Below are 72,089 nucleotides of genomic sequence, written 5' to 3' on the forward strand. Positions count from 1 at the left end.
GGAACCCCACTGGTGACCTCCGTCCAACCCGACAGTTCACCTTTCAGTACTACCCGCTGCAGTCTCCCCTTTAACCAGTTCTTTATCCACCTCTGGAATTTCATATCGATCCCCATCTTTTCCAATTTAACCAATAATTCCTCGTGCGGCACAGTATCAAACGCTTTACTAAAATCGAGGTAAATTAGATCCACCGCATTTCCTTTATCTAGAAGGTCTGTTACTTTCTCAAAGAAGGAGATCAAGTTGGTTTGGCACGATCTGCCTTTCGTAAACCCATGTTGTAATTTGTCCCAATTGCCATTCACCTCAAGGTCCTTAACTACTTTTTCCTTCAAAATTTTTTCCAAGACCTTGCATACTACAGAAGTTAAACTAACAGGCCTGTAGTTACCCGGGTCACTTTTTTTCCCCTTCTTAAAAATAGGAACCACATTAGCTATTTTCCAGTCCATCGGTACCACCCCCGAGTTTACAGATTTATTAAAAATTATCGCCAAGGGGCTTGCAATTTCTCGCGCCAGCTCCTTCAATATTCTAGGATGGAGATCATCCGGTCCGCCCGATTTAGTCCCATTTAGCTGGTCAAGTTTGGCTTCCACCTCTGATACTGTAATTGCAATCGCCCCTCCTTTATTCCCCTCTGTCCCGCTCCCTCTATTCCTAAGCCCTTCATTAGCCTTATTAAACACCGACGCAAAATATTCATTTAGATATTGTGCCATGCCTAGATTATCCTTAATCTCCACTCCATTTACATGCCTCAGCGGTCCCACTTCCTCTTTCTTTGTTTTCTTCCTATTTATATGGCTATAAAACCTCTTACTATTGGATTTAATTCCCCTCGCGAGGTCCAACTCTACACGGCTTTTGGCCTTTCTCACCGCATCCCTACATGCTCTGACCTCAATAAGGTAGGTTTCCTTGCCGATCTGTCCCCTCTTCCATTCTTTGTACGCTTTCTGTTTTTTCTTAATCGCCCCTTTGAGACGCCCGCTCATCCAGCTAGGTCTAATTCTCCTGCCTACTAATCGTTTCCCCTTTCTCGGGATCCAGGCCTCGGACAGCTCGTGCAACTTCAGCTTGAAATAATCCCAGGCCTCATCTGCCTTTAGCTCTCTAAGTATGTTAGCCCAATCCACTTCCCTAAGTAGTTGCCTTAATTTATTAAAGTTGGCCTTTTTGAAATCGTAAACCTTAGTCACAGTTTTATTTCTGTTAATCCTTCCATTTAGTTTAAACCGAATTAGCTCATGGTCACTCGAGCCAAGGTTGTCCCCTACTACCATTTCCTCAACTAGGTCCTCACTACTCACTACTCACCAGCACCAAATCTAAAATGGAGTCCTGAGCTGTCAGGGAAAACAGAAGCAGGGGTAGTCTTTGCACATCAGGTGGCAGCTCCCAAGGGGGTTTCTGTGATCCAACCCGTCACAACCCTCCCTTCCTCTCGGAAATGACTAATCCTCTTTACTCCTGCTGCCTCCAGTTTTCCAGCAAAGGAAATTAATAGCAGAAAAGATTGGTGATGTTTTAAATACCAGGTGCTTAAATTGCACACACAAGCAGGTAGTTGTGCCTGCCACATAAATATTGTCTTGCTTCAAAAAGGTACTTGAATCCCCCTTTCCCCCTAACTTGTATATTACATGTGCAGATATCATGACTGTTCATGCGTACACATATTTTTTCAGACACAAAGAAGGCATTGAAAACATAGGACCAGTTCTCACTTCTGGCTGAAATGAGTTCAGCACAGCTCAGAAAGGAAGAAGAGCAAAGGCGGCTTTATCCCCTAAGCACCAGTAGCCCCTATAATGGTGGTGCACAGAAAATTGAGAGGTCTTTACCTGGGTGGAGCACAATCTGAGAACATGAGTGTGAGAAGGCCACAGTGACACGTTCTTCAGATAGAAGGGAGCAAGTGTACAAAAAGGACAGAAACGTGGCAACTTTTCATTAAAGGCCTGAAATTAAAAACCCGGGGGCTGGTATTTATTCACCAGCGTAAATCAGGAATAACTCGACTGAAGCCAATAGAGTGACCCAAGTGTAGAGCCATGGTTAAGTTTGATCAGAATGAAGTCTCTATTCCCAACCATCATATGTCCCCCAAACGCTGTGTTCTTTTGGGGACTGACCAGGCTTGGTCTGCTGGGAAGTGCCCAGGCTAGATATATGGGAGCTAGTCAAACCACAACAATGAAACATCTAACCAGCCTACATACCTCAAAATACTCCAATTAACGAACCCTTTCATTAATCAAACACTGCAGCTCCCATCTGCTATCTGTGAAATCCTGTTCTACACACACAATTACTAAATCTGGACGCTGCTTTCAAACACTTAAAGTCATTATCCCAGAAGCTCTTCACAGTATCCTGTAAGTTATGAAATTGTGGCCAAATAACCATAAGACTGGATGAGTCAGAACAAAGGAAGATGAGTAACTAATATACAAATCAACTATCTTTAAGGAAAAACAAGTTGTTTCTTGTGGGCATTGAAATGCAAAAGGATGGTTCTCTATAGCTTTCGTCCTTCGTTATTTTCCTTTTGTCTCTGTGAGCCTACAATAAGGGAAGCATACCCTCAGTATCTGTCCATTTCACAAACTGTACAGCATTCCCTTCCCTGCCTCATCCCCATTTCCCATTAGCAGATCACAGAGCGTAACTTGCGATGCTGGGGTGACTGGTGTGTCCTCTGACCAGTGCTCTGAGGGTCAGCTAGCAAAGGTTGTTTCTGATGTGGCAATGCTTTTTTAAAAAGTAAGAAAGGCATCACAAATGCCGCAGTGGCCCTTTCTCTGATACACATTCCTTTTCTGACACATTTCTCCTACAGTTAATACAAGTAGGCATACACATGAGCATCTTGCCTTTTGTGATATCTTGTGTGGGTCCTGGGGGGTCCATAGGTTCCTTCTCTTTTGACCTGTCATACAAATTCATAGTGGCTTTCTGCTGCATGCTGGGGACCCAAAACAATGTAGAGAATCTAATCTACTTAGGGTTTGACTCTGTGCCCATCCCTGTGGTACCTGAGTATCTCTAGCAATAAACAGGCATGGCAGCAATTAGATACCATGGCCTCTGAAAATCTTACCAAAGTCTCTACTTTCAGAAAATCCAAAGCGCTACACACACAGCTGGAGGCAAGGCCTCAAGACAGGCTGAAGCAGAGAGAAGGCTGAATTTTAAAAACTCTACCCCGCCCCATATTTAGCTTTGAAAATTTCCCGGATTTCCTAGACGTAATTAGTAAATACTAACCAAAAGTTGGTGAATTTTTTCCATTTGTCTCAGGGACAAATTCTAAACTAGCCATTTCTTTGCAAGGTGAGTAGCCCAGCAGAACTTCAATGACAGTCTTTGCTTTATCACAGTAACCATTACTTAGAAAGTGCAAAAAAGCTGGAAATGCAGGGGGGGAAATGTGACTGCTCACAAAATAGGAAATAAGTAAATACAAAATAATTATAATTTACCCCCCCCTCTTAGTAGTACCCTTTAAACCTCTGTTTCTTCAAGAAAGAATCTTCTACTCTGTGAATCTAAAGTATCTAAGAATAGAGGTGGAATGCTCTTGTTTCTTTCTTATCAACTGTAGAAGTATGGATTGGATAAGCTTTGTGGGTGAAGTCACATATGCAGCAAGTGAGAATGATTTATAAGTAGTTGATAGACACAAGCAGACCAGTCAGAGTGGAGAAATTAGAAAATAAGTACAGCTGTCCTTCTCTGAGAGCATGAATTTGATGCTAAGTACTGAAAATGACGCTTGGATGATAACAAGGATGTATGGGGGGGAGGGAAGAGACAGGGGTTTTTTTTCTAAATGAAAATTGTGTATCCTTACATTGCTGTTCCTTGCCTCTGTTTATCTGATGGCTCAGCATTTGCTCAGGGTGGTAAGAGTACGAAATACACAACAGTCACCGATGGGGAGATTTAAAAAAAATATTATTTGTAAGGGATTTATTGCTGATGTAAGATGCCAAATGATCAGTCCTAAAAACTGAAATCCTTCATTTGTCTTCAGAACAGGTTCAGCATGGGGACATTTCCCCACCAATGTGCCTCAATAAAATTCTGAGTTGCGAAGTACCCTTTTCAAGTACATTCAGTTCTTGATGCCAGCTGCAGAATGGCCAATTTTTGTGACACAGACAGCAGTCCACAAGGAGCTGTTTAGACACAATCAGGTAGGTCTTTTCACAAAGGCCAACTATCCGTCACGACCAACTTGAGGCAGGTTTGAACTGGGGATGCAGAAACAAAGGCCGCCATAGTGCATCTTAGCATCAATCCCCCACCTCAACCAATCCCCATCTCTTTGGAGTGGTCTTAAAAACATTTCACCAGAACTTTGGATGTGTATCCAGAATACTTTAGTTTATAAGAGATACAAATAGAAAATTTGTTTTGTCAACCATTAAATATGTAGATGTCATTTAAAACATAAGAAATGTTTTACTTAGTAAAGAGGAAGCATTGTCAAGTAGCTAAATTACTGGACAGCGCTCCCTCTTTACTAAGTATCTCATGGACTGGTGTGTTTGTAAAGTGCCTTGATCCTCGAATGGAAGGAAATGTAAAATGCAAACTATGTCATGGTATTGTGATAAATCGCACTCTGTCGTTCATGCCATCCTTTTCTTTGCCATTCTCTGAGGGATTTTATAACCTGTCACAGATAAACAGTTCTACAGTTCTGTCATACAGCAGTGCTATACATTTAGTAAAGACACTTGTATATCTCTAAAGACGTTTTCTGGAGGGGACAGCTTGAGATTGTGCATGTTAAAAATGATGATGACAAGAAGGTAGACAGCAGAATTAGCGCTACTCGGGCGGGGGGGGGACGGCGTTCTGCTCACAGGCAGCTGACAAATGAGCATGTGAGCATACTTGGGAAGCTCAGCAGCTCTCTAAAAGGGATGAGTTTGACCTAGAGACTGAAAGTAAACAGTAAGAAGAACAAGGCACATTTTATGGACTAACATAAATAAGCCAAAAATAAACATTTCACTCAGTCCTTTCTTTGCAATCAAGCTAGAAACAACAGTTGGCTGTAATGTTCTGTGATAACAGGGTTTGTACATACACTATTTCCAAACCCCAATACATGCTGAAGTGACGCTACAGAAGCAGTGTGCGTTACTTGGCCATTCATGTGCAATAACTACTTCACTTCCACATGTCACTTAAGAAGAGAGCAAGGTTTTTCCCCTTGGTATTACTTTCATGCTTTACATGCTCTTTGTTTGTCCCCATTGGGATAAACCCAAAGAGTTGGATAAGGTACTGTCATTTACAAAAGGTCTTTGGAAATAGCAACACATTTCACTATAGTTGAGACTGAATGACCCAAGCAGTTCATAAGTCACAAGAAATCTAATTGAAATTTATGATTCAAATAATAGACCAAAGTCTAATAGAAATTGTCTAAAGTGTATTTAATGACAGATTAGTTCACTTTCAACTGTATATCTAGATGCAAACGACTATAATAGCTTGAAGCCTTATAGGAAAAGAAATAGGAAGAAATCCTGTAAAATTAACAGCTGTGTATTAATGTATGTCTCAGTCAAAACACATTTGTTTCAGTGGTAGTTTAGCTTGAGTGGTCTGCAGGTTAGCAGGATTTGGTCTCCAGAGTGGAGCCCTCCAACTGCTCTGGTGAGAACTGCTGTACACAGCTATCAAAGCTGTGCAGAGAAAAGTCTGATTTTAGTTAAGCTGATATGTGAAAAAGGTAACGTGACACTAAGAAATTTTATAAGTAATGTTAGCCTGATCTTTGACTGCTAGCCTGAACAGGCTTATCCTCCATTTAGAGCCAAGTGTGAATGCTGGATTTTCCTACTTCTAAACTAACTCTTCAGTCAGGAATCTAAGGGCTTGTCTACACTACCCACCGGATCGGCGGGCAGCGATCGATCCAGCGGGGGTTGATTTATCGCATCTAGTATAGATGAGATAAATTGACCGCTGAGCGCTCTCCCGTCAACTCCAGTACTCCACCAGAACGAGAAGCGCAAGTGGAGTCGACAGGAGAGCGTCAGCTGTCGACTTACCGCAGTGAAGATGCCGCGGTAAGTAGATCTAAGTACGTCAACTTCAGCTACGCTATTCACATAGCTGAAGTTGCGTATCTTAGATCGATCCCGCGCGGTAGTGTAGACAAGTAGATTTTTGTCACTTCAGCACAAGTATCTTCTGTATGCTGCTAGTATCTTATATGTATTTTCTTTACAACTCTGTCCTTTCAAAGTGTTAGCCTCTCTGCTGTGTATAAAATGGAGGAAGGGTTTAGCTTACTGTATGTTTTACTATCAGTTTCATGGATGGCAATACAGTGTTAGGTTGTGCTTAGGCCAGGAAAGTTCTCTGCTACTTCACACAGCTGCACCCCCAAAAGCTTCATCTAGAATAGATAACCAGTAATGGCAACATCAAGTAAGAAATGTTATATTGTCAGATCAGGCTCTCAGCGTATGGCTTTTGTGTTGAGCTGCACTTAAATTCTGTAATGCTTTGGCACAGCAGACTAAAAGAGATAACTGGGAAAATATCTTTTTGTTTGTTTACTTTCTATTTGAAAGCCCTTGGTGCATAGGTAATTTCTCAGCTTCCCCTCTAGTCTGCGTTGGTTTCACACACAACACTTCAGGAAAAAATATTTTTAAAACTAAAATGATGTGGCTATAAAACCACAAAAACCGGCATTTGGCTCCTGGGCAGGCATAGTACCAGAAACTAATTTTAGCTCATATTTTGCAGTTTGCAAGATTTGCTAAAGATTCCTGTGTGAACGTGGGCAAGGCATGATGTATCTTTGTGCTTCAATTCCCCAGGTGTAAAATGGTGATAATAGTGCTTCTTCATCTCACGGGGATATTGTCAGGTTACGTTTATTAACACTTGGGAGGTGCTCAGACATTACAGGGATGAAGAGTCTCTGGCAAATTTAATGGCCACAGAATCATGGCAAATGAACACCGACCATAATTTACGTGGACATGGCTTCTAGCAGTTTCAGAAAGAGAGCTTCCACAGGACATTATAACAACTGTATATCATCAAATCAAAGGAAGGTACATTTTTAAAAATACTCCTTCAAAGGCAAAAAGGCACACTGAAGCTCAGGTTTCTTCGTAAGTGCTTGTTATTCCCTCTCTAAGATGTACTAAATGCAAAGGTGAAAACAGGAGGATTCAAGATATTGCTAATCTTCTCTTCCTAGATCATTTCAAAGACTGAAGGCTAGGGTCAGCTAGTACTTGGAGAGAATAAGTGAGAGCTTATAATGATAATTTGCACTTCCATCCTTTTGCATTTTCTGCCTTATCTGATGTATGCTCCTCTTGCTAGTAAATGGAAATTTACCAAAAATGCAAAGGACGTTTATGTGGCATAAGATTTGTTCTGCAACAATAAATATACATAGCTCCATTCTTATTCTGTGGATTCCCAAATCCAAGATACAGTGAATTAAATAACAGAACATGGTATTCTGCGTAGGATTTAATCATACTTTCTAAAAACACAGAATAATATTCAAAAATGACTGCAGAATGTCATTGCTATGCCGTTAGCTTCCTTAGCCACAGTGGCATATGGAAAAGATTTTAAGACAAGAACTAGTACACTATGAAAGATTATATTGATAAAAATAATCTCATGCCACAAACCAATCTAAGGCCTGGTCTGTACCACAAAGCTAGATTTACATAAGCCACCTTGCGTCAACATAGTTGCGTATGTGTCTATGCTTAAATTTGTCTTCCACTAATGCAAGTGTCCTGTTACAGTGATGCAGTAACAGTACATCCCCAAGCGGCATTGAGCAATGGTCGAGTGCAGACACTGTGTTACTTATGTTGACCCTAACAGTCCTCCAGCAGCTGTCCGACAACGCCTGACACAGACCAGTCTGGTCACAATTGCGAACTCCACTGCCCAGGGGTCATGGAGAACGGAAGGCCCTCCCTCCCCTTTAAAGCCCTGCAAATGTTTGAATCCCTTTTCCTGATTGTCCAGCTTGGAGAGCACACCTAGCAGCTCTCCATTCTTGTGTGCAACTGCTCAGCTGCCTGAACTGGCTCCATGTTCCAAACATGGCTTGGAGTAGACCGGAGAGATTGGATCTGCTGGGCCTGTGGGGGAAGAGGCTGTGCAGGTACAGCTATGGACCAGCCCTAGAAACATGGACATCTACCAGTAGATTGCACTGGGGGTAGGGGTAAGGAGAAGGGGTATGGCAGGGACCAGCAGCAGTGCTGCATGAAAGTGCTGGAACTGTGGCAGCCATCAGAAGGCCAGGGAGGTGAACAGTCAATCTAGTGCTGAGTCACAGACCTGCTGCTTTTACAAAAAGCTGCATGCACTATTTGCCAGAGACTGCACCCTTGCCCGCAAACCACCCTGGATACCTCTGAGAAGCCTGAGCCACAAGCCCTTGGTGTGAACAGCAAGGATGAGGAAGAGGTGGAGGAGAAACAGGAGGAGGATGGAGGTCCAGCTATGCCATGAGCCAGGACCTTTTTGAGACTCCACCACAATCCAGTCAGTCCGGGCAATTGAGCACAGGTGAGCCCGATGCAGGGGAAGGAAACTTGGGTAAGTGTGTAATCGTATTTCCCGTTTCAATGATGTATGTACTGATGGCACCCCCAACTTAACAGGGCACAGCCATCGACTGTGTCCTGTTATTTTACTAAAAAAAACAGGAGTACTTGTGGCACCTTAGAGACTAACAAATTTATTAGAGCATAAGCTTTCGTGGGCTACAGCCCACTTCTTCGGATGCATATAGAGTGAAACATATATTGAGGAGATATATATACACACATACAGAGAGCATGAACAGGTGGGAGTTGTCTTACCAACTCTGAGAGGCCAATTAAGTAAGAGAAAAAAAACTTTTGAAGTGATAATCAAGATAGCTCAGTACAGACAGTTTGATAAGAAGCAAGTGTGAAAATACTTACAAGGGGAGATAGATTCAATGTTTGTAATGGCTCAGCCATTCCCAGTCTTTATTTAATTCTGTGTTGATTGTGTCTAGTTTGCATATCAATTCCAGCTCAGCAGTCTCTTGTTGGAGTCTGTTTTTGAAGTTTTTCTGTTTTAAGATAGCCACCCGCAGGTCTGTCATAGAATGGCCAGACAGGTTAAAGTGTTCTCCCACTGGTTTTTGAGTATTATGATTCCTGATGTCAGATTTGTGTCCATTAATTCTTTTGCGTAGAGACTGTCCGGTTTGGCCAATGTACATGGCAGAGGGGCATTGCTGGCACATGATGGCATATATCACATTGGTAGATGTGCAGGTGAACGAGCCCCTGATGGTATGGCTGATGTGATTAGGCCCTATGATGATGTCACTTGAATAGATATGTGGACAGAGTTGGCATCGGGCTTTGTTACAAGGATAGGTTCCTGGGTCAGTGTTTTTGTTCAGTGATGTGTGGTTGCTGGTGAGTATTTGCTTTAGGTTGGGGGGTTGTCTGTAAGCGAGGACAGGTCTGTCTCCCAAGATCTGTGAGAGTAAAGGATCATCTTTCAGGATAGGTTGTAGATCTCTGATGATGCGCTGGAGAGGTTTTAGTTGGGGGCTGAAGGTGACAGCTAGTGGTGTTCTGTTATTTTCTTTGTTGGCCCTGTCTTGTAGGAGGTGACTTCTGGGTACTCGTCTGGCTCTGTCAATCTGTTTTTTTACTTCAGCAGGTGGGTATTGTAGTTTTAAGAATGCTTGATAGAGATCTTGTAAGTGCTTGTCTCTATCTGAGGGATTGGAGCAAATGCGGTTATATCTTAGAGCTTGGCTGTAGACACACCACACGATCCATTGTCTACAGCCAAGCTCTAAGATATAACCGCATTTGCTCCAATCCCTCAGATAGAGACAAGCACCTACAAGATCTCTATCAAGCATTCTTAAAACTACAATTGCCATTGCCCTGTACTCATAGGTTCATGCAACTGAGCAATTCCCTTGTCATTTCCTGGAGGGTCATAATCGCCAAGGCTGATGCTGTGAGTGGTGCTGTGCACAAGCACTCTGAAGCAGAAGTGTCAATAAGCGGGTCTTGTTTAACACTTTAGGGGAGCAAGGGAAGGGAGTTCTAAATCTTAACTTTCACTTTCCGTTGTGACTATACTGATACCTCTGTGTTTTATCTGTAGCTGCCACCAATGCGGCCTTGAAGGGTTCGCACTCCACACCTGCAGAATGCCTGAGACAGATAAGGAGGAGAAAGAAGAGGACTTAGGATGACATGTTGTGATGAAGTGGGAATATTTTGGTAATATTTCTGAGTCCTGTTTGTGCCTCAGTTTCCCCTATATACTGTATTGTTATCCGGGGGGCGGGTGGGGTGGAAAGGGACTGTTTGCTCTCAGGGCAGGCTAGGAGACGTAGGTGTGGGTGCAGCCTAACTGTCTGGGGCTAGGTTCCTATATCAATGAAGCATTTGCAAATCCAATCACTTGGACACTGACACCTAGCAACCAATGACCCAGAGGGATATGGACTTCCCCGCCTCTCCTTAGGGAAGCTGAACAACAATCACCAGCTCAAGACTGGAGAGGTATGAAGTGGGGGGATAAGAGTTGACTGCTGGAAGGTGTCAGGGCTCTCACCTGGAGTCTGACGATGGAGGGAAAGATGGAGCTTGAACCAAAAAGTTCACCTCAGCTTGGCTGGGCTCTGGGATAACCAGAATGGACTTGGGCTATGTTTTAAACTTCAGTTTTCTAGGCTACCCAAAAGGACTTCCTATGCTGTGTTCCTGTAAACGAATAAACCATCTGTTTTGCCTATGATGTCACTGCAAGTGCTTGGTGAAGTGCATTAATCCCTGAAGAGCATACAAGTTTCCAATAGGAGTCAACCTCAGTTGGACTCACTGAATGGCACTCACAGTGTGAAGCAGGAGTGCTGAAGGCCCAAAGGTCTAGTCTAAGGAGGTGGTGAAGCCACATGGCTTACCCTTCAGGAAGAGTGAGACTCATAGGGGATCTCTGAAGGGGTTCCTCCTACAGACTGTTCCAAAGCTGGGCACATAGCACCGATTCTGTGCATCTGTGACACAAGTTCAATGAGATCCTGCAAGCCAGTGCTGCATAAGGCTGCGAGCAAAGGACCTGGAGGGTGAACATTGCAGACAGCCTGGAGAAGGAAAGAGCAGACAGGGGAAAGGCCCAGAAGTCCCAGCAGGAAAAGGAGAGGGAGATGCACCAGTACATAATGGGGCTTCTCCAGCAGCAAATATAGATTCTGCAGGTTCTTGTGGGCCTTATGGACAGGTGAAACAATCAGTGGCCCACCTCACTCTGCAGCCCACGGAGAACTCCATTACAGCACCTCCCTCCATCTCCCCTCAACATTCCACGTGGCACCAGGGGCCACCTCCCTTCCCCTACTACTTCACCTTGGAGGACAGTAAGGAGAACCACAGCTTCACATATACTGACCTGGGAAAGTCCCAGTTGCTGTATGTGTAGGGAAAAAGGACATGAATGTTCTTTCCCCCTTGTTAAGTTCTGTTCCATTAATTACGTTTTTAAAAATCTGGACTGTATATTGTTGCGAACATCAAAAGCAACATCTATGGCTGCATGACACTTATAAATGGTGGTGAAAGTCAATGCGGGGAAGTTAAAGTTATAAGGACAATTTGCCCCAGTTCTTCTGAGAGCATGCATATGTGACTGGCCACTTCCCTCATTTTTGTATTGCAATACATGCATTGTTGCCATACACAGGGTATGGTACATAGACATTGGGGATGTGGATAACCAGACAGGAGTAGTGCTAGAGCCTGCCAACATATGTGAAGTCTGTTTCCTGCCCTCTGTGCCCCCTGGTCACATGCAATTATGGTTAGTGTGTTTGCTCCCCTCCACACCATGCAGCAGAAGAGCTACTACCACAACAAGTTTCTAGGAAATAGGTTAATACCATTTATCATGTTAATAACAGTAAATAGAAGAGTATAGGTGACACTTTAGTAATTAGGGCCACAGAGCCTGGGACAATGGACATTCCCACATCATCACTGGCAGGCCATGCAGTGCAATATCCAAGGAGCACTGTGGAGAGTAGGCAACACAGGAAGTATTGCCCACAGCGATCCGAGTGACAGTACCATGTGGCCTTCTGATTGGCCATGCTCACTATTTAACTCTGGAGGGTGCCCCAGGAAGTGGTCTGGGCAACCATACAGACTTCCGGCCTGTTGTGACTTTAGACCTCCCCTCTCTTTCTGACTCTTACCTCCTGATTCCATTCTAATAACTATTTCTGATCTCCAGCTCTGACCTCAGCCTGACTCTGACACTTGCCTGTCCATCCCAGCTCTTGACATACCTTGGGTCACATTAGACCAAACACTGACATTTAAAGACCATGTCAAGAAGCTGAAAAAGAAAGTGAACTCCAGAAATGGTGTACTCTAGAAACTGGCCAATACAAAATGGGGAGTTGACCCCAAAACACTTCAAGCAACCTGTCTCGCCCTTTGTTTGTCAACTGCGGCACACTGTACCTCAGTAGGGTCACACTCGAGCCATGCACACAGACTGATACTGAACTCAGTCAATCCTGTAGGATCATCTCAGGGACTTTGAAACTGACCCTCATGAGGTGGGATGTGTTCAGTAAAAAGGAGGTGGGGGAACAGGTGAATGATCCAATATATCACATTCCACTACCCAGGAAGCCAAAGTCCAGAAATAGCTTTTCCTCTGAAAATCCCTTCCCCCAAAATATCACTATGAAAGGCTCCAAAGCAACAAAATAGTGGGAAATGCCAATAATCTTAGAGAGTGGTTCCTTCAGAACAACACCTCTCAGGCACCGACCTCAAATGAAAACACTGGTATACTCTAATTTGAGTGAGAGCTGAGATGGGAAAGACTGGTGACAATGTGACCAAGTGGAATCTGAGAAATGACTCCAAATGTGACTGTGGAGAGCCTAGCCAAAACATTTTAACTCTGCCAACATCTTGTAATCCCAACAAACTGTTCGACATAAGTGATAATACCAGGTCTTGACTGTGGCTTTGGAGCCACAAGCTTTTTGACTGCCATTTATGGGGGAGCAACTCCACATGCAGACTGCCAGTACAAGTCCTGCCACCAAATGGGCCATGTTGCTTTGTTAGTAAAACACCCGTCTTTTAAAACAAACACAGAAGGTGACAAAGGAGTGAGGGGTAAATAGCTTCACAGATCCCATTATGAACAGGTAAGTCATAACATTATCAGTCCAGTATAATTCTGGCTGTCAACTGGAAATGGACTGCGTAAGAAGTGTTAATGTGCACACATGCTGCAAAAGTGTTTAATTTGCACCCATCACCACGATTGGCTCAATGTCTTGCAGGATCCATGAATACATCTTATGCTGAATTTTACAATTCAGTTGTACCAAAGACGTGTAGATTTGAGATTAGTTCATTTACTTGCTCTCCTTTTGAAGATGAAATTAATCAACGTAGCTGTGTAAAATGATGGTTATGTATAATATGCTATCTTCTTTATGTTGCTGCTAGATCTAGTCATTTAAGGAAAATATATCTTAAGCCTTTTCATTGTCTAACCTCTGTGAATCAAAGCTAGTTCTCATATTGAATAACGACAACTCAATCAAAACAGACTTTTGTACATGAGGATTAAACTCTATTGCATGGCACCTGCTAGGCACTAAGCTGGCTTGTAAATCCTGTGGCTTCAGTTATTAATTCATTTACAATGAAATAGTGGTGGTCAAGTAATATTTTCATAGTCAATTTGCTTTTGACACATTTGCTTTGTTATCACGGTTCCATTGCTGCTTTTATATTGCACAAGTCATGACATCCGGTACTTTGGAGAGATTGTCTATATTTCAGTTGGCCAGATACTATTTCCATACTACTATGTGTGTATATTGATTCTGTTTCCTAGTTGTGTAAGAGGGGCCATTATATTCTTCTTAGTTACCCAGTGAAATCAGCAGAGCTTTTTGAAGAAGTTGCATGCTGTCATTATACAAAGTTGTGGATCATTCTGCTATTAGTCATACCTGTATTTTTCTTGGTCATGGCCTTGAGTTAAAAACTCCTCTGGCAAAAATGTTTAAAAGGCTATATAATAGTTCAAGAGACAGACATAGCTTTCACACTTATTTTCAGCATGGTCTCAATCTTTGCTGGTTTCCAATTTCACTTCATATGTATTCATATTCAGCTATGTTTTTGTCGGGCAAGTACTGCAAATCATACAGCAAAGAAAACAAACCTTGAGAAAGCTGAAACCACTTACGCTGCCTTAGTTCTGTTTGCCCTGGTTCTGTTTTCCATTCCTTCCTGTCCTTACCATGCTAGGAGAAATGTGAGATTAGCTTCTATACTCTCTGGTTTTAAAAATAAATAAATAAAGACAGCTGTTCCATATAAATCATCAGAACAGACCAATAAGCAGTTTCAACAGTTGTTTGTATCCTGATTTTTTTCCTGTTTAATTTCCTTATAGCAGATAAGTTTTTAGAGACTTTGTTTGCATAATTCACCAAGGTGAGATAACACTGAATATATTTGTGTACTGCTTGTTTTGAAAACTTCAAAAGTGTTGGAAGCTAATGTGTCATTTAATTCTGTCGATTTTGCTTGTCTTAGCTTTATTCATGCTAAATATTTTACAGCTATCTACATAATAGCAATTTCACTATATGACTTCATTCTCTTTAAACTCATGTTTTAAAGATGAGGCATGCAAATACTGGTTTAAATTCAAGAATGCAGCTGCACTGTAGGAATAATTAGTTTGCTCAACATGCAGATGTCAATAACTTTTCTTCTCTGTGTGTTTTCTCTTTCTCCCTGGCCTACTTTGCATTTGTAATAAAAATATTTCCAAACAAAGTTGACAAATAGTAAAGTGAGCTACTAAAATCCCCAAACAGACATAAATTTGCTGTGATGAAACTGATGCAAATCTACGCAATAGCTCAGTTTTCCCTTGGTGATTCCTACCATGGTTCATATGTTACGTTTTGTACCATATCATGTGTTCATGCCAGGGATCTTGTTTACACTACTGGTGCCTCTTGTTTAGATTATAAGGTACTAAATGTAGGGGCTGACTTAAACTTTATCTTGTACAGCACTGAATTCATTGTTGATGCATGTAAGCCAGGGGCCAGCTGGGGAAGGTAACATGAAGCCCCAAAATACAGTTCAGAAGTGCCTTTCCTCAGGTTTGGCTTTAACACAAAGAAGATTCAAAAACAAGAACACCAGCCCAGAACATTTGGGCTCAGATCCTCAATGGTATATAGGCACTTAACTTCTGTTGATTTCACTGGGAGTCAGATGCCTACATACCTGTGAGGATGTGGGCTTTGGTAACAAATAGCAGAGGCCTTTCCAGCTGTCAGCATGCTGGGAGGGGAGAGGACACAGCCTTCGCCCTAAGTAGCCTCCACTGCAGCAGTTTCCTGTCTGCTTTTTACAGCAGCAGCATCCAGATCCCCCATGTGATAGAAAGAGAACCAGGACTCTCCCTGTAAACCCATACATGCTGGGAGCTAAGAAGCATGTTATATCTTGACACAGTGAATATTGAATAAATAGTGTTGTAAACAGTATTTGTAGGACTTGTTAATTTCCACTGACTTTAAATCTCTTTCTATTTAGCAGTCCCTAACTGCCAACAGGTACGGTATGTATAGCGTAGAGCACCTTCCATTATGCGAGTCTGCTCTTAGGTCATGGTCCCATAGCCCTTACATCAGTGGGACAATTTTTATGAATAAAAGTTGCAGGATCATGCCCTTACACACAGCATAGTAAGGCCCTGCTCCTACAAACAATTCTGCATGTATCATTGTTTCCTGCCCTAAGTATAGGGGAAAGGTGGAGTAACGGTTGACAAGCAACTTTCTTGATGATGACATTGTTAAATATAGGCCCAAGAATGGTGGAATTGAAGGAAAGGAAAGAAAGGCTTTATTTGTTTTTGTTTTTTTCTGAGTGGAAAGAACTGGAATGAGACAGATTTTGAGGATTTTTTAAGGTGGTAAATTCAAGACTTTTCATGGTAGGAGAGAGAAGAGACAAATTTCACTTAGTGCTAGTTCTGTCCAGGCTGATTGACGGGATGCAAGGCCCATTTCTGCATGGTATTTGGGCCTTTCTGATAATGAAAACCCTGAAGAGAAACCTCTTGTCCTACAAGGAAACCTGTACCATTAATGCTGCCTGCACTTTGTGAGATTGAGACCTATTTTCAATTCCAGGCAATGCCCTTTGGCTTCTCTCCTATTCCTTATTTGCTTACCAGTCTGATGGTATCTGTGATGGCCAGTCCATGTCAGGAAGCTTATAGGAGACTTGTTGTTAATCTACTCACGTGAGATGGTATCTGTACATATTGACTAGATCAGGGGTGGACAACCTGACCCTGAGAAGGAGCCAGAATTTACCAATGTACATTGTCAAAGAGTCACAGTAATACGTCAGCAGCCTCACATCAGCTCCCCCCGCCCCCGCTACTAGCGTCTCCCGCCCACCGGCAATCAGCACCTCCCCCTCCCTCCCCGTACCTCCCGATCAGCTGGGGGGGGAGGCAGAGGGGGAGGAGGAGCGAGAGCACGGCAGGTTCAGGGGAGGGGGTGGGAAGGGGTGGAGTGGGGGCAGGGCCTGTGGCAGAGCCAGGGGTTGAGCAGTGAGCACCCCCCGGCATACTGGAAAGTTGGCACCTATTGCTCCAGCCCCAGAGTCGGTGCCTATACAAGGAGCCGCATATTAACTTCTGAAGAGATACATGTGGCTCCGGAGCCACAGGTTGGCCACCCCTGGACTGGATCTTTCAATCACTTTAGTCCCTCAGCTTCTTCAGTTATTTTCAGAGGAACTCTTACTGCTCTCTCACTATCTGTCCCACCTCTGGGAGATCTGTCAAACACTTCGATTCCAGACTAATTGTCTAAGGAAAGAATTCACAATTTGTATTTCTGATGGGAACTCCTCAAATATTTCCCGGTATGAAAGTGACCAGGTGTGGAAAGTATTCCATGGGGTGCTGTACTACACCCATTTTCTTGAGTGTCAGTGGAATTGCCAGAATCAGGAACCAGATTATCTTCTGTGCCCTTGAGGGAGCTTGGGTAGGCCTTTAATTCAAGGCAAATGGCTGTCTAAGAAAGCTCATGGGAACAATGTCCTAAAGTTGTAAATAGTTAAAAAGGTAGCTTTCTCTCTTGTCTCAAGATTCCCTCTGGATTTAGCTGTCATTCAGGTGACAAGCAACAATAGGACCTTTGTGACATATTAGCACTTCCAGGCAAGAACAAGAAAAGGGAATACAAATTGATAATCCTGAATGAAGCAAGGGAAATTCTCTTGCTCCTGGAGCAAGAGAAATTTGGTTGATTATTTCTCACATTTACAGTCAGGACTGTCCTTAAGCATATGCAGTATACGTGGCTGCGTAGGGCACCCGAAAATTTGGGGCACCACAGGGACCAGAGGCAGCAACTTCTCATCTTGCTGGGGGGGGTGCTCGACCCCCCCCCCCTCCACTCCAAGCTCTGCCCCCGCTCCACCCCTTCCCCCAAGCCCCCGCCCGCCTCTTCCTGCCCCTGCTCCACCCCATCCCGCCTCTTCCCTGCCTCCTCTCCTGAGCGTGCCCCATCCCTGCTCCTCCTGCTCCCTTTTGGAGCTTGAACGCCACAAATCAGCAGTTCGCGGTGCTCTGGAAGCACTGGGAAGGAGGGGGAGGAGTTGGTAAGCGCAGGGCTGCCAGCGTGTGGGGGCAGGGGGGCAGAAGTGGGGAACTTGGCACCGGTGGATGCTCTGCACCCACTAAATTTTCCCTGTGGGTGCTCCAGCCCCGGAGCACCCACCCACAGAGTCCGCACCTATGACCGGAACAGCAGGTAAGAGTGGGTCGGCTCCCGCACACCCAGTGCGCGCTGCAGTCTCCTTCCTAGGCAAAAGGCAGGAGCTGTATTCACAAAGCCAAATGCTCTGGCGTAGGGGCACCAGTATTCACAGAGCTGAATGCGCTGGCATAGGGGCACCAGTATAGGGGCAGTATAGGGGCACCAGTATTCACATAGCCAAATGCACCAGCATAGGGGCACCAGTTTAATTATACTGCATAGGGCCCCATAAATCCTAAAAACGGTCCTGCTTACAGTTTGCTTGCTGTGCACTGGGTGTTTTCCAAGGCCTCATTAAAAACAGTCTGTGCTCTAAGGAACTCGCAGCATAAGGCACCTAAATGATTAAAACCACCTACATTTCAGCAAAAGAGCAGCCTACATATACAATTTTCATAGCTAAACAATAGGCAATGTTCATAACAAAATCTGAAAATATTTATTAACAAGCATTTTCACTGAAAAGACTTAAATGGAAGAAAATGCGGAATGAGTGCTATACATGGGAGCTCAGGAACCTTAGACCAGTTGTCACCAAACTGTGGGGCGTGCCCCCCTGGGGGGCATGAAGAAACATTCGGTGGGACCTGGGCCACCCTCCATGGGGATGGGGAGGGATTGCCACCCAGCCCCGCTCTGCCCCCAGCTCCACTCCAGTCCTTTCCCCAGCTGCAGCTCCAGCCCTGGCCCTGGCCCCCAGCTCCCAGCTGCGGCTCTACTCCTGGCCCCAGCCACATCTCTGGCTCCTGACCCTGGCTCACAGCCCCTGCGCCCAGGCCAACTCCCCTCTCATTCTGTCTTCACCCCAGGCCAGCTCCTCCCCCCATCCATAGGTTTGCCCCCAGCTCTGCCTTCAGCCCAAGCTACTCTGCTGAGCCAACTGTGCAGTAATGGATGGGGAGGCATGGACAGATTCCATTACTGGTATGGGGGTTGGGGGGCGTGACAGGAAAAGATTGCACACCACTGCCTTAGACTAAAGAAGAGCAGTGAGAAACTGATGCCAAGGTATCATCAGATCTTCATTCTTTATAAATAAGGTTGTCCTGAAAGCAGTTTTCTCTTTTCCCTTGCTTTTTGTTATTTTCCTTCTATTCCGCAGCTGCCCTCCCCCCATGGTCCATCACTTTTTCATTATAGTTTAAGTCAGCTTCAGATTGCAAATGCCTCAGGGTAGGAACCTTTATATTTCTGTTCATCTGCAAAGACTGATGAACATCATGTCATTATGTCACTACTAAATCACGGATATCTACGACCTGTCTCTCTCTGAAACAGAAAAATAAAATGATTCAAGGCCACCAGAGGCTACCTTTCATTACCATAATTACATCCTAATAAAGGATTGCTTGTGTTACAAGATTAATTTGTCTCACAGACAGTCATTTCTATTTGTAACTGGCTCCATAAGAGAAACAGACCATCAGTGGAAGATGGCTTTGAACCATTAAGTACAAAAGTGTTCAGATATTTTTAGAAGAAGTTACCTTATCTCAGCCAAATGCTTTGGGGGTATATTTAATCTATTTATTGCCATCTCTCAATTTGTATGTATTGATTGTATTTTATTATGTGACTTCCTCTGGCCTTGAGCCACTATTTTCCTATTCAAAATTGTTCTTGATTCTTATTTGTTAGGCAACTACAGTGACCATTTATTTACATACTATTCCTTTTGACATTGAGGCTGTCTACAGCTGACCTGGCTCCCAATATTGCTGCTCTTACTCATGCAGATCTCTCACTCATGTCAGTGGGAGGTCTGCCTAGGTAATAGCTACATAAGGATCACATTTTGGGCTCTCTATCTAGACTTAGCCATAGATACATTTTGAACAGACTGCTACCTTCATCAGAAAACACCCTTAGAGTGAATTTTCTGAAGGGATCATGACACAGCTGATAAATGTTGAATAAAATAGTTGGCGCTACATCAGTGCCTCCTGAAGTGTGGGATGGTGTTTCTTCTGTACCTGTGCACTCCCACCCTTCTTTCCTTGCAGATATTATTTTATTTTTCTCAATATCTACTTTATATTTAACTCGCCCATCACAGCCTGGCTATAGTTTTCAAGGTGAGCCTCCAAAAATAAGTAATTATGGCCAAACATTCACATGCACCTCCAGCTGTAGCCCCTAATTTTCTTTACACTAGGTGTTTGCTCAAGTCTCTGACATTTAAGGCTGCACCTGATATCTCTAATATTAAAAACAGGATACAAAGATATGGTATATGAAATGTGTAGGACCACATCCTTCCCTTAATTACCAAATATCTTTAGTATTGCATGTGTATACGTGAAGGAAGGATATGGCTGGTAATCTTCTGATACCGTACGGTATCTGACAGATCTTTCTTGATTGTGGCTGCCATCCTGTCCAACAAATGCACAGTAACATCCACATTTATTCACTAGCAGGCAAAGTATTAAAACCACAACTTCTCTCCAAAGTCAGCTCAGTAAACAGGGCTGTCGTCATAACCAGGGAAAATATACAGAGATAAAGCAGAGACAAAGACTTAGAGCCCAATCCTGTCATCCTTGACTTTCACTTTGAGTAGATTACAGGTTCGGGTGAAGAACACATCACCTCAAAAATCAAATTTAGAAAAGTTTATCAAAAATGCCTCATACAAAGAGCAAGAATTCTTCCATTGAACTGAAATTGAGTGAGTATTGTCACTAAATGCGACGTGAACATGACTGCTCTTTTGTTTGCTTCATTGGCACTAACCACAAGGAAGGTTGTAGAAAGTGAAGATAAAAAGGAAGTATTTCTTCACATGACACACAGTCAACCTGTGCTCTAAGGAACAAGGCCAAGGCCAAGACCATAACAGGGTTCTAAAAAGAACTAGATAAATTCATGGAGGATAGGTCCATCAATGGCTATTAGCCAGGATGGGGAGGAATGGTGTCCCTAGCCTCTGTTTGCTAGAAGCTGGGAATGAGCGACAGGGGATGGATCACTTGATGATTACCTGTTCTGTTCATTCCCTCTGGGGCACCTAGCACTGGCCACCGTCAGAAGACAGGATACTGGGCTAGATGGACCTTTGGTCTGACCCAGTAGGGTCATTGTTATATTTTTATGTTCTTATGAGTTTGGATTCACCAAGTGCAAGTTGTTTTGTGATGATGCAAGTGTCTGGGAGTCTCCTGAACACGTGGTGGTCTCCCAGTACTACTCTCCCTGTTAGCATTGTTCATGTATGAACACTTTCTCTGGGGCTCATTCTTCTGTCCAGTTTTCTCTCAGTGATTTATTTTGGGGTTTCCAAAGCACTCATTGCTGGTGTAACTCTGTCAGTAAAACTCCCATGACTTTATTAGGAGATAAACTTTTGAAAAATTTCACCCTTGGTCTCTCTTATGGATTTCTGTCTTTATTAATTAACCATGGTTAAAACTACTTCCTCCTCCTCCCAGTCTCTAGTACTGCATCTGGATGAAAAGAAGAAACCATACAGTGTGTTATCTAAGTGGTCATCTTCTCACGTACATCTGCTGTTCGTGACTTTCATTTTGTTTCATCTTCTTAATCACCATCATGGCAACTTCATAACTCTTAGTATTGTTGCTAAATGCACCGTAAACATGACTGCTCTTTTGTTTGCTTCATTGGCACTAACCACAAGGAAGATACTGTAGATACTGAAGATAAAAAGCTATGACATGCTCTGTTTCCAGGATGAGAATGCATGACGTAGAAAGGAACTACTGCAGCTTCTGTTAAATATGTCCAGATCACTTCTCTTTTTTCTTAAGTGGAAACTTTGGTGATCCTGTGGTGCTTTTTATTTTCTTATCTTTTTCCTTTTTTCCCCTGCTCCTCCTTGCACCTTTTTCAAAATCTGTTTTCTTTCTTTTCATAACTTGAATGTTGAATCACTGCCCTTCTAACAATCCCAGTTCAAAAATAAGTAATAGATTGTCCATTATTTGTTTATTTATGTTACTGCAATGTCATCTTATCATGCAGGTTTGTGTGTTTGAGGGGGATGGGAAGAGAAATGTAAGGAATCCAGAAATACTTACAGCAGTGCAATAGTAGTTGTACCTAGTAGGAACTCCAGGTTTTGACAATATAGCATGGAAAACTTGGACAGTCAATGTTGAAGACAAAAGGGCCTAGTCTTCTGGCTCGGGGTGTGTGTGTGTGTGTGTGTGTGGGTGTATACACACATATATCCAGGAATAGTAAAGAATCTAAGACCACAAGACTGCAGTCTTATCACCTCAGGCAAGAGCCCTGATTGTGTATGTGGTTGTAGCGTTCCCATTTCTTCATAATACTTTCCTCTTCCTAACAACATCCCTTTTAATCTTTCCTGGGTTTAAGCTTTCTTTCTTTCCAGTTTTCATCAGACAATTGAGGAGTAGCCTTTTCTTTGTTGGAAGACAAAGGGATTTAGAGCTGGAATCATTGTCCTGCTAATGACACCATAGCCTAACAGTCTTACATGAATAGGATGTGTGCTTGAACTGAAGTCCATGGGGCTCTGTAGGTGAGCGTCTTCACATGAGGAAGGACTTTCCCTAGTACTTTCAGGGACTCATTTGAAGTTACAGGGACAAACTGTAAAGAAGAGAGGTGTGGTGCATTTTCTTTAGAAGCCAATGAGGCTGTCAAAAACTCAGTTGATTTTTCTCTGCAGAGAAGGAAGAGAGAATGTGCCCAGACCACTGGTGAGGATATCACACACTACTCTCTCTGGTTTTAGAATGCATGCTCCTTGCGTCCTGAATCTATTATTTGTTTTGACACAGTACATGTAGTGCAGTGTCATGTACACTAATAATGCTATCCAAATATTAGATACCATCAGTCTAAGAAATTCTGCAATGAATATCCTGTTTATGATCAGATTTCGATTATTTAAAGTTTACCCTTAGTTACAAGCAATTAGTGCTCTGTAAATGTTCCTATGTTACTGACCTGTGGGAATTTATTGCACAAATACTCTGAAAGTGCTACAGTATTCCCTGAGGGTCAATCAGAATTATTTTCTTGATCTCATACTGCCCTCCCTATCTCAATACACAAATTGTGGGCCACTGTGGAGTATTATTGATTTAAGGCCAGTCAGTAATTCTCAGGAGGCTGCCATTAGCTGTGCAAAAAAAGTAATTCTTCTTTGTTTACATGAAATTCAGACCTAATGAGCTTCTTCACAAAACATCCTGTTTAAAAATAAATACATGTGAGCCTGGGCCTGCAACCTTCATATACAATATAATCTGAAATGAATGGTACTTTTTTGGTGAGACAGGTCTGTAGTATTGGGCCCTCTGTCTATACCTTTCCATATACCACACTGAGCATCAACCTGTTATACAACAGAAATTTTGGCTTCTTAACATCTCTCTCTCACAAACTTTACATGTACATAGGTATGTAATCAAAACATATTTTTGTTAAGTTTTGGAATGTATATAAGCTCTCGTGCTTCACAGCATAGCCAACTTCTCCACAGGCAGTGCAGAAAATCAGTTTAAAAATCAATTTAATGAAACCAATCCAAACCATTTTATAGACACACTTGTCAGCTGAAAACATGTTCTGTTGATTTACCTTGCAGCTGTAAATTTACTGATGCAATGTAAACCAAAATAAAGCGGGTTTAAAGCCTTTTTTTCCTCTTGCTTTTCTAAAGTATCTGGTACTGGCCAGGGTCAGAGACAGGATGCTGGGCTAGATGGACTGCTGATCTGACTTGCTAAGATGGTTACTGTGGGTGGGATCCATAAAAGGCCTGAGGCGTTGCAATGCTGAGCATCACAGCACCTAACTTTTAGGCACCTAGAAACTCACAGGAACAACAGTAAGATCCACAAGGACCAAGTTAAGTGCCTAGGCTCCCTATACAATGAATAGGGAGAGATAAGTGCCTAAGAATGTGATCCACAAAAGCCAGCATATTAGGCATGGAGCTGCCTAAGCTAATTAGAACAAGATGCTGATGAGAGGAATTTGTAATAAGCCCAACCCCTCTCACAGAGGTAGGTGCCTCCCTGCAACCTGGACTTGGGTACCTATCAGGGCCGGCTCCAGGCACCAGCTTACCAAGCAGGTGCTTGGGGCGGCCACTTCGGAGAGGGGCGGCACGTCCAGCTGTTCGGCGGCAATTCGGCGGATGGTCCCTCACTCCTGCTCGGAGCGAAGGACCTCCCGCCGAATTGCCGCCGCAGATCGCGATCGCGGCTTTTTTTTGTTTGTTTGTTTGTTTTTGTTTGGCTGCTTGGGGCGGCCAAAACCCTGGAGCCGGCCCTGGTACCTATCTCACCTAGTAATTCACGAATGGAACTCACCACCTGGAGTCAGGGAGCTAAGGCACCTTAGTTGCCTCTTGTGGGAATTGATTTAGGCACCTGCTTCACTCCATACAAATGGCCGGAGGAGGAGGTGGTGCTGCCCATCTTATGACTCTTAGCCTGGTGCACTCATCTAGGATGTTGAAGACCCAGGTTCAATTCATCTCTGCCGGGGGGGAGGATTTGAATAGGGGGGGTCTCCCACCTCTCAGGAGGTTGCTCTAACCACTGAGGTCTCAGATATTCCTATGTGAGGCTTCCTCAGTCCTTCCAGTTGAAGCCGTTCCACGGTGGGTAAATAATGAGTGACTGGAGCAGGGGGTCAGGACCCTGGGTCTCCCACCTCCCAAGTGGGTGCCCTAACTGCTAGACTACAGAGTCACTTTCACTCTCTGACTCTGGCCCAGTGATTGCTCCACTGTGGATAAATATGAGAGAACGACTCTTTAGTCCAGTGGTTAGGGCAACTATGTGGGAGACCCAGGGTATGCCTACACCGCAATAAAACACTTGCGGTTGGCCCATGTCACCTGACTCGGGCTCGGGTTGTGGGGCTATACAATTGAAGTGTCGTGTTTCCACTTGGGCTGGAGCCTGGGTTCTGCCACTCACCCCTTTGCTGGGTTTTAGAGCCTGTCAGTTGCCCCGGGCTCTGAGACTCACTGCCATCTGGGTCTTTTTTTGTAGGATAGGTGTAGCCTAAGTTGCTTCATGGATCTCACAATGGGTTTGGCAGGGCTAGAAATGCCTTTCTTCAGGAATGTTGGTGTTCCCAGTGGCCCCCCACAAAGCGCTCAAGTGCTTTTACATTTTGAAAAATTATTAAGTCAAACTTTTTGGGGGGTATGTTTAAAAATAGTTTGCTGTTAGTTTTCAGTGAAAGTTGATCTTTACCTAACCAAGTTTGGATATTCCTGATTCACTATACTACAGGGCCAAAAGTTTGAGTGGTGCCAAGCTGACCTGTAAAACTATCGGTATACTTTAAATCTGCCTTAATTTTTGTGCAAGCTATCGTGACCAAATTTTTGCACATGCAAAAACATTCAAACTTTTGTTTGCAAACTGAATTTGTGTGAAAATAAAATTAACGGAGTGCACCAATCCAATAGGCATATGAAAATCAAACTTGAAGATAAATATCTGTTGTTTTTTTTTCATGCAAAACATTTAGTCATGTAAATCAGCATGTGCAGATACCCTGGAGTGAAAAATGAGCCTGCCTATTTTGAAACTGAGGGGTAAATTATTCACTGGTGTAAATTAGCTCAGGTTTATTAGCTTCAGTGATGCTGTGCCAGTCAACAGCAGCAGAGTATTTGTCCCTGATTCAGAAAATACATCCAACACTCTTCTACAGCACTGGAGTGCAAAATAAAAAGCTTTGGAAGTATTAAAATGTTTTCTGCTCTAATAGTGTAAATTGTAATAACTAAGACAAACACTTAATATGGGGGGCAAGTTGATCATTAATGATAGAATTATATTAGTCTTTGTGTTGCATTTATTTTTAACTGTCAACATGCTGAATGTTTCCTTGGTCCTTAGAAAACTGAAATTAATCTGGCAATAAAACATACAATGGTTTAAACTTTCCTTCCATCTGAGGATCTCAAAGCACATTACGAACATTAGTGAATTAATTCTCATAACACCTTCAGGAGGTAGGAAAGAGTCGTTCTGCTTATTTTGATGGGGAAACTGAGGCACGAAGGTTGTTTGATTTACCCAAGGTCAGTGAATGAATGAGAGAAATGTCATTATAACCCAGATCTCCTGACTCCTAGTCCTGAGATTCAGCCACAAGGCTGTACATATCCTCCTGTTATGAATATTTCATTAGTATTAGGAAATAGTAGTTTTAAACATCTGTTTACTGAATTCAAAATCTTTTTATAAGATGCTTTCAGCATACACCAGCCATTTACAAATAAATATGATAAATAAGTACAATAGAACATTTCTGGCTACTTACCGCAGCACATATAGTCAGATTTGAATAGGTCTCTGCAAAGAAGAATTATTTCATTAGTTTTCTAGTTGACTCAGAATAAGTTTTGCAATACTTTCCACTTCAGTGAAACTTCCCACACAGCAAGCTCGGACAATTTTCCTTGTACTCTTGAATAATTAACCACCTTTGCATGATATGCAAAATAAGCTGAGACAACTGTGTTCAGTTGCACTCTAGTAAGCCAGAAGCTTTCATCCGGTCATAGATAAAGGAGTGTCTACTGAGACAGTACTCATTCCACAAAATGGTAAGTTGTAATCTTTAGTGAGTTAGACTTTCATATTAAACTGTTACAGTGTTATACTCTTTAAAGCTTATGACAAAATGTTAAAATTTTGTCCCTTTGTTAACAAAATTTAAAGATGTGGCTAACCATATAAAAACTACTAAATGAAGAGTGTACCTCATTCTGCCTTTCTGTTACCTGTATCCTGAATATTGCTCTGAAGGTGATCAATAAGTCTGTTTACAGGATGTACATGGAATAATGGGGCTTTCAATATTTTAACATTTTTTTCATTCAAAATGTGAATGCTTATGTAGTGTGCAGTGATCTGGTTGCTTAAACTTTTTTATATTTAAACAAAAGGTTTGAGATTGTTCCTAATTGTTTGAATTGCAAGGGCTAGCTAAAAGCAGTATCTGGGGTTGCTTTGATAAAAGTCAAAAACTCGTGGCGATTCTATCAATATTTTTACAAGAATCTATTAGTACACGATATCTGTGTATACATTTTTGTTTCATATAACTATTTTATCTCATAGCTTTAAAAGAAGTTTTTCTTGCTACAATAGAGTATCTTGCTATCAGCTACCCATATAATTCAGTGATGGATTTTATATATTTTAGACAATATAAACAATAAATATACAAAACATTAAAAATAGGAATGTCAGAGAAAGAGCATCTTACGGACCTTATGTATAGCAGATTTTGAGACAATGTAATTTCCCTTCTTAGGAAGTGTTAATTGAGACTTCATTGAATTTAAGTTGTAATCTAATTTCTATTTTTCTTATGTTTCATTTTCCCACCATATGTTGTCAGTGATGTGCTGCCAATATTTTAATAATGGGCTCCTACAGAAATTCCCTCTTTAGCCTGTAATAAGCCCCACAAACCAGGTGTGTGTGTTTGTTGACATGCAGGGAGGGAAGGGTGAAGAACTAGAGAATCTATTACTGTACTTCCCCATATAAATAGAAAGAATTTCTCATAACTGTAACCTATTAAGAAAGCAAAACAGCTTGGCAAACAAACTTTCACTAAGTACACTCTAGTAGAAATGTTTATACTTGTTCCTGAAAAATATATTGAGTACATTGAAGATACAGCACAATAATCAACCTGTGTCATTTGGGGAAAATAGAAGCATCCTTCCCCCAGATTTGTTGATACCGGGTGCAATCTACTGCATTTAAAGGCAAAGCAATGTTTTTGAGCCCAAGGTATAATTTGCATATTGTTGGGGAGAGGTGGGTGAACTGCTTCAGAGACAAAGTATCCCAGTCCTCTCTGGAATTTTGACAAAGGCTCTTTAGCCCATCATGATATATTTTATTCTGAAATCAAAAAGGAGAATAATAAAACAGTTGTTTTAAATAACCAAAGAGAAGGTGCAATAAACTGTGGATGTTATTCTCAATTATCCTGGGTAATTTGCCTTATTAGAGTTATTTATATTATCAGGGAATTAAAATTGTAAATGTAATTATTTATAGAGAAGCCTACACTAGAAAGGGGTGCTGAACAATGTATTTTTACAGCTTTGAAAAGTGTGTGCTTATATTCCCTTAATAAAGCATTTCCCTTAGCATGCAGCAATCGAATAGTTACATGTTAGCTAAAATACAGAAAACATATTACGCTGAAAGTTCTCCAGGACAGGGACTGTCTCTCAACTTCACTGCACTCGACAGAATGGGACCCTGGGCACTCTGTCATACAAATAATTAATTATAATTATAATAATACACCATACAGAGAGCTGAATAGATCTCTGGGGTTTACTTGTAAAATGTTCGCTACAAAAATTGTGAATTGATAAAAGTTTACAGATTACACCACTCAGGGCCAGCTCCAGGCACCAGCTTGTCAAGCAAGTGCTTGGGGCGGCCACTCCGGACAGGGGCGGCACGTCCAGCTATTCGGCGGCAATTCGGCGGACGGTCCCTCACTCCGGCTCCGAGCAAAGGACCTTCCATTGATTTGCCGCCGCAGGCTGCAGGCCGCAGATCGCGATCTTTTTTTTTTTTTTTTTTTTTGGCTGCTTGGGGCGGCCAAAACCCTGGAGCCGGCCCTGACACCACTGACATTTCACTAATGTTATTCTGAACTTGAATTTAGCTAATGTCTTTTCCTTGACTTCAGTGGGATTTGGAGCTGGCCCTGAGTCTGCCGACATTTGTGAATTTTGGATTTAATCTGTTGAGCATTGGCTTGTATTGTGAAAAATAGACAAATAATATTATGGTCTATTAAACTGCAAATACTGAGATCTCCATTTCTTCAATATTGCCTCAGAATTCCTGAGACACAAATGTAAACTACAGTGCATGCTGTAGCTACATTATCTCTTCTATAAGACTGTTTCCATGTAATTCTGATAAACAAGATTATTATTAGTTTATTATTGTGACTACATAAATAGCAAATATTCCTATTGGTTAACAAACAAGTTTGTTTCCTTTTTTTTTTTAACCACCATGACTAATAGAAACTTCTTCAGAGCATAGTCATACCAATGGCTCAATCCTGTACTACTACTTCATTCCTTACTTGGGCAAAGGTCCCATTGGAAATGATGGGATTTCTGCCTTAGTAAGCAGTGAGTAAGATGTGGGAGTAAAGCTCCACAGGCACAAAAGCAGAGGATTTCCAAAAAATGCTGTTACGAGACAGATTTTGCTTGTTTGTATTTTTTCTCTTCCCCTCCGATCACACTCCCTCCAGCCCAGTGCTGGGTAAGGATAACACAATGCTTTCAGTTTACACTCGTAGCATAATGGACACGAAGAATCAAAATCACCTTTGTGCTCTGTCTTATGGGAGACTCTCAGGAAAATAAATGTTGTCATACAAAATCCCAAAGTCCTCATTCAATTTCTTACTGAGGCAGAATTCTTACTGGATTTCATCCGTATGTTTTTATCATTGTGTTTTTACATCTCTTTGATACCAAGACCTTGAAACAGAAAGTTTAAGTGTTTATAAGACACATTTTTTGCAGAGCAGGAAATATGAGTTGTGATACCAAAAAATAGAATAGCACTGTAATTGTCATTGTATTCTTACTATTAATTTTACTTTTTTAACTTCCCAGGATGTGAATAAGACAGATGACTGCCTGGAGATGGATAACACCCTGCAAAAGTATTACCTTTCTACCATGTATACCATTGAGTTCATTTTTGGCATCATTGGAAACAGCATTGTTGTGTTTGGCTACATATTCTGCCTGAAAGTTTGGAAAAGTGGCAATATTTACTTGTTTAACTTATCACTATCAGACTTTGTATTTCTGTGCACACTTCCAATGTTGGTGACAAGCTACTCCAAAGGAAAGTGGACATATGGGAACATTTTGTGCCAAAGCAACAGGTTCATGCTGCATGTAAACCTATACACAAGCATCCTTTTCCTTACCTTTATCAGCATTGATCGTTATATGCTCATGCAATATCCTTTCAGAGACCATTTTCTACAGAAGAGGAAGATAGCTGTTGTTTTCTCTGTTGCCATATGGATCCTTGTTATACTTGAACTGGTGCCAATAATCACCTTCATAGGATCTAGAAATACTGCCAATGATAACCAATGTATCGATTATGCAAGTTCTGGAGATCCAGCAAAAAACCTGATCTATAGCATGTGCCTGACTCTTCTGGGGTTTGTAATCCCTCTGTGTGTTATGTGCTTCTTTTACGTGAAGATGGTTCTCTTTCTTAAGAAACGTAGTGAGCAGCTCACAGCTGCTCAGGCCCTTGAGAAACCTCTTTCTTTAGTCATCATAGCACTGGTTATCTTTTCACTGTTCTTTACTCCATATCACATAATGCGCAATGTGAGGATTGCCTCCCGAATGGAATCCTGGAAGCTATCCCTGTGCACACGGAACATCATCAACACCATTTATATTATCACAAGGCCTATTGCATTTTTAAATAGCGTAATTAACCCTATCTTTTATTTCCTAATGGGTGATCACTTCAGGGAGATGCTGATGACTAAAGTAAGACAACTCTTAAAAAGGTTTACACCCACAGCAAATGAGGTGACGACAAAGCACTCTGACACGGGAACACACTGAGAAATAAAGGACCCTGGTGTATGGGACAGCTTTTACTGCTGAATATTGAGGCTTATGTAGCTAGCTTCATTTAGGCTTGGTTAGTACATACACAATGATGCCATTACTAAGCAACTGCATAATAGACCTGATCTTACTATCTTTATTCAGGCAAAACTCTCACTGGCTTCAATAGCTGGTTATATTAACAAGAGTCACAGGACTGGACTAAGTATTGCTATATGATAGAAGAATATAATATTTATGCACTTGTCTGTTTTAACTAGGGTTACCAGATAGCAACTGTGAAAAAATGGGACAGGGGGTGGGGAGTAATAGGCGCCTATATAAGAAAAAGTCCCCAAAAACGGGACTGTCCCTTTAAAAATGGGACATCTGGTCACCTTAGTTTTAACTTAATGGAAATCTAATGTCCTGATGGTGTCTGTCAGAGGGCAGAGACTATATGCAATGGTGTTGTAGCTGTGTCGGTCCCAGGAAATTAAAGACAAGGTGGGTGAGGACAGAGACTATCCTTTCAGCTGGCCTGGCAGACTGACATACTGACAGAGGGCTGACTTAGGCACCTGTGACATGTGTAGTAGCATTAGACCCCACACTCAACATTCACCCCATGTCCCTTTCTTTGTTCTTGTTTCACACTGTTTCTGTGTGGCTGGAGACCATTCACCTTTTACAGTAAGTGGCTGAGCCACTTTCAATTCTTGGTTGAACTGGTGGGGGGAGGGGGAAGTTGGTGCATCCCAGGATGGGCTCAATAGTTTTATAATAAATTATCATATGTGTGTGTTGGTATTTGTTGAATAACTGAAAAATGGTGAACCTTGCTTGCTTTTGGAGCCCAGGTATTATCTGATACCTGACTTGGGCTAGAGAAGTCCAAATCTCAAGCCAGACTTCACTTCAATGCACTCCGCAGGATGATGAAGTACTGTACATAAAAAGATGGTTCATGTTAGGAATGAAATGGCCTGATTTAGGATATGGCATCTAGCTGTTGATAGTTGTGGACCCATAAAGCACTGGGGCTTTAAGAGTTGTTATGCAAGACGAGTTAAATCCTTATTGTATTATTCCTCGGGTGACACTCCAGTAAGTAAGCATGTCAAGGTATGGCCCAAAGTTTGTTTTATTTTGTCATTTGATATAGTTTGTGTATTTTTTTAATTTGTTTCATAACTGCCTGATAATAAAACATGCAGTACGTAAAGTTCAAAAATCTGTTCAGTGTTTTGCGTTTAATATGCACGTTCCCACAGCTTCATGACTTCTGCATTTCTCAGTACACAGTACTGTAAATCACAGTACAATGTACAATCCTGTAAACTGAATAACTCAGCATGAAAATTGAAACGTATTGAATATGAAGTACATTTGAACACTATTAGCGGAGATCTCTGCCTTTGTTGCCTATTTGACACATTTGAATATTTCAGACCAGATTTTCAACAGATCTAAATGCTAATTTACACCAGCACAGGATCTCACCCTCAATGCCCCATTAAGTATGAGAGTAGCAAATTGCCCAACCATCTGCCCTGTACATTGAACTGAGCTATTTGGTTTGAAGTTCAGCGGGACCATGAAACTATTTTCACCCATCCTCCACCAGCACCTGTCATAGAGTATAATTTTGGGGGGAAAGGGTGGTGGTAAAGCTCTCTGGACAAAACCTCCATGCTTTATTCATTCACATTCATTTAAATTGTGTTCTTAAACAACTAGTTTCTTTTGCAGAAAAGTTACAAAGTAAATTTCATCTAACAATTTCAACTTATTTAGAAGCATGATTTAAGCCTTGCAACAAGCCTGTGAGGTAGATAATCATTCCTGTTTATAGATAACCCATTTTACTAGATGCCACAAAAACACACTCTGAGAATCTGCAGTAGACAGGCAAAGAGAAGAGGAAAGGCTGGTAAGAAGGAAATTATTTCACAATTGTTATCTGCAAAGCACACTGTGGAAAAATAACTTGAATGCTGCACAGTCCTCATTCATATCAAACTCTACCTGAAGTTGATACTCCCTTGCAGGTGAGATAGTAATCTGCATTCTGCAATCTGCTATTGTAGTAGCTTTTTCAATATCATCAAAAGAAAATTGACTTCCATAGCAGAATGAGACCAATAACAAGGATATTAAAGATGAAATTTAGTCCAGCTCCAGCCAGGGCAGGAGCTTTTCCCCCTACAGTAAGTTTTCTAGGGTGTATCACCAATCCTTCCTTCCCATTCTACGTATGAATGTTTTTATAGGTGACAGGTGTGTTTGCCATATTTGAAAGAGTTTGTTAAAACAAAAGCAAAATACATATTTTTAGCATCGCCCCTGTAAACTATATACTAACTAAGTGTTCACTTCATTATCTTACAATATTTGCACTCTAATCCAAACAGGTTTTGATTGGAAATGAATAATGTGAATAAAACCTCCATTTCTACACTAGTTTGTTTTGTGCATAAAACATCAATGTTGACACCCACTGGGTTTGTAACAAATCTGCATAAATCTCAAATCACTTTGTCAGTGAGGAAAAAGATCCATCATACAAACTATAGCAGCACTGCCTGCTAGCCTTGATACAGATAAGACTGCTTGCATTTTCATTATCAATGTTTCCTGTGTTTTTTAAAGACCACAGTACTTAAAACTAAGCAGTCATTATTCACGTGAGTCTGGAACTTGACATAAAACATGTTCAGACCAAAGGACAAGGGTTTATATGCAAATATCCAATAATCTGGTTAAATGTTACATTTTAAAATAGGTATTTATCCATTTAAAAAGGGGCTTTCACAGAAGGAAAACACTCAAATGTCAGGCCTAGATGTCACTTGTTTTAATATAACAAAGTTATTAGCATCAGTTAGGAAAGACACTTGGTTTAAACAAAGGTTTTTGCACTTCTCCTCCTGACTAGTCCAGCAATAAAAGCTAAGCACACCACGTGTACAACTTCTCATGAGACTTCAATCTAATCTGGGCTTTCACATGTCTTGCAAACGATGGGTTTGCAAATTAATGGACACAAAACTGACATCAGGAATCATAACATTCAAAAACCAGTAGGAGAACACTTCAGTCTCTCTGGTCACTCAATAACAGACCTCAAAGTGGCAATTCTTCAACAAAAAAACTTAAAAAACAGACTCCAATGTGAAGCTGCAGAACTGGAATTAATTTGCACACTGGATACCATCAGATTAGGCCTGAATAAAGACTGGGAGTGGTTGGGTCATTACAAAACCTAAACTTAATTTCCCCAATACTAATTTCTCCCTACTGTTACTCACACCTTCTTGTCAACTGTCGGTAATGGACCACTCTTTTACTACTTCAAAAGTTATTTTTCCTCTCTTGGTATCCTTCTGTTAATTGATTTATCTCGTTAGACTGACCTCACACTTGGTAAAGCAACCCCCATCCTTTCATGTATTTATACTTGCTCCTGTATTTTTCACTTCATGCATCCGATGAAGTGGGTTCTAGCCCACGAAAGTTTATGCCCAAATAAATGTGTTAGTCTCTAAGGTGCCAGAAGGACTCCTCATTATATTAGAGAGGTAATTGATAAGAGTTTGCAGAGCTCCTCCACTGAGCCTCCCTAATCTTAGCTGCTCAAACTCTGCATAAAGATACAGAATAATTACTATTAACTCACATTGGTATTTAGCTTGACTGGAACTACCAAAATCTATAATTAAGAGTGGGCTGTTTCTTTGGATGTGGGGAATTGGAGGCTGAATCAGAGGAGTCCTGCAGAGAAATCCTAGGAATGGCCAAGCTTTGCCAGAAGGTTTAGGTAACATTTAAGATATTTGTTGTTGTTATTGTTGCTGTATGAGTTACCAATAAAAACCAAACCCCAGGAAAGGTGCTGGTATGGACTATATCTGATGTATTCAAATGGTTTTTAAAGCAGGATGTGGACTTCAGTTGTTTACACAGTATTAAGGGACACAATGTTCAACAGCAGTAAATGTACTCTGAACTATCTCTACAGCTCACATAACAGTGCCTTGCACCTGTTGATGCAGGGCCATAATACAATTCGAAGGTAAGATTTTATTTCCACCCCATAACTAAGCCATTCTCACTTGAGGATTGTGCATGCCATAATCAAAAATGTTATTTTCGGGGTTATTTAAAATGTAATTCTGACACAGGTTTCAGGGTTTCTGCAACCGGAGTCATGCTGATTCAACCTCATCTAAATCCAAAAGAATGAAACAAATATAAATAACTGATTACTTTGCCACTACGTTGTTGTGGAAGTCAAGCCGTTGGACTGTTTTTACCACTAGTTTAAAAACTAAACCTAAGTAACATCCTGGAAATAGTTGATTCCCATATCAATCTTAATGCTGACTGCTTACCTTCACTTTTCCACATAAAATTACATGACAGTGCTAGCCACGTGAAAGGAATGTAAATCTTCCCTGTTGTACATATGAACTATCACAGGATGACAGAATCTGTACCTGCTTATTAATGTTTCCAATAGTACTTAAAGAACCTCATTATCCTAGGCACGCTACAAACACCTGGTAAGAAACAATCCCTGCCCCTAAGAGCTTTCAATTTAAATAGACAAACAAAGGGTGGGAGAATGACCTCACCACCCATTAAGTGGGGAATGGGGTGGGGATGGGGCGTGTTGTCTGGCTTGTCAGAAAATATGTGTGTGACCTGTTAAGAGCCAGAAAATGACTTGCTGTGGCAGCTTCATACCTGGTCAGCTTGGGGATGCTGACCCTTCTTCCCCCCACCCCCGGTGACCAGAAAAAAAGGGGGAACTATTTAGGTCCATGACAGTGCAGAATAAGTCTCTTTTACCTGGCTCAGGCAGAGCAGTAGCAACACTCCCACCCATGGAGATAGTTAAATAGCAGGTTTTGTCATGCTCCACTGTGGCCATTACGCTAGTCGCTCCTTTCTAGGAGGTCTGGGAAGGAATTTTTCCCTTGCTACCAGATTGGCCAAGGCAAGGTGGGGTGGATGGCCAGATACTCTATAGGGAAGAAATACGGTGATCAGATAAAATGGATTGGTAAAGGATTCAAAGGAGGTATTCTTTAAAGGAGTGGAAGCCGGGGGACAGAGGAGGGAAGGGCTTCAAGGCTTCTATAGCTGGTACAGCAGGGAATCAACCCCCTTCTCCTTTATAGCTCCCCTTAATGCTCATTCAAGGGGAGGTGCGGGGTGAGGTCCCAGCAGCAGGTTGGCTGGGAGACCAGGATGGGTAAACGGGGAAGGCAGACAGCAGCCCCACCTGGCTATATGTAAATGATTATGAAATTACCTGCAATGTACTTCATCTACGGCGTACTCCCAGACATTTAGGAATAAAGGTGCGGCCTATTAAAACCACGTCCCAGTGTCTCCTGTCTTCCTTCTGGCATAGCCAGACAATGGAGGCACAGAGAGGTGAAGTGAAATAGAATCTCTTCTCCTGAGTGTCAGGCCAGTGCTCTAGGCATTAGAGCAGGGGAGGGCAAACTACGGCCCGCGGGCCGGATCCGGCCCATCAGGGCTTTCAATCCGGCCCGCTGGATTGCCAACCCTGTGGTGCAGTGGGGCTAAGGCAGGCTCCCTGTCTACCCTGGCCCCGCGCCGCTCCCGGAAGCCGCCGGTACCATGTCCCTGTGGCCCCGGGGAAACGGGGGGAGTGGAGGCAGTGGGATCTGTGTGCTGCCCTCACCTGCAGGCACCGCCCCTCGCAGCTCCCATTGGCCAGGAATGAGGAACTGTGGCCAATGGGAGCTTTGAGGGTGGTACCCACAGGCGAGGGCAGAGTGCGGTGGAGCCACCTGCCCCACTCCACCCCCACGAGCCTCTGCTGGACATGCTGGTTGCTTCCGGGAGCAGCACGGGGCCAGGGCAGGCAGGGCACCTGCCTTAGCCCCGCTGCGCGCCACTACCACCCTGGAGCTGCTCGAGGTAAGCGGCGCTAGGCCAGAGCCTGCACCCCTAAGCCTTCCTACACCCTGAACCCCAATCCCCTTGCCCTGAGCCTTTTCCTGCACACCGCACTCCCTCCCACACCCCAACCCCCAGCCCTACATTCATGGCCCTGCATACAATTTTCCAACCCAGATATGGCCCTCGGGCCAAAAAGTTTGCCCACCCCTGCATTAGAGCATGCTGTCATCTACCTTTCTAGCCATAAGGTATTTTATTATCTCAATAAGCAAATGGACGGTATCAGAGTGCATCTGGTCAGTATATTCAGGGTGGACAATGAAAATCTGATCTCTGGCTTTTGAATAGAGCATGTGATCTAGTGAAGGTGATCTTCTAGTGGAGTATCTAGCTTTTAGGGCAGTGGTGAATAGAAAGAGACTCTCTTATAGGCTAGATGTGAAGGACAATATATGATACAGCTTCTGGGCCAATAGTATAAGGGTAGGTCTACACTTACCCGGTAGTTCGGCGGCGAGCGATCGAACTTCTGGGTTTGACTTATCGCGTCTTGTCTGGACGCGATAAGTCGAACCAGGAAGTGCTCGCCGTCGACTGCGGTACTCCAGCTAGACGAGAGGAGTACCACGGAGTCGACGGGGGAGCCTGCCTGTCGCGTGTGGACCGAGGTAAGTTCGAACTAAGGTACTTCAAACTTCAGCTACGTTATTCACGTAGCTGAAGTTGCGTACCTTAGTTCGAATTAGGGGGTTAGTGTAGACCTGGCCTAAGAGTGGGGTTTACCCTGGTCTCCAGCCCCTAATTAGTGGAAAAGTTTGTGTTTTACAGGCTAGCAAGGAGTTTTCTGCAGCTTTAATGGGAGACTGCAAGCTATCGCTGACCTGATGGTCAGGTGCAAAGAGTCAGAATAAATGTTAGCATTTGCTAACTTGTATGTATGCACAATACATAAAGAATATCTCTAACTCTCCTGAACTGTGGTCTGTCATCCAGACTGTCAAGGTATTCTGACATGATTTTAGACTTATAAGGCTTAGCCAGATTGGATTGACTGGGATGATTTGATGTTCAGCTGAGAGGATAAAGCTCAGCAAAAAATTGAAGTATCGGGCCATATCTCATGCAATTTTTGAGACAGAGCATTAAAATGCAATGGGACGAAAAAGCCTGGCCTTGCTGTTTTCTGTCATTTTGACAGGGACTATGAGACTGCAGGTCCCTTTAGCTCAGGATTTGCTTTCAGGAAGTCATTAACTTTTTCCATGGTGGTGAAGAAGAATCAACCGTTTTTGTAGCTGAAGGCAATTACCGCTTCATCACAGATCTGTTTCATTCATGCCTTTTTACCTAAAAAATAAGCAAAGAACCCCAACCTCTTTCTATAGTTAAGTCAAGGATTCCAGTAGTTTTCTCTTGAAATGTCAGGCTTTCTGATTTCTTAGCTGCTTTTTCTATAGATTTTAGACAGCATGAATCTTCACACAAATACATATTTCCATTAATGTTTGAGATTTTTAAATTTTGCTTACATTTATACAACTTTGTGAACAAAGCCAATTGCACATATGAATGTTCAGAGAAAACAAAAAAGGAATATTACTGAAACAAGTTGTTGGTTTTCATTCAAACAAATGTTCAAAAACTTTTTTGTAGTATTCTGCCTTATGTAGCAAATAATTACACAGACTTTTGTATTTAGCTGGGACAAAATACTACACACCAGCTTATTATGTTTATGATTATGATTGTATCTATCTACCTAATCTCTTTCTTTCCATTGGCAGAAGCATAGTGGAATGAAAGTGCATCTTCTCTTAATGCATACTAATTATCTTTTAAATAATTTTTTTTTCCAGTTAAGGACCTAGTTTGTCCAGTCTTTCATCTGGAGAGCTGTATTCACGTCTGCTAACCTCATTCACGTGGCTTTGGCTGCAGAAGAAGTCCTAGAACTCAAAAAACAAAATAATGAACTTGTCCAAGCTGAAACCTTACCTCGCCTAATTTGACCTATTGTATGACTTCCTGTAGTATGCTGAAAGCTAATAAACCAAACAAAGGTAGGAATCACACACAGCATACTTGCTTAAAATGCTTGGTCATCAATTCAAATCCAGCACAGTTGCTAATGACTAAAAGTTGTTACCATCTGATGACAAATTGATCCCTATTTGATACAAGTGTAGTATCATTCAGCCTCTACTGGGCAGCAGTCCACAGCACCATAATCACCTTGGACAGCCAGCAGTCAGTACCTTTTAAGGGCCATTGAAAGAATAACTGGGTGTGACCAGATTCCCAGGGGAGCCAGCTGAGGTCACTCAATTAGGGTGAACTGCAAAGACTGGGGCAGGCAATCCCCAAAACTGGTGGATATACCAGTACTTAGATTTACCAAGCCAGCACAAAAAGGTTCTTCTCAGTAACCTCACTGGTTACTCAGAGGTCAACAATACAGTTCCCTTAAAGTAACCCAGCTTCAGGCTTCCACCTAGTCACCCAAGTCAAATATGATGAGGATTAATGAAAATCTTATCAACGAAAAGGTTCTACCAATCCCAAAGGATCAGACTCATTACCTCCCAGGTTAATGAATCTTTCAGACCTTACCCAAATACATGCTTACAGCCAATTCTTATTAATTAAACTAAAATTTAATTTAAAAAAAGACAAGAGATAAAAGATGGTTAAAAGATCAATATACATACAGACATGAGTTCAATTCTTGAGGTTCAGATTCATAGCAGAGATGGTGAGCTTTGTAGTTGCAAAGAGTTCTTTTAGAATTTAGTCCATAGGTTATAGGCCAATGTCCAATATCATGTTTAGGGTGTTCCAGCTTAACTGGGATCTCAATCTTGAGACTCAGGCCTTGGCTACACTGGCCCTGTACAGCGCTGCAACTTGCTGTGCTCAGGGGTGTGAAAACGCCCCCCCCCCCGAGCGCAGCGAGTGCAGCGCTGTAAAGCGCCAGTGTAATCAGCGCCTGCAGCGCTGCACGCTCGCTCGCAGCGCTGCAAGCTACTCCCCTTGGAGAGGTGGAGTACTTACAGCGCTGCGAGAGAGCTCTCGCAGCGCTGGCGGCGCGACTACACTCGCACTTCACAGCGCTGCCACGGCACCGCTGTGAATTGCCAAGTGTAGCCAAGGCCTCAAACTTTCCCTGATGAAGCTTAAGCAGATCTGAGATGACAGGATCAGGACCCAAGGGTCTTTTATACAATGTTTTAGCATTCACTTGACCATACAGTCCTGAGTAAACAATAAGCAATCAGGGCGACTTTGAAGTAGGCTTACTTCCTAAGCATCGCCGGTAATTATTCACACAGATTAACACAAGGCAATTGCCTGTTTTTCCACCATTCGCAGATGATTTGCTATATATTTCAAAGAGAAATGAATACAATCCCATGTTTACAGTTCATTTAAATGCTAAGATGTTCTTTTGATCTCTGAATTAACAGAATACAGCATTGACAGGAACTGTTTGATTACATTGTTGACCTCTACGAAGCATCCTGAATTTGAGTCAGGATGCTTAACCCTTTCTGGTCATGCATCATACTGGGTTCAAAAAATAATTAGATAAATTCATGGAGGCTAGATCCATCAATCACTGTTAGCCAAGATGGTCAGGGACATAGGCCCATGCTCTGGGTTTCCTAAACCTCTGACTACTAGAAGATGGGACTGGATGACAGGGGATGGATCACTTGATAAATTGCCCTGATCTGTTCACTTCCTCTGAATCATCTGGAGGAAGAGAGGATACTGGGCTAGATGGACCATTGGTCTGACTCAATATGGCCATCCTTATGTCATACAGACTTCATTTTCCATGGCTGTCAAATCAAACTGCTCTAGAATACACTAATTCATATTAATAGTTTTGTTTAATATACGCTTTTTTCAAATTAGGGACAAATGAATGATCAGATCTCATTGTCATGGTCACCTTCATAGATTCAGAAATAGGTTTTGTTTCTTGATAAAATTTTTCTTCTTCTTTTGGAAGCCAAGGTGTGGTGTTCAGTTTCATTTTTAAAACAGGTGGTGATACATTTTCTGTTATAGCGAGAAGAGTTCCGTGTCTCCATGTCTGCATGCTTCATTTTCATAATTGCCAGGTTAGTATTTTTAGCACAATGAGTCTGTTCAGTATCTACATCGCAAAGAAGCTCAAATGAGTGAAAACCGTCGGGGTGCGGTGATATACTGGTTTACATTTGCTGCTAAGGACTCCCTACTGTGAGGGGAAAATAAACAAAACCTTCAAACTCCAGCAAATCACCAGAAACCAGCTCATCCAACATTCAGGTCACGCAGCTCATGCAACATCTCAAACCAGGATGTGTACATGCAGAAGAAAAGTAGATTAAGGCATCCACAACAATAATTTGAAAGTGTCTCTTTCATTAGGGTATATTAATTTCACATTTTAAGTTGCAACATACTTTTAATGAAATTAACAAAAACTCTCTGTTTTGCCATCTGGTCTTAGCCTGCTGAAAATACCCAAGTTGAGAGTTGCCCTTGGATAGTGTACCTAATGAAGTTGATCTGAATGGCCCATTTAAATTTGTTCCAGCCTACTGTTTGAAATGAGAATTGCTACAGAGTAACCTCTTCCCAACCACAATAGCATGAACTAAGATATTACAGTTCAATATCTTCATTAACGACTTAGATATTGGCATAGAAAGTACGCTTATTAAGTTTGCGGATGATACCAAACTGGGAGGGATTGCAACTGCTTTGGAGGACAGGGTCATAATTCAAAATGATCTGGACAAACTGGAGAAATGGTCTGAGTTAAACAGGATGAAGTTTAACAAAGACAAATGCAAAGTGCTCCACTTAGGAAGAAAAAATCAGTTTCACACATACAGAATGGGAAGAGACTGTCTAGGAAGGAGTATGGCAGAAAGGGATCTAGGGGTTATAGTGGACCACAAGCTAAATATGAGTCAACAGTGTGATGCTGTTGCCAAAAAAGCAAACATGATTCTGGGATGTATTAACAGGTGTGTTGTGAGCAAGACACGAGAAGTCATTCTTCCGCTCTACTCTGCTCTGGTTAGGCCTCAGCTGGAGTATTGTGTCCAGTTCTGGGCACCGCATTTCAAGAAAGATGTGGAGAAATTGGAAAGGGTCCAGAGAAGAGCAACAAGAATGATTAAAGGTCTTGAGAACATGACCTATGAAGGAAGGCTGAAAGAATTGGGTTTGTTTAGTTTGGAAAAGAGAAGACTGAGAGGGGACATGATAGCAGTTTTCAGGTATCTAAAAGGGTGTCATAAGGAGGAGGGAGAAAACTTGTTCACCTTAGCCTCTGAGGATAGAACAAGAAGCAATGGGCTTAAACTGCAGCAAGGGAGGTCTAGGTTGGACATTAGGAAAAAGTTCCTAACTGTCAGGGTGGTTAAACACTGGAATAAATTGCCTAGGGAGGTTGTGGAATCTCCATCTCTGGAGATATTTAAGAGTAGGTTAGATAAATATCTATCAGGGATGGTCTAGACAGTATTTGGTCCTGCCATGCGGGCAGGGGACTGGACTCGATGACCTCTCGAGGTCCCTTCCAGTCCTAGAATCTATGAAAAAACAGCACTGAGCCTAATGCAGATCCTTACGGGACTCTGTTATTTATCTCTCTCCACTATGCAAACTGACAATTTATTCCTACCCTTTGTTTCCTATCTTTTAACCAGCTACTGATCCATGAGAGGACCTTCCCTTTTATTCCATGACTCCTTACTTTGCTTAAGAGACATTGCTGAGGGACCTTTTCAAAGGCTTACTGAAAGTCCAAGTACACTATATCTACTTGATCATCCTTCTCCACATGTTTGCTTATACTCTCAAAGGGTTACACATATGTAAAGGTGGTTTGAATAAAATCCAATTCCAGACTATTGTGTATATGGGCAGAAAATTCCCAAGTGAAGTCATAGGAAAGCTGTCTCATATAAAGGACTAAACAAGAGAAATATGTTATTCTTACAACACTTGGATTAGTAGTTCAAAATTGGAAACAAGTTCATACATTTTTAAGATCTAGAAAGTTGAGCACTCAGGGTTCTATTTAGTGGAGTCATGCAGCAGTCTCAATTAATTTCAAACCCAACCAGAAGTTCTTCTCTTGTTGTGTGGCATCTCAAAAATAGCTTCTTCTTATGTTATTAGTCCAGTCAATGCCTCTCTGTAAAGGTACCAATGATTAATATAACTACTTAAGACAACAAAATGGATGATAAGTTGGAGAAGACACTGAAAAGCCTAACACCATTTAAAATGATAAATCATATCCTTCTTGAGTCAAATGTTTGTTATAACAAGCATGGTATTACTCTTCTAATAGATTTACCGGCAGTATCAATGACTTGTGAACTCTGAAGGAATGCAGCCTTGCTAACTGGAACATAGGTAATTAAATTTACTTTATCTGAAATTCTGTAATGATTATAATTGCTCTCACTTAACAAGGAATAGGGATGGATTGGCAGCTGTTACGCTTTTTTTATTCTCTATACTAGTTAATTACAGGATGAAGACTCAAAATTATGTCATATCAGTTACACAGCAAATGGTTTTACAATAATTTATTTTTATTCATATTCCCCATGGCATCAGGTTAATATCAATGTAAATATACTAGGGCATATTACCTCTTTCAATCCTCATTTCTGTAGTTATGAGACCAAAAAAAAAAAAGTAAATGCCTGATTTTTATTTTGTTAAATCCTGTTTTAACAAACAGTGTCATTTATATTATATCAGACAAGAAGGCTGCTTTAACTGAATGTGGATCATGTATTTTAAGAACTACTACACATACCACATACAATCATTAAACATTAACTTGCAGTTGACTCTTATCCATGGAAATTACCATAATATAGGCACTGTAGATAGGATCTGTTTTGTTTTTGTAGCTATGTTTGTATTTTTTTCCCCCCAGTGAGAACAGCAATGGAAACAGAGATGTGATTATTTTGACTTTATTGGCTTTTCTGTGATGCTGATCACTGTAGTAACTGAGCTGTACCCCTGTGAGAAAGATAGACACAATTAGTCTCATTTCACAGGTTGTGAATTGAGGCTCAGAGAGCGAGGGTCCTGATACAAAGCACATTGAAACCAATGAGAGGTTTTTCCACTGGCTTCAGAAGGTGTTAGATCAGGACCTGAGTGTCTTGCCTATGGTCACATAGAAAGTAATAGAGCATTGTTGGGAACCCCAATCTCCTGCCTCAACAATTATTCCTCTCTAGATGTTGGGCTAAATCTCCTGACCTAGGCAGTCGTTAAGTACATACTTGTTTTTATATCGAACATTTTTTTGTTCCAGAACTGGCCTGTGGCCATTACAGCATAGGGTTTCTTCTTTTTCTGTTTCTTATCTACTTGACTTCTTATCTACCATATATTTACCCAGGCAACAACATGCCAGATGCTTTCAATGTTTGTGAATAAAACAGAACTGTGACGGGGCAGCCCCGCCCCACACTAGCCCCAGCGACGTCAGACCAGTAGCTGTCACAGAGGAAGTCCCGCCCCGTTCGTACTGGGCATGCTCCAGATGCTCACTGAGTATAAAAGGAGGGAACTCAGCTCAGTCGGGGCTGGTGGCCGCAGGGGAAGGACCTAACTGGGAAGCTCCTGCAGAGGACCAGCCGACGCTCTTGAAGCCGCCAGGAACAGAGGCTTCTACAGGCGGGCACGAACCCCTACTGCGGGAGGAACCAGAGGAGGCGACGGATCCGGAGAATCATGGAGAACCCTGGGATCCGTGGGAGACCCCAACTCCCCAGCCGGTAGGGAGCGACCTAGGGGAGGTGACGGACTGGTACCTTGACCCCAGTAAGCCTCAGCGTGTTTCGGTAGGACCCCCTCGCTGAGCCAGTAGTAAGGTCCTACGGCCCTGCAACCTGGGGCGCTTATATGGGCTTTGGCCCTCAGGCCGCACTGCCCTGCAACCAGGGGCGCTTGTATGGACTTTGGCCATTGGGCCGTGCTGCCCTGCAACCAGGGGCGCTTGTATGGACTTTGGCCATTGGGCCGTGCTGCCCTGCAACCAGGGGCGCTTGTATGGATTCTGGCCACTAGGCCGTGCTACCCTGCGACAAGGGTTGATCCTATGGACTCTGGCCACTAGGCCGTGCTGCCCTGTAAGGAGGGGCGTGAACCCTCACACGTGGTGGAGAATGCAGGCAGCGATCCGGGCCTGCTGAAGGTCCGTGAGAACAGGGTTTAACCGTGGGAAGCCCATTAAACCCCAAGATGGAGACAGAGAAGCTCCTAAAGTGTATGCTGGACCGGCAGCAAGAGCAGGCGGCCCAACAGCAGCAGCAACAGGTGCAGTTGATGCAGCAGATGGCCAGCCAGCAGCAGCTGCTGATATCTCAGCATCAAGAGCATCATCAGCAGCTCCTCCGGGACTTGGCGATCCAACAGCAGGCGCAACAAGAACGCCTGGTGCAGCAGATGGCCACATTGCTACACCCGGCAGGAGCCACAGCCCCCATACCTGCCGGGGCCGGACCCAGGGAGAATGTAGGGGAGTTGCTAGTACGCCTCACTAAGATGGGGCCAGAGGATGACCCGGAGGCGTTCCTGGTGACCTTCGAACGGGTGGCGACCACCGCCAGGTGGCCCCCCGAGCACTGGGCCACTTTATTAGCTCCCTATTTGACGGGACAGGCCCAGGCCGCTTACCGTAGCCTCGACCCCCGGGAGGCCCTAGAATACACCCGGGTGAAGGCGGCCGTATTGGACCACACCGGCATTAGTCCGGAGACCTATCGCCAACGCCTCCGCAAAGAACAGTACCCTCCGGGGGCCCGGCCCCGGGCTGTGGCCCAACGGATACGGGACCATTGTTTGAGGTGGCTGAACCTGGAAGGCTTAACCGGACCCCAGGTAGCGGAGATGGTGGCGCTGGAGGGGCGTGAACCCTCACAAGAACGAGACAATGATTTCATTCCACAGGTGTTTGTAGGAAATCTTTTACCTGGATGCTGTTTGTGGTATTGGGGTTTGAACAACTTCAAAACATTGAAACAAAACTCATATGGAACTGCGATTTCCACCCAAAATCATTGTGTCAGCATGTACCCCTATGTTCACCCCTTTTACAAGACTATGATAAATTTCATACAAAGGTATCATTTGAAAACTCATAATTTACTGATCATTATTGTCCTGGTAAAATGTGTGGCAACACTGTATGTAAAGTTACAGGATTCTACTGTATTATATTACTAAAGACACGTTCTAAGTCTGGGGAAGAATCACAAACCAGTGCCTAGAGACAAAAGGTTAGCCGATGCCTCAGCGGGGTGTCAACAAAATCAAATGAACCATCATCTGGTTAAGTGGCCATTCTTTGGCAGAAAAGAGGATGTGGGTGAAAATCTACATTTTGATAAAGAAAGAGCTGGGGATTCCCATCCACACAGACTTTGTCTCCTGAACCTCAGCTGAAACTTTTTCGAACAGGACTATAAGAGTAAAGAGGAGATGACCCAAGTTATATCTTCCTCCTTTTCTCTCTAATGCAGGTTTCACAACTTTCCTTGTAACTAGCATCTCATAACGTCTGTAAATGTGGTTGCCAATTCAAGCAGCATGTAATTACCAACTTTACCACCTATAGGCAATTGTTACAATGCATGTTCTAACCTAAAATCTACAGTTGATTCAAAACTATACAAACCCCACCAATAAAATGAAGCTGATGTGAATAAAAGGCTAATAGGATTTTAAAAAATAAAATCACTATAATATGCTGTGATGGTCCCTTGTTAGGCCCTGATCATATGAAGAGATCTGCTAGTGTGGACACCTGGCTCTGCATGATCAAACATTTAGACTGTAAATTCTTCAGGGCTGGGACCATGTCATTTTCTTTGTTTGTAAAGTGATTGGCACATTTATAGGCACTGCACACGTAATACATAGTAATTACTATTTGAGAAAGGAACGAGTAAAATGTGAGTGCATAAAAATATACATTTTATAAAACTAACTAGCAGGCATGTGCTTAAATTCCAGCATTTATAAAGATAGTTAATTTCACAGCTAAACTGAATCAGGCAATAGATTCTTGAAACCAAGAAGAGAAAAAAACTGCTTCCTTGCTGTCTCATTTTTTTTTTAAATAAACCAAAAGCAGCAAACGTTCTCTCAGTCCCACCAAAACATTGAAGTTCACAAGTTCATAAGGCTGTATTTAGCATTACTTCATCAGCACATTCAGTCATTCTCAGTGTGACAGCAATGACTTTTGCATGAATATTCACTGTAGGTTATATTTAGTTATAAAACAGAACCTCCTCTCCTTCAGCATAAGAAAAACAAGAGCTGGTTCCAGCCAAGAAGTGTGGTAACTGTGTTTGCAGGACCATTAATTTACCCATCCCACCAACCAGTTAGATTATCCTGTCCTTAATCATTTCCCCCTTCTTTTGTTACCTCAAGGAGGGAATATTTTTGTCTCTAAAGATTTTTGTGTATTCAAAAACAGGAAGCAGAAAGTGTTATTTTAAAGGGACATTTTCCTATAAATGTTTGTGAGTCTCAAATTTACTCCTTCCTGTCCCTTAAAATCAAATAAACAAACAAAATCCTTTATTTGAATGTGCCTTACATAGTGAAAAACATAGTATATTTTTCCATTTCAAATACTTCTGCTGAAATTCTAGATCTATCTGCTTGCATCGCCCATCGCTTGCTCCATAAATCTTCTAATGTTACTGCTTTTATGAAATTCATCCCAGGTACCATATTCCAGCAACTGTATTTGTGGTTTACCTGAAATGCATGAGAAAGGTTCAATAATTTAACAACACTTTTATCCTAAAGTTGACTCATATTTAATCCCATAAAATGTTAATTCTATTTAATATTATATTAACATTTAATTTCAGTGGGAACTGTTTTAATGATAAAGCATGTCTCAGTTTGTCTATTCCAGTATGAGCGTTATATGGAAAAATACTTTTTGGCCTCTGTCCCATAATCTGCACAGAAGTTTTTTTGATAATTTCTTTTAATATTAGCTTTTATCAATAATTAAAAAACATTGATATGAATAATTTAAAATAGTCTGAGACTATAAAATAAAATCCCAACTCAATTCCTCCCTATACTCAAACATGATCTTCCATTTTTCAAGAAATATTATCTCACTATGCACAAAGAATCAGCCATAAAAACACAAGCGCCATAAATAAAGAAAAATCCAATTTAATAATGCAATACAATTTTAGAAGCAATCTACACACAAATACAAGATAACAATGAATTGTAAGTATTACGGACTGGCTACCTCTTTATATGAGGAAATCTTTAAGGGAGAACTTTTGCAATGCGAATGAATGACTTTGCACCTTCTAACCTAATGGCAAAAAAAGGGGGGGAGAGGAAGAGATTGGGTTAATCTGAGTATATGAAAACACCCAGAGTAACATAGCAAGAACCCTTTCAGTGATCAGCAGGGTGCAAAGCTTTGCAGTGGTTTTAAAAAGGTCTCAGAGTAGCAGCCGTGTTAGTCTGTATCCGCAAAAAGAACAGGAGTACTTGTGGCATCTTAGAGACTAACAAATTTATTAGAGCATAAGCTTTCGTGGGCTACAACCCACTTCTTCGGATGCATATAGAGTGAAACATATATTGAGAAGATATATATACACACATACAGAGAGCATGAACAGGTGGGAGTTGTCTTACCAACTCTGAGAGGCCAATTAAGTAAGAGAAAAAAAACTTTTGAAGTGATAATCAAGATGGCTCAGTACAGACAGTTTGATAAGAAGCAAGTGTGAAAATACTTACAAGGGGAGATAGATTCAATGTTTGTAATGGCTCAGCCATTCCCAGTCTTTATTTAATCCTGTGTTGATTGTGTCTAGTTTGCATATCAATTCCAGCTCAGCAGTCTCTCGTTGGAGTCTGTTTTTGAAGTTTTTCTGTTTTAAGATAGCCACCCGCAGGTCTGTCATAGAATGGCCAGACAGGTTAAAGTGTTCTCCCACTGGTTTTTGAGTATTATGATTCCTGATGTCAGATTTGTGTCCATTAATTCTTTTGCGTAGAGACTGTCCGGTTTGGCCAGTGTACATGGCAGAGGGGCATTGCTGGCACATGATGGCATATATCACATTGGTAGATGTGCAGGTGAACGAGCCCCTGATGGTATGGCTGATGTGATTAGGCCCTATGATGATGTCACTTGAATAGATATATGGACAGAGTTGGCATCGGGCTTTGTTACAAGGATAGGTTCCTGGGTCAGTGTTTTTGTTCAGTGATGTGTGGTTGCTGGTGAGTATTTGCTTTAGGTTGGGGGGTTGTCTGTAAGCGAGGACAGGTCTGTCTCCCAAGATCTGTGAGAGTAAAGGATCATCTTTCAGGATAGGTTGTAGATCTCTGATGATGCGCTGGAGAGGTTTTAGTTGGGGGCTGAAGGTGACAGCTAGTGGTGTTCTGTTATTTTCTTTGTTGGCCCTGTCTTGTAGGAGGTGACTTCTGGGTACTCGTCTGGCTCTGTCAATCTGTTTTTTTACTTCAGCAGGTGGGTATTGTAGTTTTAAGAATGCTTGATAGAGATCTTGTAAGTGCTTGTCTCTACCTGAGGGATTGGAGCAAATGCGGTTATATCTTAGAGCTTGGGTGTAGACACACCACACGATCCATTGTCTACAGCCAAGCTCTAAGATATAACCGCATTTGCTCCAATCCCTCAGATAGAGATCTTGTAGGTGCTTGTATGTAGGTGCAAACTACAATACCCACCTGCTGAAGTAAAAAAAACAGATTGACAGAGCCAGACGAGTACCCAGAAGTCACCTCCTACAAGACAGGCCCAACAAAAAAAATAACAGAACACCACTAGCTGTCACCTTCAGCCCCCAACTAAAACCTCTCCAGCGCATCATCAAAGATCTACAACCTATCCTGAAAGATGATCCCTCACTCTCACGGATCTTGGGAGACAGACCTGTCCTCGCTTACAGACAACCCCCCAACCTAAAGCAAATACTCACCAGCAACCACACATCACTGAACAAAAACACTGACCCAGGAACCTATCCTTGTAACAAAGCCCGATGCCAACTCTGTCCACATATCTATTCAAGTGACATCATCATAGGGCCTAATCACATCAGCCATACCATCAGGGGCTCGTTCACCTGCACATCTACCAATGTGATATATGCCATCATGTGCCAGCAATGCCCCTCTGCCATGTACATTGGCCAAACCGGACAGTCTCTACGCAAAAGAATTAATGGACACAAATCTGACATCAGGAATCATAATACTCAAAAACCAGTGGGAGAACACTTTAACCTGTCTGGCCATTCTATGACAGACCTGCGGGTGGCTATCTTAAAACAGAAAAACTTCAAAAACAGACTCCAACGAGAGACTGCTGAGCTGGAATTGATATGCAAACTAGACACAATCAACACAGGATTAAATAAAGACTGGGAATGGCTGAGCCATTACAAACATTGAATCTATCTCCCCTTGTAAGTATTTTCACACTTGCTTCTTATCAAACTGTCTGTACTGAGCCATCTTGATTATCACTTCGAAAGTTTTTTTTCTCTTACTTAATTGGCCTCTCAGAGTTGGTAAGACAACTCCCACCTGTTCATGCTCTCTGTATGTGTGTGTATATATATCTCCTCAATATATGTTTCACTCTATATGCATCCGAAGAAGTGGGCTGTAGCCCACGAAAGCTTATGCTCTAATAAATTTGTTAGTCTCTAAGGTGCCACAAGTACTCCTGTTCTTTTTTTAAAAAGGTCATTATCTAGGAGACAGGCTGCAGGCGGCACTCCGTCCTAGTGGCTGCAGTTAATCTTGTAAAATTCACATCCAAGAAATGTGATCTTTATGCTCTCATGTGGTTAAAAAGCAGCACTGCAGCATGTTTGTTTGGAATACAGTTTTGTAGCCAAAGCAAATGAAACGAGAGTAGTAATATCACAAATATTTGTTGAAATCTAAGTATAATTAAACAAGTTTACTGGCAAAATACAGTTTGGGGGCAAGAATTCTTTCTTTCTTTTCTTTCTTACAACAAACAGGTACTCTCTCTTTCTCTCTATATAGTATGTGTATGAAATAAAAAATTCTTGCCTCCAAACTGTACTGTGTATATGTTTGTGTATATCTGTCTATCTTTAATATTGCTGCAGCTGTCCATTTCTGAATCATCTCTTACCATGACAAATGTTCACTAAGTAAGAAAAATTTTATTTCTCCTTTAGCAAGCTGTATATTTTCATCATCTGAGCAATGCCAAGTCTTAGACTAAGTCCTTTCTTAGATGTACTTTCTGAATAACAGTCCACTTTAAGGTGCACCATATAGAGACCCCCAAATCACTAACTGCTTTTGAAAATCTGCACTAAATTTTGGGTGCAATTAATGAAATAATAGCTCTAGAGACAGGGGCTTTCCTTTTAACAAAATGTGATTTTATTAATTCACCACATAATGAGAAACCAGCTGCTATGCTGTGGAATGTAGGGGTAGAAATTCCCCAAAAATGACAACTCACAAAGCAAACCAGAGGATTAGCACAAGAAATTCTGTCCCAGTTTTGTAAGGTGCTGAATGCTCACCCTTAACTCAAATTGACATCACTGTTTCAGGGGCTAACCACTTGGCAGCTATTTGCGCTTGATCCCACACAATTCAACTGGAGTTTTGTCACTGACTTCAGCTGGAGCAGGATCTAGTCCATTTTGAGTGCATTAGTATATATCCTTTAAATAGCAAGTCCCAGTTTAGATGAGGCAGCCTCAAAACTTGTGTGAGGAGTACTGACCTTTAACTAGTGAGTTTCTTGTAACATGTAAGAAACAAAGATAAACAGCAACTTCCAGTCAAAACCCTGCAAGAAAGATGCCAGTCCCATTATTACTACATTTAGCTGGTTGAAATATTCAGGGGTTTCTTGGGGGAGAGGGATGGTTTTTGGTCAGTTTTTTCCCTCTCATTTCCCCCACTACCTCCAAGGAGGCAGTGTATCCTCCAATGCCAGAACTCCATTGCCACAGTACCCCCTGTTACAGGTTAAGCTGGCCCTTTAAAATAGGTTCCAGGACCTGCTCTGCCCTGCTAATGGTTTCTGCCCAGCATAGAGGCCTTGTGGGGGTGGCAATTCCTAAGGAGCATGGAAACTGTAGGCCTGAGAGAGAGGCATGCTGGGAAAGAGGGTGGGGCTATAAGTAACTTTCCTATGTGCTGCATGAGAGAGAGTAGAGTTTGTGTTGGGGTTTCCTGTAAGAAGGGATTGTAGGAAAAAGCCTATGAAAGGGCCAGGGTAGAAAACAGGCAGCAGCAGTGGTGCTAAAACTGGGGGTACTTCCACCATCCCTGGCTTGAAGTAGTAGTAATAAACAACTGACCAAATATATGGTATTCCAGCAGCCCTGGGCAGTAGACTAAGGAGCCCTGTGAAGGAGCAAGCTTATGTGGGCATTTTTGAAGAATGCTCAGGAGGCTAGAGCAGGGGTGGTAACAAAAGGGTTTCCTGGAATATCTAGAGAAGGGACAGAATATGGAAAGTAGCCTTGGAAGAAAGAGGAGTGGGGGTAGGTTGGAGTCAGACCTGATGTCTGTGTCCAGAGCTGCAGGTCACAGAAGAGGCATGGTAGAAGTGTCTCTTTTGCCCTGAGGAATGGGGTGTAATACCCTGGAAAGGAGAGAAAACTCACAGACCTCAATGGTGGCCTGCAGCACTGAGAAAGAGAGAGAGATGTAGGTTAAAGAACTACTAGTGAACCCTTGAACAAGCCCTTGAGGGAAGGTTGTGGCCTATAGGCCTATAACAGGGAGACAGAGAATGGGTTCAGTTGTTTATCAGACTTCATATTCCTGCTAGATTTTTGTTTTGGCTGGGATAGCCTCTCAGAGAGCAAGAGAAACTGAAGCAGCAGCCACATCAATGTGGTAAGAGGTAAGTTACTCCCTCTTACACATCATTTGACAAAGATGGGGAGCTATTATGATGGTGTGGAGGTGATTTGCTAAGCTTGCACTCTAGTGGGGGGAGGGTGGTTTCTGTTCCTAGGGTAAAGGGGCCTGTAATGGGGGGGGCATTGTTTAGGAGCATAGTTTGCTCATCTGACCTGCTTCTTGGTGATGGGAGTGAGATGAGCTGTCACAATGGGAGGAGAAAGTGGGGATATGGGGGTAAGGAGAGCAAGATATTAGTTCATTCCTGCCCCACCCAGGAATGTGAGGAATTAGGGTCTGATGCTCCCTGCCATCAGCATTGGAATTGGCTCTTCATTGCCACTTGCTGGGGTAGCTCTGCCTGTGCTGAAGATCTGCTGGGGAGCTGGGCTGGCAGCTGGACTCTTCAGGCAATCTTGGGGAGTCTGCTGCCCCCTCCTCTCTTGCAATCTGGAAGGTGTAAGTGATGGAGGGAGGACTTGTTTCTGAGGCTGCCTAAAAAGTGCAGATGACGTCCTGACTCCTCAAACTGCTTCCCCTGCCAAGAGCCACCTGAGCATTGCTGGCTTCCAATTGACAGTCTGAGGAAACCACCTGAGAGTTCCTTAGACTGGCTGAGTCTTTTCATAAAACTTATCAGTCCCCTGGCGTAAAAGTGATTTTTGGGGTGCCAGAGTCATCCTGGCATGGTGAGAGGGGTATGGAGGGAGTACAGATGCCCCCACTTAACACTATGGGGAGGGAAGAGCCGTCTTCTCCAGTATTGGTTTAATCAGTGTCTGAGACTGAAAGTGAGTCATAAGTCTACTAATTCACCAGTTGCTATTGATGGAGCCGCTGTTTTTTATGTCATCAAACTCTAAGTTAACCTTTTGAAATGTCAAAAGCTGTTTGCCCTGTGGCTTTCTGAAACAATACAGAAAATCTTAGGTTTGTTAGTCATCTTGTCTTGCGGAAAAGTGTTCCAAAGAAAGGTGAAACTCACAGCCTCAACATCTCACAGAGTGTCCCCCACCTATTCCTTTAACCTAACTTCACCAAACCACTTGGAGAAATTCACTTTCTAGAAAATCTAGACTGCATGTGTACTAGGGTGGCTTGTCTTCGTCTTGTCACAACCATCTGGAGGGCACTGGCTTCAGGGTTCTTGAAAACCTCCTGAATACTATTGAGAATGCTCCTGTGGAGACAGAAAACGTGCACATGCACGCGCACACACATGAAAACCCCTAGGAACAGCAAACACAAGCATCAGGTGGGAGACCCTTGAGATCAGAAAGCCATTGAGGTTCAGAGAATGTTCTGCCTCTTATTGGACCATCTTCTCATCAGTCAGGAGGTTGAGATCATCCACACTAACCTCCCCTTCAGTTATTTTACTTTTTGGGTATTAGCTGGTTGTAATAGAGAGAAATTGTGGCCTTGTGGATAAATCATTGGACTGAGACTCAGGATATCTGGATTCTATTCCTGGCTCCGCCACTGGCCTGATGGGTGACCTTAAGCTATTTGTGAGTGTACAAGTTTGAACTGCTGGTTCAATTCCATTATCAATGTTAATGTATAAATCAACATTAAATGCTTATGACTACTATAGATACATAAACAGGTTTAGAAAGATCAGCTTGAGCTACTCATCAAAAAGTCTAAGTTATTATTTTTAAGCATACGTCACCATCTGTACTGCCCAGTTTCAGCCACACAAAAGCAGAAGCACTTGAATACCATGAAACAGGCTATTCTAAGGAAACCTCACATGAAACTGAGAAGTACTAGAATCCCTTTTTTAGAGAATCAGAACTTTAACATGTGTTTATGTTTATCTGAACAGTTTCACCCTTTGCTGATCACTGCATCCCTCTGCATCATGACAATGATGGCAAGTATACTGCTGCTTTGCATTCCCTGAAGTACTGTCAGAATATTTCCAAAGAGGAGAAACCGCAAAAAAACAAAAAAGAGGAACCAGTGGCAGCACAATCTGATTGGGAAATTCTGGTGGGTGAGTATGTTGATGAAAGATTTCAGCCCTCTGACCACATCCAGAACGTACTGCTGATTGTTATTCAGAATGACGACTGGCACCTCAAGGATGCAGACTGGACTAGTTTTAAACACATTTGCTAATGTGATGTCCTGTAAACCAAGCCTATTTTAAGTCTGTTTTCATATTTTCCAATAAAACTGTATCATCATAAATCTTATCTTGAATAGAAGAAATACAACTTTTTGAGAGTTCAATGCATGTAAATCTCTATTTGCAAGTTGTAAAGTGGGAGCAATCACCTGGTGGCAGAAGCAGACCTACACTATCCTGTAAAAAGGTTATGATAACCAGAAGTGCTGTTAAGAGACATCTGTATTTCAGACCCCATTCACTGACACCTGTTAAATCTCTTATTTTGTTTTACATAAAATGCAAATAAGACAGAAAGACAACAAACAACCCCTACAACTAAGGCCACAAACTCACAACTACATCAGTGGATCTCAAAGCACTTTTCCGAGAAGAAAAGTATCATTATCCCTATTTTACAGAGGGGGGAAACTGAAGCACAAAGTGGGTAAGAGCTATAGCTTAGTCTTATTAATTTCTTTTCCTTTTGCCTCCCTTTGCTTGCCATTTGTGATCACTTTGTATCTCTACTGAATTTCAAATTGATGAAACTTAAACATTTACTTTCTGCCCAATTTACACTTAATGTGCAACTTACCCCAGTGTTTATATTATCCCTGAACTGGGTGCAGAAAGTCATGTCATTATGTGTCTTTATGGCTTTTAAAAGTCAGTACTCTTTAGCTTCAGAGTTATTGGGCAAAAGTGATGTCCCAAGTTTAAGATACTTATGGCCAGATGGGCATTGTTTCCCATCACTCTTTTGTAGTGATCAAAGAGCATAAATTTGGCTTACCAGCAATCTCTATAAGACCCACATCCATTGCCATTTTTACTACTTGTGTTTCTGAAACCTTATTGACAAAGGCTGTGAACATCAGACATCTCTATAGTGGAAATACCAGAAGGCACATAACACATCTTCAAGGAGGCAGTGCTCAGAAAAGACAGAAATGGGAGATCCTAATGAAAATTATCTTGAAAGGAAGAATTAGGTCCATAGTATTATAATGGAAAAGTAGATCAGTTGCTTTCTGAAGGAAATTGGTATTCAAGAACTACTACCAATTCTCAGATTGCTTTAGCATTTTGCTTTCCATTGAGATTACTTTTATTAGGCTGGTCTAATTTTGTTTTCCAGTGTAATGTAAAGCTTATTGACATCTGATTTATCTATGGATGAATTGGCTACACTCCATGCCAATTTAGACACTGAATCCATATTGCTCTCAGGAAGCATCTGGATAACAATATTGGTACATGCAGGGTGTGGCCTTACTATCTAGTATCACCACATCTCTAGTACTGGAGGTTATGTGCTTTGTTTCTGAAAACACACCATATGTGTGCTTATATTAGAAATATTACTACACCCTGTCATTGCTTTGCTTTAAATTATATTATTAAAGTTAAATCATCCTAATTCTTATTTTACTTGAACAATAGTATGTGTTGTAATTTAAGTGATATAGTACATAAACTATCCCCTCATGGGGCTGCCAAATGCCAAACAAACTCAGCTCAGTATTGATCTTTGTACTGACGCTGGACATGATTTCAGATATAAAAAAGGTCACACAGTGTGCCAGTGTATCACTTCTTAATTCATGGTAAACTAGATCTGACACCCCTCTTCATGAATATGTTTTATTGCATTAGGATGCAAGAATAATTTTGTTTTGTTTTTCCAGTTCAGGAGAGGCTGTAGCATACCTGTCACATTGAATAAGGTTCTGACCCCTTAAAGGGGACAATGTAATTGATTGCATTATTATGACAGTTGAAATATTCCGAGATTTGTAGCAGCTTTTGATCTTGATTGTTCAAGAGGTGGTGCAATGGCAACCCTTCAATTTGTCTGTCTTTTCTGTGTATAGATTATCCTGTGACAACTGTATATTACAAAAATGGGGGGTGGGGGGGAAGGGAGAAATGACTTTTCCTACAAATAACTTCATCCTGTTAGCAGGTTGGGCAGCAGAATGTGGATCAGTGGTGATTAGAACTGTTGGAAGCAAAAATGTATTTGAATTTTGGCCTTTTCTATAAACGAACTATCTGCAAACAGGCTTTGAATATTTGAGATAGCTTATTTGAATTTTTTTCACATTAAATTAAACACAGTCCAAATAGCATGTGTTCGGAGCTTAAACAGGCTGAATTATGAATTACTGGCCAGAGTGAGTGTGAAAGGAACATGACCAAAGTTACTGCAGCTTTACCCAGCTGACTGTTACTGGGAACAGCTACAGCTCCTGCCATATCAACTTTTACTCCTGACTTGCCTAATCCCTATCACATCTATGTTTCCCATTTTTGGCTTACAGGACTACATCATGAGATGTTTAACTTAATCAGACACACTAGCACAGACATTATCTGGAAGCATATTTACAGGGCTTTGCTTCCAATACAGCCTTTGTTTCATTTTGGGTGGGGACAAAGTACTTAGAACAGGAACAGGAATAGGAATGGATGCATTTCTGAGTCAACCATGGAAAGGATCCAACTATGTTTGAATGGTAGCAACTGTTCTAAAAATAGACTCCGCTTTGAGTTAGTAATGCTGGTTAGAGTGAGATGTACAACTTGAAACTCTAACTCATGAAAATTAAAAAGGTGTGGTCCTCGCTCTAAAGCTGTTTCTTCCTTATGTCTGATAAATTGCGTTTATCTAAGCTTTTGGATGTCTTAATTTTTTGGGTGCCCAACTTAAAATACCTATGCCTGTGCTTTTTTGTTGTTGTTGTTGTTTGTTTTCCCATTCTGAAGAGCTGAGGAACCACAGCACTAACTAAAATTTCAAGGAACCTGTGAGTCAGCACTCTTTAAAATGAGGCCTAAGTAGTCTTAATTTGGGCACCCAGGGTTAGAGACCACTATAGCTGGTTGAAAGTTTGCGAGCAAATTTGTTTTTGTTTTTGTTTTTATTAAACAGTCTTTTCTATGTAACTACTTTAGTCGGGGTTGGCCCTGCTTTGAGCAGGGGTTGGACTAGATGACCGCCTGAGGTCTCTTCCAATCCTAATCTTCTATGATTCTATGATGCTTTTTGGAAAAAATGTAATTTATTTCCAGTTTTGGTTATTTAAAACATTACCAAAAACGTGGACACTTTTATTTTTCCAAAACCTAGGTTTTGGGGTAAACTGAAATCCCTCGTTTTCATTAAACAAACAAAAACCAGTGTTTGATAATGTTTTCAGTAAAAACACTTAGGCCTGGTCTACACTAGGGGGTGGGGATCGATCTAAGTTACGCAACTTCAGATACGTGAATAACGTAGCTGAAGTCGACGTACTTAGATCTACTCACCGCGGTGTCTTCACTGCGGTGAGTCGACTGCTGATGCTCCCTCATCGACTCCACCTGTGCCTCTCACTCTGATGGAGTGTCGGAGTTGACGGGAGAGCGCTCAGGGGTGGATTTATCGCATCTAGACTAGACACGATAAATCGACCGCTGCCTGCTGGATCGATCGCTGCCTGCCGATCCAGCGGGTAGTATAGAAATACCCTTACAGATGGTGTGAAATTTAGATTCCATTTAGAACCATTTGAAATGAAAACAAGTTTGTAACTTTTCACAAAAAGACTTTTGGATCTTCTTCGCACCAGTTCTAGAGGTCACAGTTAGAACAATCATGTTTTAAAAAGCAAACAAAAATGACCATTAATCTTTTACCGTAATAGATAAAAGGACAGAAACACCAATCCTGTAGTAACAGAGGGACTCTATAGTGTAGATTTCAGGCGCTATGAAGACATTGTGACTTTGTTAGCGAAGGTTGTGGTGCAGAGATTCTGGATAAAACTAAGGATAATGATAAAGGGAGACTTAAATAATGCCCATTGTTATCGGGGCAGAACTCCTGGTGGTGGAATGCCCTTTTGGAAAGGGATGCAGAAGCAGTGCTGGTCTGGGAGGAATTGTGGTCAAGGGATTCACTGAGTAGAGCCTCAGGAGCCCTGAGCATGGTCTAGCAAAACCCTCTCAGGGTGAGGGCATAAGTTCTACACTATTGAAAACAATAGAAAATTATATAAAGTAAATACCATGGGTGTCCCCAATAGTGCCAAGGATTGAACTAGCATGGAAAATGAACGGAGCTGCTGCTCTCTCTCCTAAAAGTGGTCCCCCATAGTGCATCATTGAGGTACATTGGTAGTGTGATGTGGGCAATGTAACACAGACACTATCTGTGCTTCACCTGTTTTGCAGTTATGTAGAGGCTTATGATTCTAGCATCTTTCATTAGCACTAAATTCAATTATATTTTTTTTAAATATTCATTGGTCATCAAGCAAAGAACACATTCTATTTAAATATGATTGATGTGTAGATACTTAAATCTAACCACAGTGCCCACCTCTGTATTTAAGTCCTAATATTTTGAACAGTTATTTGATATATTCTTCAAGACTGTAGAATAACAAGGAATTAATCCACTAGCTAGAATATGAGGAAAATGATTCACAGATGAAACCAGACAGAAGATGAGCAAACTAAACAGTTTTCTTGACAGCAGGCACAATTTAAGGCTTAACAAGCAGCTTCCTGTTATCCCACTTAATTGAGTGTTTTATTGGAAAATTACAAGGATTCTGCATAGCTTGGGTTAAGGGTTATGTTTAATAAACTCCTTTTAAAAGTAGTGTAAAGCATTACAATTATATTCAGTTGTATTGGTCATGTGGCCCATGCTCCAGACCCTTTTGTATTACTCATACAAAAAGCAAATAGACATACAGGTTTTCTTTACATTGCAGACAGCACATCATGTCCATCAACTTCTAAGGGTATGTCTACACTACCCGCCGGATGGGTGGGCAGCGATCTATCCAGCAGGGATCGATTTATCGTGTCTAATTTAGACGCGATAAATCGACCCCCGAGCGCTCTCCCGTCGACTCCTGTACTCTAGCGCCACAAGAGGCGCAGGCAGAGTCGACGGGGGAGTGGCAGCAGTCGACTCACCGCGGTAAAGACACCACGGTAAGTCAATCTAAGTATGTCGACTTCAGCTACGTTATTCACATAGCCGAAGTTGCGTAACTTAGATTGATGGGTTTGATTCAAGACTAACGTCCCACATGATGAGAAGGTTCAGCTCCAGATCTAAGAACGCTGGGGCTCAGGCACATGTTTACACACAGAGTACCATTCCTGTTTATGTTCAATCTTAGTAAACTAGGTAGTAAAACTAAATTTTAGTTTGAAACATTCGTATTCCCATATATGTATAAATTGGATATAATCCGTTGTTCAATATTCCCTTAACCTTTACATGCTGACCACTAGTGATGAAAACTAAAACATCCCCACTTTTTTCCCACCCCAGTGCTAGGCTCTGTGTAATAATGTAGATTACTCACTAATGCTGCTAAAGTGCTAGGACTTTATATTAGTTATAATATAAAAGCTACAATGAAAAGCTTACTTTACCGCTCAGACTCTCAATAGGAATAACAAGGGAGATGCCTGATGAGATGTTAGTATTAGAGCTGTCCAGTAGTTATGCAACAAGTCCAAGGGATTTAGCTTTGAGAGAGGAACTAGATAAGGATTGCCCCCTTTTTCCTGTTTTAGCAATGTAGCCTTTTCCTAAAAAAAAGGTGGGGTGAAGTCAGATCGGCCTTTTAGACATTAAAAATGGGAGATCCAGATAACAGAATAACATTATTGGCCAATCATACCCATATCTTTCTTTTCACCATTATCATCATTGTTTTGATACATAACCATCTCCACCTAAGTTTCCTGGCTATCAGAGCAACTGGAAAGATTTCTGGCTGTAACCCCAAGCAACTGTTTAGTTTGTCTCTGTGGGAATCTCTTCTCTTTTTCTAAAGCTAGCAGGGCTGAAACATGCTTTTCTCTTTCAGTGCTCCAAAGACTCCTTCAAGTACTTAAGAGTACAAATGTCGGAGATGAGTTGTAAAACAATGTTTTGCCTGTTGTTAAAAAAAAAACTCCCTAAAGACGGGGAGGGAGAATATGGAAGCCGCTTACCAAATCTTGGTATGCCAGATGCAGTGTGAATGAGACTGTCTTTTTCAGACTTAACATTTTAGGTCTCTATGATTACCAAATAAAGTTATTTTGTAACAATTGGCTGGGATTTTCGTCGGAAGTACTTGATGTAATCTGCCCAAATAAAAGTGAATATCATTGGCAGCCTAAGTGCTAGGAGGATGTGACTGTGCCCATCCTTATAAAAATAAGTGGTTTGTTCTGATCTGTGTGCTATCATGTAGGTCCAGATTCCGAGAGGAATTCCTACGTTGAGTAATACTTGACTCTGCAAATCGTCCTACTGATGTCAGTGGAATTGTTTGCAGAGTTAAGTACCCCTCTGGGAGTATGGGTGGCAGAATCGTGATTTGGACAAGAATGCTGTAGTATTCTTTTAATGTGAAACAGGACTAGGTCTCTGTAAGAATGAATACTTTTGGTGCTGATGTCTACTTATGTATAGTTAGGGTGACCAGATAGCAACTGTGAAAAAACGAGACGGGGGTGGAGGGTAATAGGTGCCTATATAAGAAAAAGTCCCAAAAAACAGGACTGTCCCTTTAAAAATGGGACATTTGGTCACCCTATGTATAGTAACAATCATTTAAAGCAATGTTGAGTGTTTTGTCCAAAGTGAAAGCTAGAATATGATGTATGGCTTAAATCTGGCCCACTGGGGGGAGCTGTTCATTGTAGCTCTAATCAAGAAGACCAGCAGCTCCACTCTGGGAACTATGAGAGGGGGCGAAGGTATGTGAGATTGTGGAAAGGCATCCGAGCCTTCCAGTGCAAGTGAGGGAGTTTCCCCCTTGACTGAATGAACTATTGGACAGTGAGAGACACTTCAGGACAAATCAGTATTCAAAAGAGCTCTGTACAGAAAGGAAAGACCTTCCCACGGAAATTAAGGAAGCACCAGAAGAAGATATTGTAAGTCAGTGTTTCTCAACAACTGGTCCACGGACTGACGACAGTCCCAGAGATCTTTCCATAGCACGGAGTGTTGTGGAGCTTGACCTCAGTGGGACTACGTAAACATATGTTTAACTTTAAGCACATGATGCTTTGCTGTATCAGAGCCTAAATCCTTATTGCAGTTGCCACTTGTGATGGAAGTCCAAACAGCATGGTTCAGACTTGAAGTGGCATGGGAATAGAGTAGTTTATCTCCCTGAGGCAGAGGCCCTTCCAGCTCAGAGTTGAGGCACTATGACTATATGGTCTGGAGTGACTTGCATACCTTCGGCACCTGTTTTCTAAATAAATAGAGGACTTATTTTCTGGGAATGTTGTCCCTCAGCCTGTCACCAGCACTAAATTTATATTACTTTTTTTTTCAGTATCCACTATTCCAGGGGTCGGCAACCTCCGGCACGCGGCTCGCGGGCCTGGGCCAGTTTGTTTACCTGCCGCGTCTGCAGGTTCGGCCGATCACGGCTCCCATTGGCCATGGTTCGCTGCTCCAGGCCAATGGGGGCTGCGGGAAGCAGTACAGGCTGAGGGATGTGCTGGCTGCGGCTTCCCGATACCCCCATTGGCCTGGAGCGGCGAACCGCGGCCAGTGGGAGCTGCGATCAGCCGAACCTGCGGACGCGGTAGGTAAACAAACCGGCCCAGCCCGCCAGGGTGCTTACCCTGGCGAGCCGCGTGCCAGAGGTTGCTGACCCCTGCACTAATCATTGAGTTAGGTCCACAAATTCCTTTAAATGTGTGATTGAAGCAAATGTCTAAAATTCAGCTTCAAGAGGAGCCCATCTGTCCATTCAAGCATTTTGAACAACTATCTGAAGAACTTTTCAGACTTGTCTGCTCCACTGTATACTAGGGTTGCCAAACTTTCTAATTGCACAAAACCGAACACCCCTGTCATGCTGCTACTCCGAGGCCCCACCCCCCACTCACACCATCGCTTGCTCTCCTCCATCCTCACTCACTTTCACTGGGCTGAGGCAGGGGGTTAGGGTGTGGGAGGGGATGAGGGCTCCAGCTGGGGGTGCGGGCTCTGGGGTGGGGCCAGAAATCATAGAATCATAGAAGATTTGGGTTGGAAGAGACCTCAAGAGGTCATCTAGTCCAACCCCCTGCTCAAAGCAGGAGCAACCCGAACTAAATCATCCCATCCGGGGCTTTGTCAAGCCAGGCCTTAAAAACCTCTAAGGATGGAGATTCTACCACCTCCCTACATAACCCATTCCAATGCTTCACCACCCTCCTAGTGAAATAGTTTTTTCCTAATATCCAACCTAAATCTCCCCCATTGCAACTTGAGACCATTGCTCCTTGTTCTGTCATCTGCCACCACTAAGAACAGCCGAGCTCCATCCTCTTTGGAACCCCCTTTCAAGTAGTTGAAGGCTGCTATCAAATCCGCAAAAACAACTAGGAGTCTTTGTGGCACCTTAGAGACTAACAAATTTATTTGGGCATAAGCTTTCATGGGCATAAGATTTCGTGGGCTAGAACCCACTGATGCTTATGTCCAAATAAATTTGTTAGTCCCTAAGGTGCCACAAGGACTCTTCGTTGTTTTTGCTGATACAGATTAACACGGCTACCACTCTGAAACCTATCAAATCCCCCTCACTCTTCTCTTCTGCAGACTAAATAAGCTCAGTTCCCTCAGCCTCTCCTCATAAGTCATGTGCCCCAGCCCCCTAATCACTTTCGTTGCCCTCCGCTGGACTCTCGCCAATTTGTCCACATCCTCTCTGTAGTGGGGGGCCCAAAACTGGACACAGTACTCCAGATGTGGCCTCACCAGTGCTGAATAGAGGGGAATAATCACTTCCTTTGATCTGCTGGCAACGCTCCTACTAATGCAGCCCAAAATGAGGGGTTGGGGTGTGGGCTCCAGCTGGGGGTATGGGCTCTGGGGTGGGGCTGGAGATGAGGGGTTTGGGGTGCGGGAGGGGTGCAGGGCTGGGGCAGGGGTGCGGGCTCTGGGAGGGAGTTAGGGTGAGGGAGGGGGTTCTGACGTGGGGCAGGGGGTTGAGGTGTGGGAGGGGGATCGGGATGCAGGCTCCAGCCGGGCAGCGCTTACCTCAGGCAGCACCTGGTCGGAAGCGCAGCGGGGCTAAAGCAGGCTCCCTGCCTTCGCTGGCTCCATGCAGCTCCCGGAAGCGGACGGCATGTCACTGCAGCGCCTAGGCGGAGGGGCCAGAGGGTTCTGCGTGCTGCCCATGTCCACAAGTGCCACCCCTGCAGCTCCCATTGGCCATGGTTCCCGCCAATAGGCACTGCGGACCCGACGCTGGGGGCAGGAGTAGCGCACAGAGCTTCCCTGATCGCTACTGCCCCTAAGAGCTGGACATGCTGGCCGCTTCCGGGAGCCGCACGGAACCAGGGCAGGCAAAGAGCCTGCCTTAGCCCTGCTGCACCGCCGACCGGAATTTTAATGGCCCAGTCAGCAGTGCTGACCGGAGCCACTAGGATCCCTTTTCGATTGGGTGTTCCGGTCAAAAAACGGACGCCTCGCAACCCTATTGTATACGCTTCAGGATTGTGCCTGTGTAAATTCTTTAGGAAAGGGATGTTTGGAAACTGCCTAGCACACTGTAGGTGCTACCAGAAAGAAATAATAATTTGGAAGTCTTCCCTTTTTGCCCTCTGATGTTCAAGGTCAAAATACGTGAAATGTTGAGGGAAAACTACTAAAATGCTAATGCACGTTCTGTCTCCATCTGTGGCAGTGCAACATAACTGCAGCTCCAACTCTGCCAGAGGCCTTCAACCATAAAGTGGCAGGACAAGCTGAGAAAGGGGAATTCCAGCCCAGTTTGTAAATGCAAGTGGTATAAACACTTAGGATAAAGTTCAGCTAAGCATTTGAACTTCTGGGCCTGAAAGCCTTTGAGCCTTTTGAAGTTTACCCATCATTTAAAGGAATTGGATTTTCCTTGGACAGGCCACAACTATTACACTTTACAGTGGAATATAGGTGGAAAATGAGAAAATGTGCCTCAAGTTAAAGAAAAGCCTATCTGTGCACAAGATATTTAAATCATTATGCAGAAGTAGTTCATCTTTCTGAAAAATATGTCCTGTCCTGCTGCCAAAGCTAGTGTAAATTCAGGCAATGTGGAATGGAAGGGCTGGCTGCCTAGAATGTTAGAAAAAACGTCATGAAAACTCATTCAAATTAAATCTTCTCCTAGTTACAGCATGTCTGTACGGTTTTTGTTTGTTTGTTTATAAACTGTCATAGTGTGCCCATTCATGCAAATCTCACCCTCTGTGCGCTTTGTTTTTCTTGCATACAAAGCTGTACAAATATATTCATTAATAGTGTAGTTAATACTGCTGCACAACACCACAATTTTTTTCTGGGAATATTCACTCAGATTTAAAGATGAATTAACTTGAAACATGCTCATTCCTTTTGTGTTCACTTTCTGACTGTTTGAACAACTGAGTTTCACTTCCACAAATGTTCACTGGGAGCTTGATTCTTTAGGCTACTGAGCACTCTAGGTCTCAGTCCAGCAAAGCACTTAAGTATATGCTTACATTTAAACGTTAGTAGTTCCAAAAGTCAGCGACCTCTCACAAGCTTAAAATTAAGCAAGAGCTTGGGGCTGCAGTGCTTGGCACCTTGCAGATCGAGCTCTGAAAGCACATTTCATACTAGTATGCATGTGTATATGTGGAAAAATAAAATATATACCAACTGTCCCAGTATTGGGCTAACTATAACTTTGACCCCCCTCTGTGGTCTGCTCAATGCCTTCAGTCCTCCAAACATCACCACTCTCTGGGTAGGGACCCACATACCTCTGTCTCCTGACCGAGCATTTAGGTCTGCAGCTCCCTTGTACTTCATTGTGTTTGTCCCGGCAGTTCTGAGGAGCGTCCAGCACATGCGCTTTGCTTTTTCTCCAAGGTCCGTGAGTGGCATATGCCAGCAGTTACCAGTAACCACACCCTCTTTCTAAGCAGTGTACCTTTTTAGGAAGCTTAAACAATACCCCCTACGGAAGCTGCGTGTGTTTGCAACATCCGTCACATGGATGAGTGAGCCACCCCCTCTTGTAACTAAATCTGTAGATACAGTAGAACTTAAGAGTTGTGGACACCTCGGGAATGGAGATTGTTCGTAACTCTGAAATGTTCCTTAACTCTGAACAAGACATTATGGACTTCAGCTGGGGGGGCGGGGGAGGAGGGAACATGGGGGGGGGGATTCATGGCTTCTGCCCCACGGGAGCACCAGGGCTCAGGGCTTTAGACCTGGGAGGAGCACCGGGGCTCGGGGCTTCAGCCCCACAGCTCTGTTCCCAAGTTCTGGCCATGGGGGAGTGCTGGGGCTCAGGGCTTCAGGCCCGTGGCTCCGTTCCTGGCTTCTGTCCTATGGGGAGGCTCGGGGCTTCAGCCCCGCAGCTCCATTCCTGGCTTCTGTCCTATGGGGAGGCTCAGGGCTTCAGCCCCACAGCTCCATTCCCGGCTTCTGAAGTCCCGAGCCACGGTGCCCCCCATGGGGCTGAAGCCGGGAATGTAGCCCAAGCACTCCCCCCCCGGTCTAAAGCCTGGTGCTCCCGAGGGTCAGAAGCCCCAAACCCCTGCCCCCCCCGGGAGCTCTGACCGTCCTCCACACCCTGTGGTTGCAGCTCCAACCTCCCACCCCCTCTGTGGCTGAAGCCCTGAGTCCCAGGGCTAAAGCCCCAAGACAATACAGTATTTGCTGGGTATTTTTTGGTCTCCCCTGCTGCCTGATTGATTACTTCCGGTTGCACAGGGTGTCTGGTTGACCGGTAAGTCTGTAACTCTGGTGTTTATATCTTTGAAGTTCTACTGTAGATCAAAGTGCACATAATTACTTTTGGTCAATGACTGTGGGGGTGATAGAAGTTTGCACAATAGTAGTTGCAAAATGTACATTTTACATGAGATGGGACACTACTTACTTGTGCACCTGTAGTGCTTAAAAGTGCAACTTTCTAAGTAAAAATTATACTAAACAATTTAACCTGGGTGGTCTATCCCATAAGGACAGTGTGGGTCTGGGGCCGGCTAGCCCTGTTCCAAGACATTATCTCTTCAAGGATAGGTGTTCAGGAAGGATTAGCTGAACAATGCTGAGACTGGAAGGTTGCCAGTCTGGTGACTATCTCCTGAGCATGACAAAGCCCTGCTGAGCATTGAGTTCAGCTTGAGGTCAGTGGAAGGGGGAGCCATGAGTGACCTGCAGAAGGTTGGTTCTTCTTCGAGTGCTTGCTCATATCAATTCCAGTTAGAAGCAACAGAGGGTCCTGTGGCACCTTTAAGACTAACAGAAGTATTGGGAGCATAAGCTTTCGTGGGTAAGAACCTCACTTCTTCAGATGCATGTAATGGAAATTTCCAGAGGCAGGTATAAATCAGTATGGAGATAACGAGGTTAGTTCAATCAGGGAGGGTGAGGTGCTCTGCTAGCAGTTGAGGTGTGAACACCAAGGGAGGAGAAACTGCTTCTGTAGTTGGCTAGCCATTCACAGTCTTTGTTTAATCCTGATCTGATGGTGTCAAATTTGCAAATGAACTGAAGCTCAGCAGTTTCTCTTTGGAGTCTGGTCCTGAAGTTTTTTTGCTGTAAGATGGCTACCTTTACATCTGCTATTGTGTGGCCAGGGAGGTTGAAGTGTTCTCCTACAGGTTTTTGTATATTGCCATTCCTGATATCTGACTTGTGTCCATTTATCCTCTTGCGTAGTGACTGTCCAGTTTGGCCAGTGTACATAGCAGAGGGGCATTGCTGGCACATGATGGCATATATAACATTGGTGGACGTGCAGGTGAATGAGCCGGTGATGTTGTAGCTGATCTGGTTAGGTCCTGTGATGGTGTTGCTGGTGTAGATATGTGGGCAGAGTTGGCATCGAGGTTTGTTGCATGGGTTGGTTCCTGAGTTAGAGTTGTTATGGTGCGGTGCGTGGTTGCTGGTGAGAATATGCTTAAGGTTGGCGGGTTGTCTGTGGGCGAGGACTGGCCTGCCTCCCAAGGTCTGTGAAAGTGAGGGATCATTGTCCAGGATGGGTTGTAGATCACTGATGATGCGTTGGAGAGGTTTAAGCTGAGGACTGTAGGTGATGGCCAGTGGAGTTCTGTTGGTTTCTTTTTTGGGCCTGTCTTGTAGCAGGAGGCTTCTGGGTACACGTCTGGCTCTGTTGATTTGTTTCTTTATTTCCTTGTGTGGGTATCGTAGTTTTGAGAATGCTTGGTGAAGATCTTGTAGGTGTTGGTCTCTGTCTGAGGGGTTGGAGCAGATGCGGTTGTACCTCAGCGCTTGGCTGTAGACGATGGATCGTGTGGTTTGTCCGGGGTGGAAGCTGGAGGCATGAAGGTAGGCGTAGCGGTCGGTGGGTTTTCGGTATAGGGTGGTGTTAACGTGGCCATCGCTTATTTGTACTGTGGTGTCTAGGAAGTGGACCTCCCGTGTAGATTGGTCCAGGCTGAGGTTGATGGTGGGGTGGAAGCTGTTGAAATCATGGTGGAATTCTTCCAGGGTCTCCTTCCCATGGGTCCAGATGATGAAGATGTCATCAATGTAGCATAGGTAGAGAAGGGGCGTGAGTGGACGAGAGCTGAGGAAGCGTTGTTCCAGGTCAGCCATAAAAATGTTGGCATATTGTCGGGCCATGCGGGTGCCCATAGTGGTGCCACTGGTCTGGAGGTATATATTGTCACCAAATTTGAAATAATTGTGCGTGAGGATAAAGTCACAGAGCTCAGCAACAAGTTGTGCTGTGTCATCATCAGGGATACTGTTCCTGACAGCTTGTATTCCATCTGTGTGTGGGATGTTTGTGTAGAGAGCCTCTACATCCATGGTGGCTAGGATGGTGTTTTCTGGGAGGTCACCAATGCATTGTAGTTTTCTCAGGAAATCTGTGGGGTCACGGAGATAGCTGGGAGTGCTGGTGGCGTAGGGTCTGAGTAGGGAGTCCACATATCCAGACAGTCCTTCAGTGAGAGTGCCAATGCCCGAGATGATGGGGCGTCCAGGATTTCCATGTTTGTGGATCTTGGGTAGTAGATAGAATAACCCCGGTCGGGGCTCTAAGGGTATGTTGATTTGTTCCAACAGACCAGTGGCACCGCTATGGGCACCCGCATGGCCCCACAATATGCCAACATTTTTATGGCTGACCTGGAACAACGGCTTCCTCAGCTCTCGTCCACTCACGCCCCTTCTCTACCTATGCTACATTGATGACATCTTCATCATCTGGACCCATGGGAAGGAGACCCTGGAAGAATTCCACCATGATTTCAACAGCTTCCACCCCACCATCAACCTCAGCCTGGACCAATCTACACGGGAGGTCCACTTCCTAGACACCACAGTACAAATAAGCGATGGCCACATTAACACCACCCTATACCGAAAACCCACCGACCGCTACGCCTACCTTCATGCCTCCAGCTTCCACCCCGGACACATCACACGATCCATCGTCTACAGCCAAGCGCTGAGGTACAACCGCATCTGCTCCAACCCCTCAGACAGAGACCAACACCTACAAGATCTTCACCAAGCATTCTCAAAACTACGATACCCACACAAGGAAATAAAGAAACAAATCAACAGAGCCAGACGTGTACCCAGAAGCCTCCTGCTACAAGACAGGCCCAAAAAAGAAACCAACAGAACTCCACTGGCCATCACCTACAGTCCTCAGCTTAAACCTCTCCAACGCATCATCAGTGATCTACAACCCATCCTGGACAATGATCCCTCACTTTCACAGACCTTGGGAGGCAGGCCAATCCTCGCCCACAGACAACCCGCCAACCTTAAGCATATTCTCACCAGCAACCACGCACCGCACCATAACAACTCTAACTCAGGAACCAACCCATGCAACAAACCTCGATGCCAACTCTGCCCACATATCTACACCAGCAACACCATCACAGGACCTAACCAGATCAGCTACAACATCACCGGCTCATTCACCTGCACGTCCACCAATGTTATATATGCCATCATGTGCCAGCAATGCCCCTCTGCTATGTACATTGGCCAAACTGGACAGTCACTACGCAAGAGGATAAATGGACACAAGTCAGATATCAGGAATGGCAATATACAAAAACCTGTAGGAGAACACTTCAACCTCCCTGGCCACACAATAGCAGATGTAAAGGTAGCCATCTTACAGCAAAAAAACTTCAGGACCAGACTCCAAAGAGAAACTGCTGAGCTTCAGTTCATTTGCAAATTTGACACCATCAGATCAGGATTAAACAAAGACTGTGAATGGCTAGCCAACTACAGAAGCAGTTTCTCCTCCCTTGGTGTTCACACCTCAACTGCTAGCAGAGCACCTCACCCTCCCTGATTGAACTAACCTCATTATCTCCATACTGATTTATACCTGCCTCTGGAAATTTCCATTACATGCATCTGAAGAAGTGAGGTTCTTACCCACGAAAGCTTATGCTCCCAATACTTCTGTTAGTCTTAAAGGTGCCACAGGACCCTCTGTTGCTTTTTACAGATTCAGACTAACACGGCTACCCCTCTGATACTTAATTCCAGTTAGGTTTGTCCACGCGCCGTGTGCACGGCTGTTGGAAACTTTTCCCTAGCAGCTACCGTCGGGCCGGCTGGGGAGCCCCCTGCAGTGGTGCCAATATGGCACTCTATATATGACCTTGCCAGCCCAACCCCCCTTCAGTTCCTTCTTACCACCAGTGACGGTTGTTGGAACAGTGGTCTCTTGCTCGCAAGTGCTCCACTAATCCCTAGCTCTTCTGCTTATCTTTGTATATATTTACCCATTGTTTTTGGTGGCCATCACCTCGGCACGACGCGTGTCTGAACTGCGGGCCCTCACATCTGAGCCTCCGTACAAGGACAAAGTGCAGCTTAGACCTCACCCTGCCTTCCTTCCCAAAGTCATGTCCCACTTCCATGTTAGCCAGGACATTTTTCTGCCAGTTTTCTACCCAAAACTGCATGCCACCCCTTGTGAACAACCACTGCATTCGCTGGACATCAAGAGGGCGTTTGCTTTCTATATCAACCGCACGAAGCCATTCCGCAAGACAACAGCAGATGAAAGGTTTGCCAGTCTCTTCCCAGCACATCTTCTCCTGGATCACAGTGTGTATTCACGCTTGTTATGACTTGGCGAAGGTTCCTCCGCCTGCCATCACAGCTCACTCCACAAGGGTGCAGGCCTCGTTGACAGCCTTCCTGGTTCCCGTACCTCTTCAGGAGATCTGCAGGGCTGCCACGTGGTCTTCAGAACACCTTCACGTTGCACTACGCCATCGTCCACCAATCTCAGGACGATGCGGCTTTTGGCAGAGTGGTACTTCGTTCTGCAATACTTTGACTATGACCCCACCTCCGAGGTAAGGCTTGGAAGTCACCTAACTGGAATTGATATGAGCAAGCACTCGAAGAAGAAAAAATGGTTACTCGCCCTTTTTGTAACTGATGTTCTTCGAGATGTGTTGCTCATATCTATTCCATTCCCCTCCACCTTCCCCTCTGTCGGAGTTGCCGGCAAGAAGGAACTGAAGGGGGGGTCGGGCTGGCAGGGTCATATATAGAGTGCCATACGCGCCACTCCAGGGGGCTTCACAGCTGGCCCGACAGGTAGCTGCTAGGGAAAAGTTTCCGACAGCCGTGCACATGGCGCGCACACACACCTAGCGGGAATAGATATGAGCAACACATCTCAAAGAACAACAGTTACAAAAAGGGTGAGTAACCATTTTTTTTGTCTGCCTGTGGGATAGAACAGAACCCAGTGGACTAGGGGAAGCCTGCAAGAAGAGAAACACTGCCCCAGGAAGGAGGTCTATGGTTACCCTGCCCTAAGGGAGAAGACTTAAGACCAGGATCGGGTCTCAGAAAGACCTAAGAGAAAGGGTCTCCAGAAAGGCCAAGCTGGTAGTTAGGAAGAGGACCTGGGAAGGAAGAGAGAGCGCTTGGCTTTGAGGAACAGGTCAGAGAGCCCAGTTGTTTAGGGTTCCCAAAACTAGGAAACTATAGTAGAGGGTAGGTGTGGTTTCCCCTATGCTGCCACCCTGGCAGGGATGTAGTGACTAGGGTCTCCTCTGTACAAGAGAAAGAAGAGGTGGCTTAGAGGGCTGACAGCTGAACCCAGGAGTGCGCTCTTAGCCGGAGGGCTGCACCACCTGAGCAACTGAACAGCAATGAAGGCTGAGAGAACCACCACAGCTGAAGGGAAACTGAGAGAGGGTGATTGCCTTCCTACACCATGAGGTGGTGCGGTCTGGGACTGTACCCTAATACAAACAAGAACAAGTTTGTTTTAATGGTACTTTCCATTCGGTTCTGCAATTAATGGTCAATGTACAGTATATACAAGTCCAAATACTCTGTGAATGACCTTCATGAAGTCACTCGTAATACAGGGGCTAAAGTCAGGGCAGAGTTTGGCTCTAAATATAGAAGACACTTCTAACATCTTTGTAAATAGATCATTTAAAATCTTTTCCTAGTACTTTTC

The 72,089-nt window shown here is 43.1% G+C and overlaps 1 protein-coding gene across 1 annotated transcript; it reads left to right on the top strand.

Moving 5' to 3' along the window:
- Positions 1-4,136: 4,136 nt before the first annotated feature.
- Positions 4,137-30,584, top strand: SUCNR1 (succinate receptor 1). Its single transcript, XM_065411362.1, has 2 exons — positions 4,137-4,208; positions 29,598-30,584. The coding sequence occupies exons 1-2, from the start codon at positions 4,137-4,139 to the stop codon at positions 30,582-30,584; spliced, it is 1,059 nt and encodes a 352-aa protein (XP_065267434.1).
- Positions 30,585-72,089: the final 41,505 nt, after the last annotated feature.

This window comes from Emys orbicularis, chromosome 9 (assembly GCF_028017835.1).
Source record: "Emys orbicularis isolate rEmyOrb1 chromosome 9, rEmyOrb1.hap1, whole genome shotgun sequence".
Classification (NCBI taxonomy): Eukaryota; Metazoa; Chordata; order Testudines; family Emydidae; genus Emys; species Emys orbicularis.

Coding starts and splice junctions, on each gene's coding strand:
- SUCNR1 (XM_065411362.1), top strand. CDS start 4,137: ATGCCAGCTGCAGAATGGCCAATTTTTGTGACACAGACAGCAGTCCAC. Junction 4,209..29,597: donor AGCTGTTTAGACACAATCAG/GTAGGTCTTTTC, acceptor TTAACTTCCCAG/GATGTGAATAAGACAGATGA.